This window comes from Lygodium microphyllum, chromosome 18 (assembly GCF_053477565.2).
Source record: "Lygodium microphyllum isolate KBCC chromosome 18, Lygodium_microphyllum_v1.1.10, whole genome shotgun sequence".
NCBI classification, from domain to species: Eukaryota; Viridiplantae; Streptophyta; class Polypodiopsida; order Schizaeales; family Lygodiaceae; genus Lygodium; species Lygodium microphyllum.
In genome coordinates this window covers 66,624,390-66,696,478 of record NC_141152.1, presented here as the reverse complement: position 1 = coordinate 66,696,478, position 72,089 = coordinate 66,624,390, and the positions used below count along the sequence as shown (strand labels likewise).

At 39.3% G+C, this 72,089-nt stretch overlaps 1 protein-coding gene across 3 annotated transcripts; it reads right to left on the bottom strand.

Annotated features, from left to right (window-relative positions):
• Positions 1–18,764: 18,764 nt before the first annotated feature.
• On the bottom strand, positions 18,765–42,079 carry LOC148020981 (ATP-dependent zinc metalloprotease FTSH 5, mitochondrial-like). Of its 3 annotated transcripts, XM_087698814.1 has the most exons (9): positions 41,815–42,079; positions 26,288–26,379; positions 23,552–23,653; positions 23,288–23,396; positions 21,479–21,742; positions 20,953–21,207; positions 20,755–20,879; positions 20,195–20,671; positions 18,765–19,959 (listed from the first exon to the last, which is right to left on the bottom strand). In XM_087698814.1, the coding sequence occupies exons 3-9, from the start codon at positions 23,579–23,581 to the stop codon at positions 19,021–19,023; spliced, it is 2,199 nt and encodes a 732-aa protein (XP_087554940.1). In that variant the 5' UTR covers positions 23,582–23,653; positions 26,288–26,379; positions 41,815–42,079; the 3' UTR covers positions 18,765–19,020. The 3 variants fall into 3 exon arrangements, with proteins under 3 accessions (XP_087554940.1, XP_087554939.1, XP_087554941.1); XM_087698813.1 differs by lacking the exon at positions 26,288–26,379; XM_087698815.1 differs by lacking the exon at positions 26,288–26,379 and having other exon boundaries at positions 41,949–41,970.
• Between the last annotated feature and the right edge of the window lie 30,010 nt (positions 42,080–72,089).

Below are 72,089 nucleotides of genomic sequence, written 5' to 3'. Positions count from 1 at the left end.
CCATTATATAGAGCCACCTCATCAAATGTGCTAGCACATCTTGCATATAAAAATCTATAAAATCATCTGATGCATCACGCACCATGATACAATATAGCTCTTCTTCCCTTAGCTCCAAAATTTCTAATACAACCTACATGAGTAAATATTCCACCCCCTCGATGATGATAGCATGGAGAGAAGTGAGGGGTGGGTCATCGCTTGTCGACATCTCAACTGGGCAAGGAGGTGGGTGCACAATGGCTAAGCTTTGTGCTGCCTCTACTCTCAAATTGAGTGTGATCTCTTCAAGCTCCCTCCCGAAATACTCTGGTTGTGGCTGAGAGGATGTGTCGATGTCTTCCTCACTGTCCTCTTGCACCTCAGTCCACAAAACATATATAACAAAGCTACATCGCACTCGATGAGATCCATCGTGGCATGGTCCTGGGATGAGGAGGTGGGCACTGCTATGGCATGGAGATACTACCCCACATGCACGAGGGCTCAATTTATTACCTTTGCATGGCTTGATCCAACATGTAAACTATATAGAAAATCCATGGGGACCCATCTGCGAGCAAAGTCCGGAGGAATAGAGGAGGTGAGAGGGTTTGTCGCATCACAAAACAATGCCAGTATACTAAAGCTAGGGTCTACGGTGGAAAGCGAGCTCTCTAGACTCAAGGTCACGCAAAACCTAGGATATATATGGTCTCCTATATGTGTGTGTAGCATGTGGAGCTAATCCATGCAGCGAAGGCGGGAGTGGTAGCCATGGCACACAAAGAGAGAAGGGAGGAGAGCACAAGTGTAGGGAAGTAGAGAATGAAAGTGAAAATGAGTTCGGAGATATAGCTTTTATGTATCTAGGGTTTTAAATAAAGGTTCTTTTTTAACCCTAAAGTTTCAAATTAAAACTCTTACCTTAGTTTCTTTATTTCAATACTTTAAAGTAATCGTTAAAATTATTCATACATACAAATGCTTCGTTCTACATTATTATATCCTTGAATATACTTGGATCGCTGAGTATATTCAAGTCCAACTACAAAAAATATAGAAAATTTTTAAGAAAAGAAATCTGAAAGACCTTCAAAATCCATTGGATCAAATTTATTATTTAATTTTAAGAAATAAGTAAAAGAGATGAGCTATAATATATCATTATGCAAAGACAATATTGCATAGATTATAAAACTCTAGCCTGTAATTTAATTATGATTTTAACTAGCACGATTGACTAATTACAGTATGTATTATTGCACGCTTGGATCATAGTAAACTAAGATTATCTAAATGGAAAGTACTCAGAAGTTTTTAAAGAAATTTATATTTGTTTTTTATTTTAAAAATCTCAAGGATATGTGGAGAAGCACGTTGTTTACATGTCATGGATTGCTCACTACAAATCCTAACTTTTTTATTATCTAACTTGAAATAGAAGTTGCATAGGGGCTCATTAGACATTAATCGGATTTCTTGTCTCCAAAAAGAAATGGGCCAATGGTTCTCTGTACTGACCACAAAAGGATTATGACCATTCCACAAGATAATCACATCTATGAGAGCTGTATCTGTCTCATCTCGGGTATCTTGATCCAAGCTAATCCATTCCCCTCGCAAAAGTCACCATCTTCTATATCGAAAGTGAATGCACATAGTTTGTCTAGCGATGAAATACCTGAAATACCTATAATAAAAACAAAAGTAATGGTAAGTAAATGCAAATAACACAACAAATCATCTAAGAAAGACGTGTGTCAATTAAATCAAGGCATTCAAAGTAGTAAAAAAGATTTACCTAAATGTTAGATCAGATTGGTTAACCCTACATTCAATCGTCGTCTCATCAAAATGTGTTCTTTTGACTTGCCAAGACTCACCCAATAGATGACTCGTCCATTCCTCGGATGGACACTTGCATTGATAAGTAATCTTTACTTTCTTCAGAACATCACATGAACCAAACAAATGTGCAAACAATGAGAATGGAATAAACCAACTAAGATGCACATCTTTGGGGCCTGTCATGGGTTTCATAGTACTATTGATATCAAATTTTATATTGGACTTACATGCTCTCCAAGCTACCAATCAACCATTCACCACTAGATAGTGGCAATAATGGGACATGCTACAATCTTTGGTTTTCTACTACATACAATGAATCATAAAAAAAGATATTTTGAGTTGCAAGTTGACTTGCAGAGTTATTATCATAGATCAAAGAACCTATGTCTTCATGCCAAACATGTATCTTGCCGCTCAAACATTCCACATTCTACCATTCATGCAAAGTTGATGGATATAGAGTTATCAGTAAAACAAGATTGAATTAGAACACTACAAAGATTTTTAAAAACAACTCTGATGCAAAAGAATAAACAATGATAAAATTTAAAAACTTATTCTTTTTTTATAATTTGTAATGTAGTTCTTGTCGTGTACAGAGATTTGTTTGTGCGTATAAACATGTTGAATCAACACTTCTATTAATGTACTTGTTCCATTGAACACTTTTCTAAACTTTAAAATTCTACATTTCCGATGTTTGCTAGGGTTTGCAACATCCTTATACCTGACCTTGAAACTCCCTCGAGTACTTGGGTGCATCAAAATCCAATCCAACTTATAGTATATATCACAAATCCAATTACCATCACTATCTTTCCTATTAATGAAGACCTCCACTGCAAGTATGTTTATTGATGTTTTTCCTCCATGAAGACATCTATGATAACCAAATAGAAAAGTTACCTATCAACATGTGTATAATTTGTAAATGTTCTCTCCAAATGAAATGAAATTTAAATGGAGTAATTTTAAAAAAACATTGTACATGCAATTCTTTTCACAAAGAAGCCCAGAGATGTTGAACAAGAAGTTGACTTTTAACAAGACCATTATTCATTCACTGACAATTTCCTAGAGTACAAAAGCAAAAGAAATATCGAGTCAAAGCATACATATAACTTACATAGGCTTTGTCCAAATGAGTTAAAACGTAACCATGGAGCAATAGAAAAAAGTGGCAATATACCTGTGGCTCTCTTTGCAAAGAAGCCTAAAGATGTTGAAGAAGTTGAGGTTTTAAAAAATCATTGTTCTCCACCCTCAAAGACTCTGGGAGTAAAAAAACAAAGGAAAACTCAGTATGCATATAGCTTGCATACATTTTGTCCAAACAAGATAAAATTTAACCATGGAATAGCAAAAAAACAAGACAACGTACCTATAACTTTGTTTACAAAGAAATCGTAAGATGTTGAAGAAGAAGTTGAGTGTTCAAAAGATCATTGCTCTTGACTGTAAGAGACTCCTAGAGTACCAAAACAAAAGAAATTTCATGTCAGAGAATGCACATAACTTGCACAGGTTTTGTCCAAACGAGATAAATCTTTACCATAGAATATCCATGGAAGAGAACAATATACCTGTAAAGTTTTGTGGAGAAAATCTTAGGGCTTTGGTAGAACAAGCTCTGCTCTCATAAAACGTGTGAAACTCACTCCATGTTTGTGTAGACGAAATGAAATTTCACAAGGTTACAGATAGGGCAAGCAACAATGAGGCTGTAAGATTTCATCAAGAAAGAAGAAGCAGAGAAAGAGATATGATAAATTTGAGATCCACCTAAGAAAGAGGGGGAAATTGAAAAAGGAAGAAATGAAAATTCAAACATTAAAAAATAAGAAAATGAAAATTCGGGTCACAAACTTCCAAGAAGTGTCAGCATTTTATTCCCCATATTTTCCCTTATTTTATTGCTGAGGGAAGATTTTGGCCAAGATATGGCTAGAAGATTCATGTTACATGAATCTAGAATCCCAGCTCTCTCATTGGTTAGGCCTATATTTCTTTATTCACTCCTTGAGGGGAAAAAAAGATAGTCCATATTTCTCCTAATGATCCACATAGATGATTATGATGACCAGACATGCATCTTCTTTCTCACATAAATTGAGTAATTAGCATCAAAAACATAAAATCCAATGTTATCAATATACTCTTTGATCTTGTTAGACCATGTTCTAGTTGTTTGCTTTAGCCCATAGAGTGTCTTATTTAATCTAAACACATATATGAGATGCGTTAAATCCTCATAACATGCCGACTGCTCCATATACACGTGTTCTTGTAATTCACCATGTAGGAAGGTATTCTTTACATCCATTTTTTGCAAACTCCAACCTTCAGTTGTTGCCAAAGCAATCACACATCTAACAAGTACCATCCTAGCAACTAGACAAAATGTCACTTCATAATTTATGCTATATGTTTGAACATAGCCTTTTGTAACAAGCCTAGAATTATACCTACTAACAAAACCATTTGCATTATGCTTAGGTTTAGAGACCCACTTACAGCCAATAGCTTTCTTGACCTTAGACAATGGTACTAGATCCCCAGTCTTATTGGTCTCTAATATAGCCATTCCAATGAGTATAACCAACAGCAAATACCTTTACCATATAAGCATAATGATGAGTTGCATAACCTTCAAAACCAAATCTTTTAATAGAGTCTCTGACCCTACTAGAATTTTGTACCATTGGATTACTCAATGGAGCCTTTACATTACCATGTGCTCTCTATACACTTGGTGTATTGACTGAAGGAATACCTAGCTCATCATCCAAACTCTCTAAACCATTGGAATCTCCATCAAATCCCAAATGACTAGCAGATGCATCATTATCATTTTGCACTTTCTTCTTCCCATTTGTCTTTACATACAACACTTGTACATCCACCTAAAGATGTAGGGCTACTCTTTAGTCTCCCAGACTAACTACAGATGTAGTACTAGATGATATTTATGGTCCACTAAGACTCTGTGATTCTTGCTTTTTTGTCTACATATAACAATAATCATCATCATCGTCCAATGCATCACCACTAGATGCATATCAATTGCTCATCTCATCAAAAATAACATCCCTACTCACTCTAAACTCACATGTGACAAGGTTATAACAGTAATACACTTTCTACTCTAAAGAGTATCTAATGAAAATACATTTTTCAATCTTTGGATCAAGCTTCTTTTGCAATTCATCTGGCACATGAATATTGAAATACAATTAAATACTTTTAAGTATAACACATCAAGCTTCTTGCTTGTAAAGCATTCTTCGAGGGTCATTCCATAAACTATAGTTGTGAACAACTTTAGACCAAAAACGTTTTGGTGAATTCTTTTCAACCATCAATGCCCATGAAACTTCTATAATATGCCTATTTTTCCTTTCTACAACCCTATTTTCTTGTGGGATATATGTGCAAGTAAAGTGTCTCTTTATCCCATGAGACCTTAAAAAGTCGTTGAACTCATTAGAGAGGCACTCTCCCCCTCCATCTAACCTCAAGCACTTAACTTTCAAGCCTATTTCTATTTCTATAGCAGCCTTAAAAGTTTTGAACTTCTCAAATACATCACTCTTTTTCTTTATGAAATACATCCACAACTTTCTTGAACAGTCGTCAATAAACATGACAAAACATTTGCTACCACCAGATATATGTTTTGTGTAGGCCCTCAAACATCTTTATGCACAACATCAAGTATATTCCTCCTTATCTCTATCATGTGAAAAAGGGTATCTTGCTTGCTTACCAAACTGACATGCTTCACACACTTTATGAAATTCTATAACTCTAAAAGCAAGCAATCATGTAACCAAGACTTTGAACTGCATTAATTTCAGCCTTTGTACATTTGCACATCCAATACATTTGTGCCATATTTCAATGTATGCATACAATCATTCATTTTCCTTTAGCTTGCATAGCAACATTCATAGCAAGAATTACAGCATCTAAAGTGAACATGCAGCCAACACTACTCCTTTTATGACCAATCTACACTTATCATTAAAGTCTTCCACAAAACAACATTTTGCATTAAATCAAACATTTAGCCCTTGTCCTACTATCTGGCCATCATCATGTATCCCCTTTCCTATAATGGTATTCATCATATATTGCATAACAAACATATGCTCATTTTTGTCTTCATTCTATTGTGAAGATGATGCACACTTTTCTTGCTACAATTTACCATTGTAGATATCATCCTTTTGTGAAACCTACATTTTACCAAACTACTAATTTAACATGTTTTATTGGTTATTATCAACACATCCCATGCCATGGCCTCTTGAAGAGCATCTACTACATCCTCTTCCTAAACTTGAATAACATGCTTGGACATATTTACTACTTCTTTCAAAATGGTTCACTGTGCATATTGATCTCTTAAGTGATCGTGAGAGAGACCAACTCATCAAAATTTGGAAGCGGCTTCCATACATACACAAAAAAACGAATGATTTCTATGACTTTTCATTATTAAGGCCACACAAAGTAGATGAAACCAAGACATAGTTATCAAGTATTACATCAATAATTGTTAAGGCATCTACAATGCTTCTCACTTTTAAAACATACTCATTTACAAACAGCTTCACTTTCTTCAAAGTATTCAACTCATGCTTTAGCTGAAACTTCCATGTTTTTTAGTATTTACTAAAACCATATTCTAAAAAATTATCCAAGCTACAAGTAAAGTTTATGTATTTATGATATGTCCCAACATAGTATTATCAATAATTCCAGATAACTAATACATCACTTTTTCATCTTTTGCATTCCATTCTTTTCACATCTTTAATTCCTTTGCAATATTAGGATTACTTTACTTTGGTTCCTTTTCTTCACCTGAAACAAACTCGTAAAGGCCTTTTCCAATAAGAAAGTTCGTTACACCGAAACTTCCATGACAGATAATTGTTCTTATCTAGCATCTCAATGATGGTGTTTCCACTATTATTTACCATTATTACACAATTGATATAAAATAGCAAGTGAGTCTTTTGTAACCTTTCATAATAAGTATACACACACCAAATAGCCTTTTTTATTGATTGTTCAATATAGTACATGTAATATGTAACTTGTTAGCAAATAAAACTTGTGTTTTCTTTCAAGAAAACACCCTAGAACATAGAAATTTAAAATATGTAACCTATGCACCCACTTGTGGTCAATACAACTGAAATTGCAATATATCTTGCAACTGCTATTTGCAACCATAAGTGTCTAAAATGAATTTTTGAATATTTTTTATTTACTTTTGAATATTTTGATAATATTATGTTGCTATAGTTATGAGGAAGTGCCATTGATGTTGTAGTATCATGTCTTAACTATATGCAGTGATTTTCACAGCACTTGGACAGTGATATATACATTATTGCAAAGTAGTGATTCATTTTCTAACTTCTCTAAGTTTTGGTTATACTAAGCAGGTGTTGTAGAAAGTCTGTCCACTTCGTGATGCAGTCTGCTAATTTTTTGGTCATTTTCACTTGATAGTTTATTGTTGTTTTTCACAAATGAATTCATCATCTACAATGGACAAAAAACTATACAGCATCATAAATTTTAATGGTATCGACTTCAATTTGTGAAAAGGGTAGATCCAAGATGTCCTTGTTCTAAAGAAATCATTAAGGCCCATAAGAGGCATAGATGGAAAACCAACAAACATATCTCAAGATGATTGATCAAAGCTTGATGCATTGTCAAAATCCACTATTAGGCTACACTTGGTAGAATCTATATATTTTACAATAGTAAATGAGACTAGCATACACGACTTATGGAAGAAGCTATGCAACACATGAAAAATAAATTGCCTCTAACAAGTTGTACCTCATGAAAAAGTTCCTTGAGTTGTAAATGAAGGAGGGTTCTACTATTGTCTCCCACCTTAATCAATTCAACATTATAGTCAATCAAATGTAGGCTCAAAAGTTAAAGTTTGAATATGAAATTAATATAAATTTTTTAATGTGCTCCTTGTTTGTATCATGGCACACATTTAAAATAGTCGTCAATTTAGCTCCAAATGGTGAGTTGAAGTTTAATTATGTTGAAGGTACTTTACTAGGTTAAAGAGATACGTAGGAAATCCATGGACCAAGGCAAAAATGGTCTGTATTGGCAACTCAAGAAGAAAAAGGAAAAAAAAACATCAAGAATTAGGATAGTGGATAATCATGCAACAAATCCAGTTCCAAGAAAGACATTAAATGCTTTCATTGTGGTAAAATAGATCGTATTAAGAAGGATTGTTACAAATGGAAGTAAGAGAAAAAGGATAAGAAGAAGAAGGATAAGGATGCTGACAAAAAAGAAGGTAAAGGAAACATAAAGATTGAAGAAATCAATTTGGTGATTATGCATAATGATGATTGTAAGATGTTATTTACTTCTACTCTTCATGCACATATGCTAGTTGTAGTAGATCGAGAACTAGCTCAAGCTTAGATTCTTGATTCTAGTGCACCTTTTCATGTGACTTCTCATAAGGAGTGGTTCTATTTGTATGTGGTAGCAGGTTTGGGTCAATCCATCTTGGTAATGAGTACATATGTAATACAATTTGTGCAAGTGATATGTAGTTTGGTTCTCAAAATAAATATACCTTTACTCTTCGAAATGTACGCCATGTGCCCAAGCTTACTAAGAGCTTGATATCTACTAATGAACTAGATGACTTGGGATAGTCTACCATTTTTGGGAGTCATTCATGGGAAGCCCACAAGGGATCATTTTTTGTTGATAAAGAAACCAAATGTGGCAGTTTCTATCCCCTTCATATATCTTCTGTTGTGAAAAGCATTCACATTCATCCCATTATAAAAATTTAACAAGGAAAGAAGTGAGCTACTTGACTTAGTGCACAGTGATATATGTGGGCTTATGCCTGTAAAGTCTATAGGGAGGGCATCCTATTTTATCACATTCCTTGACGATGCAACTAGAAAAGTGTGGGCTTTTACTATGGGTAGGAAATATAAGGCTTTGTCTTATTTTCAATTTCTAGAACTTGTAGCAGATCACTCCATCACGAGACTTAAGTGCCTTAGAACTAATAATGATGAAAAATATGTCTCTTGCGAGTTCAAAACTTTTATGAATCACATGGGATAAAAAGATAACTCACTACACCTAGCAATCGTGCCCAAAATGGTGTTACAAAGCATACGAATAAGATGATAAGTATGCTATTTAATGCTAGTCTTACTCAAGGATTTTAGACTAAGTCTATGGTGACTATTGTGCATTTGATAAATAGGTCACCTAATACTACTTTGGATGGAGGCATACCTAAAGAGATATGCTCAAGAAAGAAGCCCTCTTAGATCACTTAAGAGTGTTTGGTTGTGAAGCTTATGTGTGCATATCCCAGAGAAAAAGTGAAATAAGTTAGAACCAAAATCCACTAAGTGTATCTTTTTAGACTATGGACAGAGTGGCAAGATGGGTTATTGCCTTTCGAATCTAGAAGGTAGAAAGAAATTCCATGGTATTGATGTGATCTTCAATGAGAAGAATATACATGAGCATTCTCTTAAGAAAGTGGAAGCAAGAAATATTGTTTTCCAAGATGCAATACCACCTATTATTTTGACATATAGGCCAAGTGCTAGTGCACCCAATGTGCAAAAAAAAAGGCACCAGTGATGCTGATGCACCAAGTGTGTAGACAAAAGGCACAAGTGATACTTCAACTAGTGAGCAAGAAGCAAGGAGAATTATTGAGTAGTAGGTTAAGATCCCTATGGTCCCTTATGAAGAGAGAGTGGAGATTGAAATTCCCACTTCAAGTCAGACCATTGTGGTACACAAATCTACCTATATCTCTCATCCCCCCTAACAGATTTCGACCTGGGGTTGACTATATCATATTGATAGATTGTGAGAAAGCATCTTGTTTTATAAAGAGACCATGACTTGTGATGAAAACATTAAGTGGAAGCTAGCTATGCAGTCTAAAATAAATGCCATCATGAAGAATCAGGCTTAGGAGTTGGTTCTTTTACCAAAGGGCAAAAATGCTTTGCCATCTAAGTGGATCTATAAGTTGAAGGTTACAACTGATGCTAAACCAAAGTACAAGGCAAGTTTGGTGGCCAAAGGGTTTAAGTAAGAAAAATGTATAGATTTTAATGAGATCATTTCATGTATGGTAAATTGACTACTCTTCACACTCTACTTGCCTTGGTGGCTAAAGATAATATGGACCTTGTATAATTGGATGTCATGACAGTAATTTTCTACATGGTGATCTTCATGATGAGATCTACATGCAGCAACCAAAGGGTTTTACGGAACATGGCAAAGAAAAACTTGTGCAAGCTAAAAAATGGTCTCTATGGATCAAAGCAGGCTCCATGGAAATGGTACAATAAATTTGATGCCTTTATGCAGTCCCATGGCTATAAGAGAAGAGAGACATACCACTACTTATATACTAAAAAGGCTAAAGATAGAAACCTGATAGTGTTGTTCCTTTATATTAATAGCTAGAAAAAAAACAAGTATTACATTGATGCCTGACAGCCCCTCCCACAAGCACCAAGAACAGCAAGAAAACCAGAGAACACTCCCACAAAGTCTATGTGGAAAGCTTGGCTTTCAATCTCAAGCCTCTCTTTCTTCCACAAACATGGCACACAAAAGATCAACACTCTCCTCATCCTCACTCTCTCCCTCCTCCATAGATTCAACAAGAAACACACAGAGAGAAAGAAGTAAGAGTTGTGCCCCAAAAAGAGAGAGAGAAAGATACGTGAGAATGGGATGATAAAAGAGAGAGCAAGTGGTTGCAACTCCCCTAACCAACCATCACACGACTCTTCCATATTCATATTTATTTATAAAAAACATTTGAGTACATGAAAAATTAGGGCTTTAGAACCTTAGCATTTTTGTCCTCCTTGTCCACATATTAGACCATACAACATGGTACATTTTGTATTCGGGAATACATAAAAGGATGGCTCTCATGATACTTTGATATAAAAATTTCACTTTGCATGACATACATTTTCTGCATATTTGAGCTCCATCAATGCCCTAAAGAAAAGGTTAATGGAGACCTTTGAAATGAAGGATTTGGAACATGAGAATCACACTATGGGCATGTGCATAATCAAGGATAGAATAAAAAGACTGCTCTACATATACCAAAAGGATTATGTCAGCAAAGTATTGCAACATTTCAATATGGAGGGGAGAAGGCAACTAGTACTCCATTGGCTCCATATGTAAAACTCGATGCTAATTATTGTTCCAATTTTGACGAGGAGAAGGTTAAAATGACCAAAGTTCCATATTTGTCATGTGTGGGCAGTCTTATGTATGCTATGATTGCTACTTGCTTGGACATTCATTTGCAGTTGGAGTAGTGAGTAGATACTTTACAAATCCTAACAAGACATATCTATGCACTCGAATATGCTATGGGGTGCTCTTGAGCCTTGATTTTGAGCTTGGCAACATTCATATTAACTATGGTTACATACCTTGATTGCTTCAGTGGCTTATGCAATTATGAGCTTGAAGAGTATATTGGGTTTTATGCTTTCAGATGTATGCTATATGGATCTTGGATGTGTGAATGCCATCATCATGATATTTTGAGCTTTGCTTGCTTATTTGGCATTCGACTTCCATTTTAGTGGGAGCTATTTGGCTTTATGTATTGAGCCACATTTGACACTTGGATATACTACAAAGCATTTGGCTTATGCAGGAGCTTAAGATTGTTACAATGAGACAATGGGACTCAGTGTAACATGTACATACTCTCTTCATGCTATATGTATGCAATTGATGCCTAGTGGGCTGATCTGACTTTTGTTTTGGGTTGGCATCTATCTCTGTCATCACGCTGTTGTCAATTATGTGCTCATCTTGCATGGCTATGTATTGAACTTATGTTGTCATTGCTTTGTTAGTTGTGCCTTTGGCAGGTCTCTTCCGTTATCTATGAGACTTACTATATGCACAATGGTTATACCTATGAGATGTATCTCAGTCTAACACATTGACATTTGGCAGTTCTTTGTACTGGTTGCATATTCACTCACTGCTAGTTGTAGTTCTTCCTTGGCAATTGAAATTTGCATTTTATTAGTGATAGCTCATATTGGCTTTGATTTCTTACTGCTATGCTCTATTTTCAGCATGTTATAAATACACTTTACTACAATGTTTTTTAGAGCAATCACCCCCTCTTGACATCTTCTACTTATAGTGTGTGGACAGCTCATTACTTTGGCAATATCTCTTGTCTCTCGCTTGCTTTAGCAATGGTTTTGGGGCTAATTTGAAGGACATTATAGGAGCTACTTTTGCCATTTTATGCACTTGCTTAGTCTCATCATGGCTAGTGGTTCTTGTGAGAGTGCTATTTTCAATATTGAGAAACTAAATGGGACTAACTACAGCTATTGCAAGACCCAAATATGGTAGGTTTTAGTACAAAAAGTGTGGGTTAGACCACTCAAAAATGGGGATTCCAAACCCAAAAACATTGCGACAGTCGAGGATTGGGATGAATAGGATGAGCTATGCAAGTCCACAATTTTTTTATCACTCTGCAAGCAAGTTCACTACAATGTTATGACTGAAAATCAAACTATATATGAGCTTTGGATACAGATTAAGAATCTTTATAACAAGCAGAGTATTGCATCTCAAATATATGGTTGAAACAGTTCATGGACCTTCACACAAAGGAAGGGACTTCTATTTTTGTACACTTAAATGAGTTTCACTCCATCATCAACCATTTAGCTTCGCAGGAGATTGAGTTCAAGGATACTTTACATCCTTTGTTTCTACTTGTATTCTTAGCTCTATGTGCAAAAGATGGGCTAAAATTGCAAGATGTTGAGAGTGCCTTGTTGACAGAAGAGGTGAACAAAAAGTTTCCTACACATCACATGAATTGACTATGAGAGGCCGACAGAATGGAAATGACCATGATAGAAACTCACAAAGGTCTCGGTCTAGGTCAATATTTGGGAAAGTAGATCATATTCAACCATAATGCCATAAAATGCAGGAATACAGGCACAAGAAAAAGAAGAAGACAAAATTACAGAAAAAGAACGATGATCGCAACGTTGTGGCTGGCAAGTCTACCGCAAGATTGAGGAGATTAATGTGATGTAGCATAATGTATCTGATGATCTTATATTGGCAACCTCTTCCTTGGATGCTTCATAGCTTACTAATGCTTTGTTAGGATATACTCAATGTTGGTTGATAGATTTAGGGGCTTCCTTTTATGTGGCCCCTCATAGAGAGTGGTTTCACTCCTATCACAATATAACTAGATTTGTACATTTAGGTAATAATCTGGTGTTGGAGATAGTTAGTATTGGCAATGTCCAACTGCACTTTTGTTCAGGTAGCATATTCACTCTTCATGATGTATGTCATATACTGGCTCTCACGATGAAGAGCGTTATCTTAGCTAGCACCTTAGATGATGCAAGTTATATCATCTCTTTTGGTGATTCCTCATGGAAGATTACTCATCGGAATCTTATTATTGCACATGGTGCTAAGTCCAATACCCTTTATTCCTTGCTTGTATCTCAATTAGTTGACTATGTTTTGGCTATGGCCGCGATTCCACATATATCTCTTTAGCATCATTGCCTTGGACACATGTCTTTGAAATAAATGAAAATACTTACCAGTTTGTATTATCTTCCGCCCCTAGACTACAAGTGTTTTGAGTCTTATGATCATTGTTTATGTAGCAAGCAGACACATAGTATGCATAAGAATTCTAGCATGAAGCGCATGGATGAGCCTTTTACTCTTGTTCATTCAGATATATATGGTCACATGCCCCATCAATCCCTAGGTGGCTTGAAGTACTTTGTCACCTTCATTATTGATAATTACTCACATAAGATCTAGGCTTACTCGATTAAGCTAAAATCAAATGTCTTGTCTACCTTTCAATGTTGGCTTGCTCTTGTTAAGAACCAGTCTCGGTATAGATTGAAATGCCTAAGATATGATGATGGGGATGTGTATGCGAAAGCTTTTGAGCCATTTTGTGATGGTGAGCGGGGTATTAAGCATCAGTTGATTGCCCCTTACACCCCTCCCTATAATGGTATTACCAAGCATATGAACATGATAATTCAGGCGAGAGTCTGCAGAAGTACACTTTGCCAAGTAGGCTTACCACAGCACTTTTGGACTAAAGCAGTTACTATTGGCGTACACTTAATTAACTAGTCCCCTTGCACTGATATTGATTGCTAGGTTGTAAAGGAAGTATGGACTAGAAAACCTCCATCATATGCTCATTTTTGTGTCTTTGGTTGTGACATATTCTACCATGTTCCCAAGGACAAGTGCAATAAGGTGGATCCTAAGTGCATAAAATACATCTTTCTTAGTTATAGGGATATAGGTGAGATGGGCTATTGCCTATGAGATTCGCAGGCTCGCAAGGTTATCCACAGCCATAATGTATTTTTCCATTAGGAAAAGATGCATAAGCAGCATGAGCAAGGAGTTGAGGTGTGCAGGGAGGGTGATCTCTTAAAAGGACCCTCCTACTACCATCTAATCAGCTATACAGTCTGCAGTAGCAACCGATGCTCCAATGGCCCAAGATCCACCTGTTGTGCAGGATCAACCTCTTTTGAGATGCTCTACTAGTGCTAGACGTTGAGCACTTTATGCCCTCCATTAATCATGTTATGTAGATGCAGGTGAGCCTCTCTCTTATGATGAGGCCATATAGAGAGATGATAATCACTCATGGGAGAGGCCTATGCAATCAGAGTTTGACTCCTTATAGACTAACCATATGTGGGATTTGATTCCTTTGTCTAGTGGCAAGAAGGCATTCCCATGCAAGTGGATATACAAATTGAAAAGTATCCCTGGATGCCCAAAGCATGCTTATAGGGCCAAATTGGTAGCTAAGGGTTTCAAGCAGAAACATAGTGTTGATTCGATGAAGTCTTTTTTCCTGTGGACAATATGACAACCCTATACTTGGTACTAACATTGGTTGCTCAACTAGATCGAAACCTTTATCAAATGGATGTAAAGACAGTGTTTCTCCATGGGGACTTGCATGATGAGATTTATATATAGTAGTCTAAGGGCTTTGAAGAAAAATATAGAAAAAACCTAGTGTGCAAGTTAAGAAAGAGCATGTATAGCCTTAAGTAGGCACCTAGGGAATGATACCACAAGTTTAATGCTTTTATGCATTCATAGGATATAGTTGTAGTGCTATGGATCTGTGTTTATACACGAAGAAGGCTCGTAATGGCAGCCTTATGATTTTGCTACTCTATGTGGATGATATGTTTATAGATGGGAGCACTCAGATGAGATGGATTCCTTAAAAACTCAATTCAATAAGAGCTTTGAGATGAAGGGCATGGGATAAGCCTTGCATATTCTTGGGATGTGCATCATATGCAATCTCTCTAAGGGACTCCTTTATTTGTCACCACAGAATGAGTATCTAGAAAGTCCTTGAGTGTTTCCATATACAGGATGGTAAGCCTATTGGCTGCCCTCTACCTTCTCATGTGAAGGTTAGTTAGGCCGATTGTTTGCAATTTGATAAGCAGAACACTAAGATGGCCAAGACCCCTTATGCATCCGTAGTGGGCAATTTGATATATGCCATGATAGCCACTCATCCTAACATAGCATTTGCAAGGGGAGTTGTGACATGCTATATGGTTGCACCTAGCATATGGCATTGGGGGTATCACGAGGTACTTGAAGGGCACATCAGCTATGTGCATATGTTATGGTGGCCAGGATACAAGAGTTGTATAATACACTGCTCTAATTATGTAGGACATACAAATAGTAGGAAGTCCACCTCTGGCTGTGTCTTAACCTTTGTTGGAGGTGCTATTTCTTGGATGTCCAAGGTGCAAAAATACACAATCGTCTCTACTACTGAGGTTGAGTATGTTCCAATCATCGAGGCTTGCAAGGAGGCTCTCTAGTTATACCATCTATAGACCTTGGTATAACTGATGTGGTCCCTACATTGCATTCAGATTCTATGAGTGCTATTTAATTAGCTAAGAATCTAATCTTCCATACGAAGACGAAACAAATTGAGGTGCATTATCACTTCATCAAAGAGGTCATTGAAAACAGTTCTATTGACCTTGTCAAGATCTCAACTGACCAAAATCTTGCAAATCTATTCACAAAAAGTCTCTCAACAAAGCGTTTTGCATTTCTTAGAAAGTTGATAGGCATTGGATGAGATGATGTCTTTCCTCATCATGTTGTACGTGTCACTTTTATCTTGTTCTCTCCTAACTAGGGGCACATTCACCTTTATGTGGAAGGTTATTAGGGCTAAATGCACCTACGCCTAGCCGCCCATGTATTATTACATTGAAAGTACCCACACAGTTGTACACTACAAGTGGCGAGCACCCATCGTTGTCACTTCATTCTTTATTCTTTCAATGACTATTGAATAAGGAAGGCCATTCACACTTTGTGACTATTGGAGCTCCCACACATCTCTCTCTCTCTCTCTCTCTCTCTCTCTCTCTCTCTCTCTCTCTCTCTCTACACCATAGCTCTTGCTTCCACTCCAAGCTCATTTCCTTCATTTTCTTATAAACAAGAAAATGAATTATATTCATCCTAGTGTCTATAGCATCTTTTATTGCTTCATATAGTATTTTCAAAGGATGAACTAGGAGTCACTTATTAGTGTTATAGGAGTAAGTCATTTTGACCATATCCTAGAAGTCTAACAAATTTGGCTTTGCTTCAAGTGACATGTTGAGTGGCTACCTCCCACACCCTCCTGGCTAATGCTATTGGCTATCTTTTAGGCTATATTATATAGAGTATTAAAGGATGAATGGGATGTCTTCAAGGTCTCCTTTCACTATTGTGCTCTACTTCTTGGAAGCATACTCATCCTTGGCCATAGAGATTAGGGATGGGCAAGCCAAATTAATTACTTAAGTCATGTTATTAAAGTGTTTGCTTTTTTTTTTCTTTTTACATATCAGTCAATCTATGATTTTTGGTGCATTTAGTATCCCAAAAAAGGTTAGGCTACAAATAAAGAGTGCCACCATGTTTTTGTTTGGTCTCTGGAAGGGAATGCGCTAAAATAGACATTGAGCTTGAAAGTGAATTGCATCACACGTGTGATGATGGAGAGGCTTCAATGCCTAAAGATGCATTTGATTCACAAGGAAATCAGGAGTAAAATCCTAGGAAATTTTTATCTCAATGAGCTAGAAAATATCTTTTTTTAAGGGAGTTGTTCATTAAAATGAGGATTCTATGAAATATACATGGTGTGAGATGTATAATGTGAAATATGCATGGGAAAGGGAAAATGGTGCCAAACAAAGCAAATTAGTGCAATCATCAAGCATACAAGATCTAAAGAACGTGATTGAGGCCCGAAACTAAACATTATGGTTCAACTCAAAAAAGCATACTAAAGAATGTCACAACCATCAAAGATAACAATAATGAACCACAAGAATGAAGCTTGTGCTCTTTTCGTGATAAAGTGAATCAAAAAGGATGAAAGCATGAATGTTCACAAAAATTGGTAGGATAATAATTCAAGAAAGGTATTCTAATACTAATATATGGTTGGAAAGGAGGTTGCGATTTCTAGATGTTTAGAAAGAGCTCAATTAAAAGAATTGCTAGCTAGTCCCCATTATGTACGAATCATGGATAAAACTACTACTAGGCCTGAAAAACCATTTGATTATTTTCAATCTTCAAAGACGGGGGTATGTAAAGTTAAAACCAATTGTTGAAAAGGTTTTGTGAGTACATAGAGATATACAAGGTTGCAAAGAGGAAATGCTCACATTTGTGGATCCCTCATACTACAAGTATACATGTAGGAAGCTTGGCATGTCCTCATAAACCTATTACCAATGTTTTTCCCAAAAAACCAAATACACGATGATGTTTATCAATGCTCAAAAGTGACCATTTAGGCCTTCGATTAGAAACTCCCTTAATTGGTCCACATGTAGATACGATTTACTGAAATTCAATTCGATCATTAAGATTTTGTTAAGTTCAGGAGAATGTGATTCATCAGATGTTTGGAATACTTTAATGGATTAGATTTGCTTCATCTTAAGATTGATAAACAATGATAGTAGTTATAATTACTTGGAGCCTTAAGACTTCTATCTTGCAAAATTGAGAATGTGGACCAAATGATGTAGATATTTTAGGTTGTATTGAAAGAAAATTATTCACGTTTTTTTTAGTTTTGTTTTTGCAAACTATGCACATTACAAGTTGATGTGTTTATTTCATAACCTAGAATTTCGAATGATGCTTCAGAGTACAAATCAACACATTTGTAGATAACAAGTTAAAACGCTGCATAGGTTTGATTGTGTTCATATTTACCATAGGTTCTCAAAGCCTTGTCTGCAGTCAAACTTGATATTTGATGCCTACCCAAAAGGAGGAAGCCATCTGAACATGCATTTCAGCTCATGAAATAAGTTGTAGATAACCTTTTTTAACAAGGGCTCCACTCTCAATATACCCAAAATCTTGCGGCGGTTAGGGCCAGGGTAGTACTGAAGCCTCCAGTTAGGGCCAGGGTTTCTACTCCCAAAAGCTTGCTCACATGAATAAATCACCTGCTCCCACAAAACAAATGTTTAACAAACCTAAACATTACCTCCGGTTTTCATGGCAGTAATTGGAATTCACAAGTAGGAAGTAGCAATGCAGGTGGCAAGTCCAGGCAGCAATGAAATGAACTCATCCACACAAAATGACCCATTCCCTTGGCATGTGAGACATGAAGCCCTCCTGTGACCTAATATCAGTCGCAGAATAAAGACATTTACAAATAGACAAACAATTATTACAGCAACCAAAACTTTGCAGGAACCGTTGAGGCTCATGAATTTTATCTGCTGTAGAGGCTACTAATCACTGTCAAGCTGTGTTTTTGCTTCCAGACAGATTCTACAAGGGGTTTAACCCACAATGCCAAAAATGGCTTAAGAACTTTCCGTATAAATGCCTTCACAACTTGTACACTGAGTAAATTTGTTCTAACAGCCCAGTAGGCATTAGAATCAAATTATGAACATGCTATGCCAACTTCTGGTCAAGGAATTCAACCCTAATAATTCAGCTTCCCACAGGTTGAGGGGCACCCTTCGCTTTTGCAGCTGCAGTGGTGGCTGCAGCAGCTGCTGCTGCTGCTGCCGCTGCCGCCGCCGCTGCTCCAGCTGCAGCAGGCGAGGCAGCGGGTGGGCTTGGAGGAGGGGAAGGTGCTGGATTCATTTGAGCTGCAGCAGTAGTGAGAAGTTGCACATCCTTGGCTTTCGCTAGTAGCTCCTTGATCTGGACACCAGTAAGAGTTTCATGCTCCAAAAGTGCCTTAGCCAACACGTCCAGTTCCTTTTGATGCTTTGTCAATATCTGTTTCGCATTGTCATATGCTTGCTGCAAAAGTTCCCTTACTTCCTTCTCCACAAGAAGCCGTGTCTCGGTGCTCATACTGTTACCATCATTCATGTAGTCATGGGCAACTAAACCAACTGCTTTGCTCATGCCAAACTTAGTCACCATCAGTCGGGCTAGTTCAGTGGCAGACTTAAAATCGTGAGATGCCCCAGAGGTCACTTCCTCTTCTCCGAAAATCAGTTCCTCAGCAACACGACCCCCCATAGAAACATCTAGTCGTGCCAGCATCTGTCTACGTGAAAGGCTTTCCTGATCTTTGTCTGGCAGCTGTGCTACCATGCCCAGGGACATTCCACGAGGAACAATTGTAGCTTTGTGCACCGGTAATGCCCCATCTGTGTGAATTGCAACGAGGGCATGTCCTCCCTCGTGGTATGCTGTCAGTCGCCTGGATTCTTCTGATATAACTGCAGACTTCCGTTCACTCCCCATCATGATTTTGTCCTTTGCAAATTCTAACTCAGACATTCCCACTGATTTGGCCCCATCCATGGCTGCTTTGAGTGCAGCCACATTTATAAGATTGGCAAGGTCAGCTCCAGAAAACCCTGGTGTTCCTCGAGCAATAATTGTCAGGTCTACATCATCAGATTTCAAGACCTTCAAACACCACAAACCTATGTTTTAGAAAATGGTCCAATTGTAATGTTTGAACATATCTACCTACCTCAACCAAAAGATATCATGAACAGACCAATTCTTTTTAAAAAGAACAGCTATAATCCTCTTTGGAGAGATTCTGACATGAAAGATTTTACTATCAAAATTATCCTGCACTTAAGCTGGACTTTTGTTTCTAGACATGTAACTTAAAAAGTATCTTGAAGCATCTTACCTTTGACATATGGAATTCTAAGATCTGACGGCGGCCTTCCACATCTGGATTTGGAACGACAACGTGACGATCGAAGCGCCCTGGGCGCACTAGTGCTTTATCCAGTGACTCTGGGAAGTTTGTTGCAGCAATAACAATTATCCCTTCATTTTGCTTAAAACCGTCCAGCTCTACCAGAAGCTGATTCAAAGTCATTCTTACATACTGTTGGTCCTTGGGATTCCGACTACCACCAATTGCATCTATCTCATCCATGAACACAATACAAGGAGACCTCTTCTTCGCAGCTGCAAAAAGATCGCGAACACGCCTTGCCCCAACTCCAACAAACATCTCCTCAAACTCGCTACCGCTGCAATAGAAGAAAGGAACTCCAGCTTCACCTGCAATAGCTCGAGCTAGCATAGTTTTCCCAGTACCAGGTGGCCCAACAAGAAGAACTCCCTTGGGTAATTTTCCACCAAGCCGAGTGAAACGCTGCACACAATATGGAAGTAAGTCCTGGAGTAAACAAAAAAGCAGCACGTCAAACTAGAACTCAGAGCTACACTGCGGAATACCTTTGGGTCCCTCAAATAGCAAACAATCTCTTCAAGTTCTGCTTTAGCTTCATCAACACCCTTCACATCACTAAACTTAGTGCTTGACTCTAAGCTTGGCTGCACTTCCTCGTTCAAGCCCAACCCTGACATGGTGAAATCAAATAAGCGAAGCACTCTGTTACATAAGAACACCAAAATGTTAAAAGAATATCTTACCTTTTCCCAAACCTCTGTCCTCGAATAGGGCCCCTAGTCCTGATATCAAAAGAAATGCCAACGCCAATGTCCTCAAAGTACGCCAGAACTGTTGCTTGAAACCACCCTCGGCAGTAACAATGTGGATAGGAGCACTGGCACTTCCTAGAGCACCTTCTTTCGGTGCAACACCCATGCTTCCTAACATAGGATGCGCACCTGTAAATGTAGCTGCAGAACTGTGTTGATTCTGCTCTCCAGCACGTGTTTTAACCCCTGCAAATGCTCATCTAAAAATGTAAGCATCATGGAGTGTCTACATGGAAACTGAATAGCAAATATGCAGAAACACTGGAGACCAATTGCCACTGGTAAACACACTTGCCAAACCAGCAACTTACTGACCATGTACTAAGCTCAACATTTGTGAATATAGACACTTCTTTTAAAGTTTGACTACTAACGATGCCACCTCATAACAAACAGTACAAGGATGAAATAGTCCCATTTTGAGATTGATTGAAAGCATGCCACCAAGATTACACACCTTGCTGCAGGGTTGCAAGCAACTCGCTTTCATCAAGTTTATCTGTCTTCACTAATGCTTTCACATATTCTGCTAAAACACCAGGTTTATACCACTGATATGGCTGACTTCTCTCGTACCAACGTATCACATACTCAGGATCTGTTTTGTTATACTCTTTCAATAATGCTGCTTCGGCATCATCCACATTCTGCTTCATCTTTTTGGCCCAGTTACCGATGTATCCCGAAAGACACCGTTTTTGGTTATCCAAGCATGCAATCCCTGCAGCAAAAACATACAGCAAAGCCGTATAAGAATTAAGCCTACAAATATTGCATAGCCACAAGCACATCAGTAAATATCAGAACTCGCATCTTGGCTCCAGTTTAGGCACAGACAATGACAAATATATGAATCTTTCGCTTGACAATCTATCGCATCTCAAGGAATGGCCAGATCAGCATTCACACACAATGCTTCAAGTATACTTAAAATCAATCTCCTGAATGATTCACAATGTATGCATTCTAATCAAATAATCTAAGCCTGTCCAACTAGAAACCTAGAACGATGTCCCTACTCTATTCAAGATACTATAAACCAGTAATGACCTTACCATATATCTCTTATATCTACACAAAAAAGATGGCTGCTTTACTTGCCAGAACTGAACAAAAATCAGGGAGCAATTGAATGAATCCTCCACCCAATCATGAATACTGCTACAAAACTACTGTAAATCCTTATAACCCATACTCGTGGAGTATAAGGTCAAGTTCATTTTCCTAGGGGCATTTCACCAAAACCCTACCTAGTAGCACCAATGTTCTAATCCCCATACATGCTTGGGATAAACATCCTGAAAACACATATCATAGCCCTTTGTCTTGCTACATTGATAACAACTTTCAAGTTAAAACACACACACACACACACACACACACACACACACACACACAGAATATAACAGGACAAAAAAGAGACGAGAGAGACCCATTCAGAAGTTCCCTAAAAGGAACAAGGTTGTTTATTGAAGTCGACATCTACCACAATGTCTCCTCTGCACTTTAAAGCTCTTAGCCTCATTTGTGCACATTTTGGGCATCTCCAACAGTAGGCTTTAAACCTGAACATATTACTAGAAATTGTAGCCATTGCTAGTCCATAAGTCATATTGAGGGCAGTCTTAGAGAAGGCACCAAGGATGACAGCTCAATCAAGGAGTGTAAGCCCTAATTCATTTGCCTTGAAGTCCTACATTTCCAAAGTAAAGACCGCCTTAGTCCTAAAGAAAGTTGAAAGATCTCAAGTTTCTGGTTCGAGTTCCCATGTATTCTACTAGCCTTGCATAGCAAATCATCTTCATGTTAAACTGAAAGATCTGTAGTTTCTGGTCTAAGTTCCCAAGTATTCTACGAGCCTTACATAGCAAATCATCATCACCTTCGTGTTACACTTGCAGTAGGATAACCTAATTTCAATGCATCATAGCACACTAGTGATGTGGTATGTCCCACATCCTATATTGTACTCTTTCCTAATACAAGATTGAATAAATCTGTCAAAGCCCTAGCTAGTGCAAGAATTTGGTCACCACCAAACCAAACCAACAGTCAAGACCCCAGCAATCCAGCTAAATCCTAAGGCACACTTTCTAATGCTAAACCTCTAAATTTGATGGCTGAATTATATTAGATAGCCATGAAGTAAAACATATTTCACATTTTGCCTTAGAGAGAAGAAGTGATAATTCATCAGCAGCAAAAAAAAAATGGTGATTTTCTAACACCCACTAATGATCTGAAAGAAGCGTAGTGTGAATCATACCTCTGGCACTGACATCTGTAACAAGCTGACCCGTGAATGATGGAGAGTAGAGTTCATTGCCTGAACATGATGCTCTCCATGCAATCGAATGATTTGCCAACCTGCCACACTGAACCCCAAATAAAACATGAAAAACTGAACTTAGAAGCTATAAAACTGCTGTAATTCAACTGAGAATTTTAGAAATGTAATTGGACTCTAGCTAGTACATCCATTAGGAGCAAAGAAATGTGTATCCAGAACTAAAATTCATGCCTTGCATACCTTTTTAGTAATAACATGTCGCCACGCCATTCCTTAAAGAAAGAGGATCAGCTATCTTATACAGAACCACAACGGCCACAAATGGTGAACAGTAATAGCATTCTGCAACAAATCACATAAGAGGCTTCAACAAACTGAATCTACCGGATTCTTAAGACATTGCAGAACATTTCTTTTAAAAATGAAACTTTAGATCAAAAGCTGTCATTACAAAAAGCAGTCTCAGCGTTCCATTGTTACCACAAAGGATAGAATTCAGTATCAACACTCTCAAGGCACGGCCAAAATTTTTAAAGTCTCCTTTCACTGCCGAAGCCTCCTCCCTTGCCCAAAAATCCACATAAGAGGCTTCAACAAACTGAATATACGGGATGCTAAGACATTCAAGAACTTTTTTAAAGACTCCTTTCACTGCCAATGCCTCCTCCCTCCCCCAGAAATCCATATAAGAGGCTTCAAGAAATGGAATACACAAGATTCTAAGACATGGAGGAACCTTTTAGTGAAAAATAAAACTTTCAATCAAACGCTGTCATTACAAAATGCCATCTCAGAGCTCCATTGTTATCACAAAGGATCGCAATTGATATCAACACTCCAAAGGGTGCAGCCAAATTTTTTTACGACTCTTTTCACTGCCAATGCCTCCTCCCTTCCCCTTTGCTGCCATCTCACCCTGCTCCCTTTACCACCCTTGCTCACTTGTAATACCAACTCCACTGCCACATCCCATATTCCTATCCAAAGCCTCCTTCATTCCCGTTGCTGTCCTCCTCCTCCTTGCCCTCTCCCGCCACGACTGCCATCCCTTTTCCACCACCAACAATCCACTGCACTTTTCCATCTCCATCCTCTCACACGCCCACCACCCCAACCCTCATCTTGTTAGCAACGTGTGCTACTTGCAAAGCACGTGCTTATGCTAATGCATAACTCAGTTCTCATTGGCATGTTACTAAGCACTTCTATTTGAAAATTCTCTAGTCAATTGAGAAAGAAAGGTTTTACAACATCCCTATACATGAGTCAATTCATATTTGCAGTTGGCATCAACCTTTCAATAGGCATGGGACCTTTCTTTGATAACTAATCATTGTTTCAAAGCAAGATTTCAAAGACATCCCATATGTAAGCTGCCTCATATTCACAACTAGCATCAACCTTTCAATCGGCATAGGACCTTTCTTCAAAGACTAATCATTGATTCAAAACTTTGACAATGTTGTCAAAAAGTGTTTTTCTTTAAATAATGATTGTTGGGCTATAACATATATAAATGCAGCCTCTCACTCTTCAGTTCAGCTTGATGAAGCCCTCCATTGCTAGTTATGCTTCCTTCAGCAAGTACATGTGGCAGTATCTTGTACTCCTTTGATCTCAAAGAAAGTGGCACCTTATGGAAGTGCAAGGGACTTTTAACTATATGCTCCTTCAATCTATAGGGTTGCAAAATAGATGACTTTCAGAACAACCTTTCAATTGCCCAAGTTCTTGTGTTGCTAATTATGCTTTCTTATGCATGTTGTGGCAATGTGCCTTTCATTTCTTTGGAACGAGGATGAACATCATACACAGGTTCAGTTCGGATTGTATATGCTCCCTAATTGCTGATGTTGCTTCTTGTGCAAGTGCATCCACCTTAAAAATCTTTGTGCTACTTAAATATCCAAGTTTGCACACAAATATACTTCAATATGACCTTTAAATCGCATACAAAGATCAAGGAAAACAAGGAAAATATGGCATATGAAACCCACCTTTCGAAACAATCTAAAGGGCAGTAATCATAAACAACTTACACACATGAAATAAATCAGCAAATAAAAAAAGGACTCGTTGAACAAGAAAGCCAGAATGCTCTTGCATGGTAGACGACACACAATAGGTCCCAAAGAGGGTGGCGCCCCTTTCGGTATTTCTTTATTATTATTAAAAGTTTGCATAAATCACAAGTGACTTACTATCACAAACCATCACTTTCTTGATACCAGTGAAACTTATCTCCGGCATGGTGTCCTCAATTGCTTTCACTAACCTTGAGCAAATACATGACAAATCTCTCCGGCATGGTGTCGAATGACCTACAAAAGTGACATTGAAGGTGCAAAGCTGGTCCACACTATTGCATGCTACAAATGATGTATAAAACATGCAATGCTATCAGTTCCAAACTGATTTGATCTCCTCTACAAAGCTTCAACCTTGTTCATGTATTAATGCCAATGCTTTGTCCTCAACTTTGCACACCAATATGCTGTCAAACTAAGTAAATTCAGACCTGTACTTCAGATCTGCATTGCTACCACAACAATCTAGCATTCAATTCCTGCCCAAAAACAAAGGGCAATTATTATGATCCCTACAACATGCATTCCATTAGGCACTATTTTGCATTTCCCTAACTCTCCCATGCATTTCTTATGATAGAATGGTTGTATTTCAGCGATTTCAGGTGGCACAACTGATCCACACATACTCCATGACCTCAACTTCAATCTTCACCTCCAATCAATTGTAAAGCGTTCAATAATGCGCACAAACACTTCACCTTGCTAAACCATGTTTCCTCTTACAAATGGAGGGATTCCTCACAACGAAACTATAATAAAATCATATTCTTTGCATCAAAGTAGTCCAAAAAAAGCACAAAACGAGAGATCTTAGAGGAGAAGAGAGAATCTCAACCCGCAGGCTGTAATAATCTAATTCATATTTGGATCAAAAACTACAACATACCTTGCTATAAATGGAGTTAGAAAGCTGCTTGGCTACTATCTGAACTCTATATGCATTGTCAACTCATGTTCCATAGCTGAAAACTGCAACTTCTGTGGCAAAGAAGAAAAGAATAGCCATCTCCAAACTTGTGTTTTTCAAATGAGAGAGAGAATGATCCCAAATAGCCAAGATCAACTTTCTAAATGGGCAATTAGCTACTCCTTAATCTAATCTCATTTTTTATGTAGGGCTAATCAATGACTCGGTTATTAATCATAAGTGAACTGCTCATTGAACCAAACTTAAGCTTAGGGCTTGCTTGATAACTTAAGTGAGTTGCTTCCTAGGCGAAACTTTCGACAAATCCTTAAACCTAAGGTACTAACTCTCAATTAGTGAAAGTTTTGTGCAAATTAGTCAACTCGTGAGTATTTAGTTTTTGCCTATTAATTTGTGGGCTCCCTCCCTCTTAGTCATTTACCACTTGCAATCTTTCAAAGCAAGTCCTGTTGGAGAGAAGGAGCAAGTGCCTATGCCCACACAACCTGTGACTCACTATTGTACATGATTGTCTCATGTTTGATACACAAATCCCTTTTCTCAAGCATATCTCAGAGTTCTCTATTTTACAATATTCTTCTCTCTTACAATATTCCTCTTGAAACTTGCCTTTCTCCTCTGATAGGGTAATAAAACCTAAGCACGCACTTAATTACAATAATTAAAAACTGAACATAAACTGAAATGCACGCATTAACTTAATAATCTTGGACAATGGACACCAGGTTGGCCCCAAAACTAGCACCCCTTTCAGTCTAACTTTGATTGCTAATGAATAGTATACAAGTTGAGATTCCACAATCTCCTTCGCTAATCCAAAAGCCCCTTGCTTTCCACAATCTCCTTCGTTGATCCAAAAGCCCCTTGCTATGTATATAATCAGCAAGCAATTTAGGCCCATTGCCCCTTGATTTTCACCCAAGACTTGCACAAATGGAACCACCAACTTGCCAAATGCTGACTCAATTTACAATGAATGGGCTGGCATTTGAATTTGCTGACAATTACACAAATTTCAAGTGTTGAATTCAGTGTACGATGCATTCTCCTATTGGCATGGGTCCCAAGGCTGTCAAACCTAATTTCTGCAAAAATTTAGAGTTTACAGTAGAAACCCTCCTATTGTCCACCAAATATGGCTGAAAATGTTGAGATCTTTTGAGAAATTACTGGAGAAGGTGAGAGACAGCCAAGATGAGTCCTTTCTCACACGGCCATGCTCGCCTCAGCCTTATTCTGATGCGAGCAGCCCTCCTGCTCACTCTAGAATGCTAAAAACACAGCCTTGTGTCGCGCTGAAGCCTCCTCTTCAAGTAGGTTCACCCATGGTCAATCCTTCAATGCTTTGATACCATGTCAAAGTGAAGTAGTGCAGAAGTGAATAAGCCAAACAAAGAGTAAACAGAAAGAGAAGAGAGAGAGAGAGAGAGAGAGAAAGAGACAGTGAAACATTGAAAATATGTAATGAAGAATGCTGTATAAGGATACAGAAATAAACATAGGTGTGGAGAGAATGTCTCTGTATGTCTCCACCTCAAAGATCTCACTTTTCATGAACCTCAAGGGCAATCTCCATGGTCTGTAGCTTGAAAATTGGGAGCACAATTGACAAAGATTGCAAAAAACGAGGCCAATAAATAGACCAGCAAAAATAGCTAAAGATAATAAGTTGGTTGCTAACTAGTTTGCAAAACTGACCAACCAGTTGTCCAACTTTTAGCCTGCTCTCTTCTGATACGTGGCAGTTGCTATGTGGCACTCTTGCTATACCAATCGCTCCCTGGTGTACCCGCTGTATCTAGCATAACAGTTTGGCTAATAAGTCTCAATGGTGACAATAGGGACTAGCATTAATTAATTAATACTAATCTAAGGGTCAATAGAGATTGAGGACCACTCTAGGTTGCAAACCTAGTCAATTTAATTATGGATGGGCACATTCAATTTTGGGCAGGGTCAAAAGGGCTGAAATTAATTTTCGGGATAATTTAATTTTGAAAATAAATTAAATGATTGGATAATGCTAAAAAATGGGTTTAGAAGGTTGCCACTTGGCAAAAATGCCTATGCAAACTTAGAAAACGTTTTTGGGAGCCAAGTCTCAACCATTTAGTTGGTTTACAGGTTGGAAGAAAGAGAGAGGAAGTTGTTGGTTCATTTTCTGATCAAAGAATAACAATTTATTGCTGAAGAAAGCCATACGGAAGCCTCAACAAGTAGGGGACAGAAGAGAGACAGCTTCCAAGGGCTGGCAACAACATTGCTAATCAAGTGATAACATTTTGGATGTGTTTGGCAATAGGTGGCTACATTAAAAGCAAGTAGGAAGATTTGCTTAAGCTACGGTCGGTTTTTGCTATTAGAGAAGGAAGAATGTTGAGTTTTGAGCCTTCAAGTGCAAGTTTTACCTTTTCATCGCCTCTGGCAAGTGGAGGAGAAGTGGGACGAGCGGTAAAGAGCCCTAGTAGGATGCATTTTCACAGTCAAAGGGGACTACTTTGTGTGTTTTGTGCAAGCATTATCTGTGAAGATGTCTTCTGAGGCCGAGACTGAGTTTCAAGCGATCATGGACCAGAAGATCCCCGTCTTACCGGCCCTTCCTTCAGATCAAAAGCTCGATGATGAGAACTCGTATCTGGCAAATCATGATGCTTGCCATATTAGAGTCCTATGATTTGGCGAAGTTTGTTATGGAGACTATTCACCATCCTTCTTCACAAGAAGAGTCTCGACTCTCTTCCAGTGAGATAAGGTGGAGTTGGCAAACACTCACACACATTGGGATAAACTCAATGCTCGCATGTGCTCATTTTTATTTCTCTCATGTACTACAATTGTTATCTCTCATATTGAGCATTTGATGATGGCCCAAGAGATCTGATTGGACCTTGTTGATCTGATATACAATTGTATGACCGTCATGAAGCAAGTTTCTTTGGAAGTGCAAATGAGAACCGTGAGTGTCAACAAGTCATCTTCCATGCATGAGCATATAAACAAGCTGAGGCAACTTCAAATGCACATACAAAATGCAAGGAAGGTGATTGTAACCAACCTTCCTTCCATGGATGGGTGATAAAACCTTGATTACAACTTAATTACAACAAAGAACAATTAATGCAAATCTGAAAATACAAATTTACCAACTGATCTTGGACAATGCACATCCGATTGGCCCCAAAATTGGTCCCCCCTTTCGGTATTCTTTAGCTTTATGAAAGAAGAAGTTGATTTACAAGGAGATTCTTCCAATCCCTTTCAGTATTCCAACTCCCCTTGCTATTCAAAATCACCAGCAAGTCTTTAATCCGATTTGCCCCTTGATCCGAGCAATCAATTGGCCTTCACCAGCTTTAATAGAGATGGAAAATGCCCCAAATTCAATTATTTGCTGGTCTCTCCACTTGAATAGGCTACAAAAAGCTTCAGCCCTATTGAATCCAAGTCTTGGAGCTTTCAATTTCTGGCGCACTTCCTGAGGCTGCTGCTAAACCCTAATTTCTGTTGCAAATTAAGGTTTACAACAGAAATTTTTGCAATTTCTCAGCCTCCAAGGGTCTAAATGCTAAGATCTTCAGAGCAAGGCTATGAAATGGCTGGGAGATGAGAGGGAAAACTATAGAGAGAAAATTCAAAGTTTTGTCGCGAAGAATGATTGAAAATCAGTCAAATGCACCTACTATCCTGCCACAATAACTTTAGATGCAAAGAACTGAAGAAAAGCAGTCATTTACTGTTATTGCCCTGTCTCGACAACCTGTAGATGCTGTCTTCTGCTGTTGGTTGGTCTTCTCCTACCCTTGGCAGTCTCAAAAGGCCCTCCAATGGCTGCAAATCAGACCGGCGGCCTCCTCCATCCTCTTTTACAAGCTGAATTTATAAAAATGCCTCTCTCCAACCTCTAAAGACGTTTTCCAATCTTACATGGGCATTTTTGACAAGTGACAGCCTTCCAAAATGATTTTTCTAGCATTTTTCATAATTAAATATTAATTTTCAGTCTTTAAATACTGAAAATCAATCTAATAATTATTTCGATGCCCTAAAAAATAATCTAACTAGCCAATAATTAAATTGGCTAGACAACTTCCATTCCCGAGTGTCTCTGTGCCATCTTTAACCATCAGATTGACATTAGGTACCATTAAACGCCACTTCTCTAGTGTCACCAACTAACACTTATGGCCGAATGAATGACCTAGACCAACAGCCGGCACCAAATACCACCAAGTACCTGTGCGGCATAACTTATAGCAACTTTTGCCTTTGGCATCCTATGATTTCCTCGGGTCCTAGACTCGTAAATTTACTTTAATCCTAGTTGCACCTCACATGTGCAACATTTACTTAATCATGTGATTAAGAATTAATGCACATGTTAAGTAAGGTTTTAAAAATACATATCCTCATGACAACCCTCCCTCTTGAAATCCTTGCAATCGTCCTCGATTGCACTGTCAAATGCATCAAAAGCAAAGTACTACACTAGAATTTCCATAGGGCATCATAGTCAACACAATTTGTTGTTCAATCATTCCTACGTCCAACATATGCTGAAAATTACCAACCAACATAACATAGCATAAGACTCACAAAGAATCTCAAAAACATTGCCAGATTATCATGTGGCATGTCCATTTCTCATGAGCTCAACTCATCTGGCAAAACCAACCCATGGCATAGCATAACCAAGCATAAACCATGGCTAAAACATCAATGGCATCACAACATATGTTGTTGTCCATAGAACTAGATGTAAACCATTGAAAAATGAGCATAATTTGATCATAAACTAATCACCTGCTGATCTGAGAACTGTTCACAAACTACTGTAAATGTAAATCCAAACTTCTCACAAACTCATTGCGCAAACAGACCAACAATCAGTGCAAAAACTGATGCACAACTAATTCAAAAATTGACCATAAACAGTTCTCAAGCTGATCAAAAACTGAGATGAAACTTATCAGAATTTTTGTCTCAAAATCGAGGAAAATTCATGCTAAATTGATCATAAGCTGATGTAAAAGTATAATTCCAATGCTCGGGTGAAACTCATACTCATCTACATACATCTCACAATGACTAGTACATTGAGTAGTGATCTCATGGCAAACATACTGCCAGCGCAATACCTTGGATGCATGCTAAATACATCCGAGATCCACTACATATGAGAACTGTCTATAACTGGAGAAGGGGAAGTACTACCTCCCCTTGAGCATCATGCAATACTCCGAATCCTTGCTCTGCTAAACCTGATGGAACCCGAACTAAAGTCGGCTCTAACTGAAAGGCATCTAGGTAAAGCTGCAACAACTAAGGATGGTCTACCAAGTTATCCTCTTCCATCCATTTGGCATCCATTGGTGAATAATTTTGAAATTTCACCAAGTATCTCCTCGAAACTTTACCTTTGACTCTTCTTCCCTTACGTGCCAAAATCTGCTCAAGTACCAAAATCTCATCTACCTCCTTAACCTCAGGCTGAATTTCAGCAGATATATCCTCAAGCACATCACCATGAAAAGGCCTTAACAAATTGACATGAAAGGCATTCTATATCCGCCAATGTGGAGGCAATTTCAGCCAATATGCCACATTGCTGATCATCTCCAACACCTAGAAGGGCCCATAGTATCTCATACTTGACTTCGGATACAATCTTTCTCTTCCTTTCATCTTTTTCAGCCTTGCCTTTTCAAAACGTAGCAATACATAATCACCCCCTGCAAACTGCAAAGCACGTCTATGGCAATCAACTACCCTCTTTTGCTTTTCTTGTGATCTTTGAAGTGCATATTTTATCTTTGCATAGGCTGCATCCAAGTTTTCCACATAATGATCAGCCTCAAAGATCTTATCCTTAGTTTGTAGAATAGGTCAGGATTCAGAGGTATTGATGCCACGGCCAAGGCAGTGGAGCATTTCTTTTATTGGCCAACTTTGAGGCTTGATGTAGAACAGTTTGTTAAGATATGCATCGTATGCTAGAAGGTAAAGCATGATAGGAAAAAGATATCGGGTTTATTGCGGCCCTTGCCGATTCTAGATAGGCCTTGGTAGAGCATTGCAATGGACTTTATTTTTTAGCTTCCTAAGACACCTACATGGAATGATGGGATATGGACTATCATTTGCAAGTTTAACAAACAAGCCCATTTCATTTCGGTGAGGAAGAAAATAAAGGTTGATCATATGGCATGATTGTTTTTGCAGCACATCTTTAAGTATCATGGTATGCTAGAGTTGATCATTAGTGATCGAGACCCTCGGATAACCAGTTTATTTTGGAAGGGCTTGTTTGAGAATATGGATACCACGCTGAAATTCTCATTATCCTTTCATCCGTAGACAAATAGACAGTCTGAGGAAGCAAATTTCACAGTGTTAGATCTTTTGAGGTACTATGTTTCAGACCACAAGGCACAGTGGGAATAGTATTTTCCCTTGGTTGAGTTTGCTTGCAACAACACAGTGGATAGTTCCACGGGCAAAGCTCCTTTTGTGGTGGTTGAGGGTGAGAGTACCACACGAAGGAACATGACTTTCAAAGATAACTCTAGGCCTTAGCTGCTTTGTGACACATAGTCGTCCATGAATCATCAGAAATCCATCTCTTAGCATAAAGTGTCCATGCCTTTAGCCATTGCAAATCTGATCATAAACATTAGCAAAGTCCGAATCAACAACATATTGCTCTTTCATGGCATCCAACTCAGTGTGATAAACCATGCTGACAGCTAAAATTTGTGGCTTACATGACAATGCATCAATCACAACATTCTTTTTACCATCAATATGTACAATCTGAAAATGAAACATAAAGAGAAAATTTGCACATCTCATATGCTTCTCTAACAACTTTGTCTACATTAGAAAGTACTTCAAAGTTTGAAGGTCTATCTGCACTATAAAATCAATCCCCAACAAATAATGTTTCTACGTAGACAATGCATGAATTACAGCCAAGAGCTCTTTCTCATAGACCTGCAAATTCTTTTCTGCACCATGGAGAATTCGGCTCTCATAAGCCACAACTCGGCCGTCTTGTGCAAGAACAGCCCCAATGCTGTTACCACATGCATCACATTGAGCTATGAATGACTTCCTTAGATCGGGCAACACAAGCACAGGATCTGGAGTCATTTTTTTCTTCAACTTTTCAAATGCTGAAATTTCCATTGCTGTCCATCTAAATGGCATATCCTTCTTTTGCAAAGCATGCAATGGTGATGCAATTTCAACAAACTCGCGTACATATTTCCTGTAGTAAGAACATAAACCCAAGAAGCTATGAATCTTATACACATTCCTCAAAGGTGGCCATGATTGTATTGCTTCAACCTTTGCAGGGTCCATGCGAATAGAATTCACTTTTCTTGACATTGATAACCAACCTATGGTCACAGTTCATTGAACAAAATATCCAAGTGTCTTCTATGCTTTGCCTCATTCTTTGAATAGACAATCATGCCATCAAAGAAAGTGCCCACAAATCCTCTATGTGGCTTGAAGATACTCGAAATAAAAGCCCTCATGCCTTTAAATGCGCTCGAGTATAAACACACCCTTAGCACTTGTACTTACACATATATATCTATCTAAAAACCTAAAGTGGTACACTCGTCATTTTACCAAAAATCGTGCACTCTCTACTCTGCTCTCTCTCACTCTCTCTATCTCTCTGCGCCTAAGGAACAACGACTATCTCGATCTTCGTACCTAACATGCCACTACAAACTGATATTAGAGCTGCGGTTGAGGCATTTGTACCTCTCGGAGTTTGAGTAGGACAGGCAAGCGGGTCGTGAGGCAACTAGAGGAAGTTGTAGCCTAAATCAGGCGGCACTTTGTCACACGCAACAGGTCATGAGCTATAGAAGACTCCAGTGTGGAGAGTGTGCGCATAGCCCCCAACGTGGAGAGTGTGCGATAGGGCCAGGCTCCAGCGAGGGGAGTATGCGATGAAACCAGCGAGGCATCGGGCGAGCAACAAGGACAGGGTGCCAAGCTCACACGCTAACAAGCTGCACAACGGAATCGCTGATGGGCCTCCACAAGCGACGCAACAGCAAGTACCAGGTGATGACGTGCACGGCAAGTAGATTGACCCATCATTCAACTTTTTTTTCTTTCAAATTTTTTTTTCTTGAAGTTTCCTACCGAGGGTTCACGTGTGGAGACACAACGCAAATTTTCGTGCAATTCAAGCCTAGAAATTTGAGGCTTTTTCCGAATTTGGAGGGACAATCTAACCCAGAAATTGCAAAGTCAGTGCACGTTTTCCCGAGAATTTTTGGGCTTTTTCACATTTCAGTGAAATTCTTTTAATTTCACTAAAATTAGTGCACACTTGACTTGAAAATTTTGGGGATTTGTCCAGATTTGGTGCGCGCAAGATGCAACAGTGATATCTATCTCAGAAATTGCAAGAATTTGTGACATTTTGCCTCCGACATTTGGGGCTTTTCATGTACATGTACAAATTGGGCTGAAATTTACCCAATTTCTCGACATTGATGCACATTGAACCCCGTGCAATTTGGGGCTTTTGCAATTTGGGTAAAATTTGTGCACCGTTTCGTCCTTCTATGTACATGCAGGGTCAATTCCATGTAATTTGGACATCCAACACTTGGAAAATTTGAGGGTTATGCTGAAATTGCTCTATCTTGGCAAAATTGGCATATTCTATGCATGACAGAGAAAATGCAAACGTGTGGTTGATGCTTTGAGCACAAAAATTTTGGGGCTTTTGACTTTGCATGTCAAATTTTATGCTTGTGGGTACATGTACACCAGAAATTGCAGCTAAAATTTGAGATTTTTCATGTAATGTGATGTATATGCCCTTGGAACAGCTGTAATCAATTGTGGAATGCTGTATTACATGGTTTGGTGCTTCTGAAAATTTAATTACAGATCTGAAATCTGTGCTTCTACGTGGTCATTTATTGCTGGTTGGTACTTGTTTGTACCTTGGTCACTTGGATGATAAATTGGGCTTGCATTTGCTGATTTTTTTGTCACATTTGGGCTGAAAATCATGGCTAGCAGTAATCTCACGCACATAAAGAAGCTTGAAGGAGCACATAACTTTGCAATTTGGCAAAAATAGTGCTACAATATCCTGTTGCAAAAGAAGTAGGCAAAGCCAATTAAAACCAAAGGAGCAAAGCCCGCGGACATGGAACAAGAAGATTGGGATGAGTTAAATGAGCTTGCACGCTCAACCATAGAGTTATCGATTTCTGATGCCTTGATGTTTAACATTGAAGGTTTGGATTCTGCATATGCTATATAGACTTAACTAGAAGAACTATATGCACAGTAGAGTGCCGCAAGCAAAGTGTATTGGTTGAAAAAGCTTATGGATTTGCATATGAAAGAGGGTACATCAATGTCTACTCACTTGAGTGAGTTTAACTCTATTTTCAGCCAGCTGGTTGCCTTAAAGTTCTTGATTGATGAAGAATTTAAGGTTACGTTCTTGCTTTGCACTCTTCCAGAGAGTTGGGATACATTCAGGACTGCTATAAGCAATTCAAATGCAATTCTTTTGTATTCCGATGTAGAGTGCTCTACTCATGGAAGAAATGAATCGGCAGAACAATGCATCCAGTAAGTCTTCTAGTGCTTTGGATACCAAGGACAGACCATAGCAAAAAGGCAAATATGATAGCAAGGAACGAAGTAAATCACGTGGCAAAGATGTTGAATGCCATCATCATGGCAAGAAGGGTCACTTTAAACGTGACTGCTACAAATGGAAGAAAGAATAAGGAAAAGGCATGAAGACAGATGATAGCAAAGAAGAGAAGAAAGAGGGTCAACCCAAGAAGAGCAATGTCAAAATTGAAAAGGTGAATGTAGTTACTCATGACAGTGAGGACAGTGGGAATGACATACTTTTAGTCTCTTCACACTTTGGTGCACATGCTTTACTTGCAGATATAGATGAGGACATGCATACCTAGATTCTCGATTCAAGTGCTTCCTTTCATGTCACCCCTCATCGAGAGTGGTTCTCTACCTATACAAGGGGTCGACATGGTGTTGTCCATCTTGGAGACAACTATGCAAGTGACATTGCAGGTGTTGGCAATGTGCAATTGCAATTTCAGCATGGCTCTGTCTTCACAATTCAACATGTACAGCATGTACCTTAGCTCAAGAAAAGCTTGATTAGCACAACGCAACTAGATGATGATGGTTTTCATACCACCTTTGGTGATGGAAAATTGAAGATCTGTAAGGGATCTAGAGTGATTGCCAGAGGTTGTAAAAGTGATACTTTATATCCTCTCAATGTATCTAGTGTGAGTGATCATGTTGTTGCCGTGACCGAGCAGCCAAGCGTTTCTTTGTGGCATGGCCGATTGGGAACAGGAATGAAAGTGCTTTCTCGTTTGGGTTACTTATCTTGTCTTCGTTATGTTGATTTTGAGCATTGTGGTCATTGTATTTATGATAAACATGCACAGACGTCTCACAAAAAGTCTCTTTTACTAAAATCTTCTCCTCTAGAGTTAGTACATTCAGATGTATGTCAGATGCCAGGATTATCTTTAGGGGGGAAAAAAAATAGTCACCTTTGTCGATGATGCTACGCGGAAGGTATGGGTTTATCCTATTCGTAGCAAGGATGAAGTGTTTGACAAGTTCAAAAATTCTTGGCATCGGTTGAAAATCAAACTAATAAGACACTCAAGTGTCTTTACTCTGATAATGGTGGGGAATATATGTCCAAGGCCTTTCAGGCATTTTGTGACACCAAAGGGATAAAGAGGGAGCTCATAATCCACCCCAAAATGAAGTTGCAGAGCGTATAAATCGGACCATACAAGATAAGGTCTGTACGATGCTGTCTCATGCTGCATTATCCATGGTTTTTGGGCAGAGGCTGTTATGACACCGTACACTTAATTAATCGATCCACCAAACAGGTCTTTTGGGGGGGGGAGGGAGGGAAGGGAGTTCTCCAAGAAGCGTAGTCAAGCAAGCCACCTTCATATGCTCACCTGAAAGTGTTTGATTGCAAGACTTTTGTGCACATTCGTAAAGAAAAACATAACAAACTTGAGCTAAAGTCTTGTAAATGCATTTTCCTAGGATATGGTGATGAGAGTGAAATGGGGTATAAACTGTGGGATCCTGAGAAAAGGAAAGTAATATGCAGCAATGATGTTATCTTTCGGGAAGATCGCATACATAAACAGCCTGAAAAGACTGAGGACGTCCATAGGGTTGTATTCTGGGAAGAAATACCCTTTGGACAGCAAAATGTGTCCGCTGTACAGCAGCAAATACTTGCTCTAAATGAACCTATAAATGAAAAAAATAATGCTGAAAATGATCAACCAGCTATTGCCCATGATAATGAGTCATTGCATGTGCAGGAATGGCCAGGACAGCAAGCTGTTAATGCTGACTTGCAAGTTGAAATGCTAGGACAGCAAGCTGAAAATGCTCAACCACCAGCAAACAATGATCATTGGGTTAGGAGATCGTCTAGGGCTACTAGACAACCTGATAGATTCATTCCTAGTGCAAATAATGTAGCTGATTATGTCATGTTGACAAACAGTGATGAACCATCTTGCTTCAAGGAAGCAGTGGACAGATAGGACAGCAAGAAATGGTATAAAGCCATGTTGTCAAAAATGAAATCTCTTGAGAAAAATGGCACTTGGGACTTGGTGCAATTGCCTAAATGACAGAAAACACTTCCATGCAAATGGGTTTACAAGATGAAGGTCACTTCTAGTTTCTCGCTAAAATACAAGCAAGATTGATTGCGAAGGGATATAAGCAGAAACATGGAGTTGACTTTGATGAGATCTTCTTCCCTGTAGCCAAGATGACTACATTGAGAACCATTTTGGGCTTGGTTGCAACTGAAGATATGGAGCTCATACAGATGGATGTAAAGACTGCATTCTTATATTGTGATCTGCATAAAGACATATATATGCAGCAGCCTGAAGGATTTGTGGCAAAAGGGAAAGAGAAGATGGTATGTAAACTCAAAAGGAGTTTGTATGGGCTAAAACAAGCACCAAGAAAAAGGTATCATAAGTTTGATACATTAATGCAATCTCAAGGTTTCCATAGAAGTCAACAGCATCAGATGATAAGACACACTCATACTCATCCTCACTGATGAGGTTACCATCATCATCAAATGATGGCTCCCTATGTGGCAATTGTGTAGGCAAGGGAGGAATGTCATCATGAGGCACACGATGTGAGCTACTAGAGCCCCACCTTACATTGCTCCTCGTATATCCCCAAGATAGAGAGGGATGATTGTGAGAGGGCAACAAATGAGACATGTAGATGCCTACTATATATTCATATAATGCAATGGATCTTGATGGAGGCTTTCTACATGCATTGATACAATCACCCAATGCAAATCTTATAGCTTCAATTGACATCCAAGTCCATTATGAGCTATTTTGTTTAACAAAGAGCAATCTATTCCTAGTCTAAGCTCACATGAGGGGTTAATGGACGGTTTGGCTTAAAGGCATTTTCGGTGCAACATTCACATACTTCGAGTGTCTTCTTTGAGAACCCTTTTTCATTGATGTATGTACCATGGTGGCACACGTTTCTAGCAAATCATTGCTATGGAACAAGCTAATGATTCCTATGGACTTGTTATCCCCATTATTATATAGTTTACTATGTTAACCACCCAAGATCTAAGAGAAGGTGTTAACAATGTATATTTCATGGGTGTTTGGGAATTGATTAGGCTCTAAATTGGGTGTCTTATGGGCAATCGAACAATCCCTCCTGGGGCTAGCTCATTTCTATCAAGTCTCTCAAACTCATTCCTCTCAAGTCTCTCCTAGTGCCAATATATACTCCACTCCATTAAGTATCAAATAACATCCATCTAGAGAGAGGGAGTCTAGAGGTGCTGCTGGTCACTACACAAGACATTCACTTGTGTGGTTTGCACAATATATCTCTCCTACAGAGTTATGGATTCCATTGCCTATAGCCCCGTCATTCGTTGTTTGAGTCCTTGTGTGATTTGAAATGTTCTTCTCTGTTCTTTCGGTTCTTGCAATCTACTATAGTATTGTCTCTCACTTCCATTGTTGCCCCTATTCTGACAAGACAAAGCACTCCAATCTCTCTTTCCCTTTAAACAAAACAATAATGCATCTATGTAGAAATTAAAGGCTTTGTCCCTTTTCTAATTGGGAAGTTCATGCTTAACCCTTTGTGAAACCGGTCTATGACTCACATAAAGTGATAATTCCTTCAATTAACACCAGGTCTTTATACACACACACACACGCATACACATAAGCAGAGACCTCACTCCCTTGCTCAACACCAGATTGGCCCCGAAGACCAGCGCCCCTCTTGGTATTTCTTTATCAATTAAAAGATAAAAAATTACAAAAATAATAATGTTTCAAATTACATAACCTATGAACACTTGGTTTTCATCTCTTCCGAGTAAATCCCAGCTTTGATGGAATCAGCCCATCATGCAAAGCATTTCCTCTGAAAATATAGAGAGAGTTTATCAGAGGGAGCAAGCTCTATCTCCGTACTTGAGTCAGAGATGTAAAAGGACTCTCCATGGCTGATTTTCTTACAGCAATCTGCCCTCAACTCCTCAAAACTTCATTCTCCCATCTGCCCCTTATGCCTATTACGTTTTTTTTAATGCTCTCCCTTTCTCTCTTTTGGAAATTTGTGCCACATGGCATACATGAAACAATTTTTACATTTAAACCTTCTGGTCTAAAATTCTCCATGATCGGTGCAAAATTTGACCTCGACACAGACTAGAGAATTAATCCTCACACAAAAACAAAGATAATGACGTAAATAGATTCTGGATCCAAAAATAGTAACTCCCAAAATTTTAAATTTTAGGGATGGTGACCCTTACATTCCTCAAGTTATTCTAAGCAACTTTTATCATTGTGACCACATCAAAAAGGGTAATGTGGCTCAATTACGATGACTTTTATTCCGTAAGCATTCTCACATGTGTCTGTCTTGACCAGGCTCATTGTCATGCACCATCTCCAGTGGCTAAGCACACAATCCCAAACCACTGCATTCTATTCTTTAGTGCCCGTTCAATATGGAACCGGTCCCAAGGCTCAAACAAACCATTAGTCCAATTTGCCTCAATGGCTGTCTCTTCTGGCTATGCAAAGATCCCAGCTTATTCCAAGAGAACTCTGGGGATAAGAAGCAACAACAATAAAAGAAAAGAAAAATAAAATATTTATATAAGTAAATAAGAAAAGCAACTATAAAAAGTATCACCACTTGGTGACACTTTGGTAGCGCCTTAAGTGAAGTAATACATCAAAGCTTCGTTCATTTTATACCAAATACAATTTCAGAAAGTTAGAAGTAAGTTTATCATCTCAAAAGGGCAATCCCATGTGGATGCAACCAAACAAGTTGCATTTGGAACCCATTGCTCTTGTATGTGGTAGCTAAAGCATCATTCACATTTTGTAAATAAGTATCGAGCAAAGTGCACATACCTATGATCCTAGATCCAAGAGTTGTATGATGCTTTAGTTGCCAAATACTACAGCAAGAGAATGCCCCGTCAGGTGTTGAACAAACCCCCAACCTTACTTGGGCTTCACTTGGTTAGATAAATAGGAAGCTTTGATGTATTTCTGTACTCAAAGCTTTAGCCAAGGGTTAAACATGAAACTTTTAACTGAAAAAGAAATGAAGATTCTTAGTTTTATGTGAAGACATAATCGATCCATCCTCTTTGTCTCAAGGAGTGAATTCTTTAAGGAGACTGAGTGCTTTATTCAGTCGAGCAATACTTTGCCCGATGTGAGGATTGTTAGGAGAGAAAGCCATATTTTCTATGACAGAGCACCAAACACTCGACCACTGCAGCAAGCTGATCCAAAATGCAACGTAAATTCTCTGGCCCATATTTTTTGTGAAAGGTGCTCGTTCAGAGACAATCCTGTCTAGTAGCGAGGTTCATAGAGGGATGGATCAAGCTTTTAGACCTAAACGATGAAATAACCCAAGTATCACTAGCAAAGCAAGGCGGGCGAAATCCAGTTAGTTCAGGTGCTCATTGAAGAAGACCCCGTGACTTGATTTGAGGAAGCTGCGACTCGGTTATAAAGCGAATACAAAAGGGTCGAGTCACTCTCCGTGGCTCTCGATACACTTTCCAAAAGAGAGCTTTATCACTATGCTCTGCTCTTCTTCCACGACAATCTTGTGCTGTGCATCCTGTGCATGTCTGATGTCTGACAAATAGCAGAGCATTTAGGTGGAAAACCACCAAACTGCATAGGGAACAGGAAAATCTTCACAGAGCCATTATTCCAACTGACCCACTGGTAGGGCGGCGATGTCAGCAGAGCTGGCAGTGACTACGAATAGTAACCCAATCAAGAGACTTCCAAGTCAACAGACAAGAACAGGGAAACGAGACGATGAGACTATACCTTCTCTTGAACCTGCAGGATTTCGCTCGTCCGAATTGTTAATCCTTCTCCGTTCCCCTCCTCCGAATATGTTTTCTTCTGCGTACACGCACAGAGGTGGGAGAAAGAGACAGAGGTAATGAACGAGATATTACCATAAATATTTTCCGCCTGTCTTCTTTCGTCTTTGGCCAGATTTTTCGGACGATCCCTTGAAACATTTTGGCATGCCATGGGCCATCACGATGAGTACCCTAAGCGATTCTTAGAGCCGAGTCGCTCCCGGGTGAGCATGGGCAATATAATAGCAAAGAAAGACAATTTCCTTGTAGGTCGCACCATCGTTAGGATAGGAGATACTAAGGAAATACTAGAATTGAAAATTAAGAGAAACAATGCTTGAGAGGAGATATTGGGAGCTCTAGGAATCGAAAATTAAGAGAAAAACCAATCTCATGAGGTATAGCCAACGCACAACGTGGAAAAAGTAGTTATGCACATCCAATAGAAAATGCTAGATGTCATCCGCCTTGCTAGTATCGTGTTAGCATCCCCTTTTGGGCCAGTGTTAGCCAAGGAAAGGAAGGTTTATATTGACCCCACTAACCTTAAAGGTACTTGGTGCAACCAAAGGGGGGGGGGGGGGGGGGGGGGAGGATGGTGCGCACAGAGGGGGGCGTTCCACTCCCCCTCCTAACTTTGGGTGTGACATGCACTTAGAAGGGAACACACAAACACTAACAAACAATGGTAAGCAAGGTTTTCGCTCACATTAAATTTTGAAATTCATTCACAAGCACTAGAAGCAATGTCAATTATTATATATTTTATGTTGGGAATATTGAACTCTCATATGCAAAAAGTATGTAAAACATGGGAAAGACCAACATTCAGCTATTAAATGAGGCCATCAAGTACAAACTTCACCCCTTTTGGATAAAGTTTACTAAAGATGCTTCTTTTCCACAAAAAATGGAATTTATGACTAAAAGATGTGTTGGGAATAAAGGGCCGCCATGCCCACACCCACACTGGGTGTGAATGTTCCTTTATAGGACATTATACAATGTACAATATACCTATCTAAAAACGAAATAAGTGGTACACATTCTAATACCCACAAATGACTATGTTTGTATCTCTCTCTCTTGACCTGCATCTCCATTGATACACCTTTGAAGCTCCGTTAGAGATCTGTCTTCTACAAACTAGTATCTGAGCATGGTTCTTGGTGAAAGAGCTTCTAACATTTTGACTCAGTAGCAGTCAAGCCTGCAAATCCAACTCTTGGCAGCCATATCTCATTCTTGGAGATTTGTCTTGATCTCTCCTTTCTTGCCACTCATTAGGGAAGCACTGAGGCTTCATTAGGGCATTTTTTGAGCCAATCTTGAGCTCATTTTGAAGAGCATTTGAGCACACACAATAGAGTAGCTTGTTGCATACCTCTCACCATTGGAGATTGGCAACTCTATGCTCAATGCCTTGCTTCAAGACTTCTTGAGGAGATTATTGGTGGTCTATTAGAGCTCTAAATGTAGCATTGGTACCCTACAGGCCAGCAGTGCAGCATCATGTTGTTTGCGCCTATTTGTAGGCTCTTCTTCTTGGCTTCTTGACAACCATACACAGGCTGTAGTTGCTCTTTTTGGGCTTTGAAAACCCATTGGCATTGGCTTGGACATTGGGTACACACTCCTAACACTAATATCAAGCCTTGGCATTGGTGTTTAGAGTCCTCCAATTACAGACAGTGGTTGTAATACACAGGTAACCCCTGTTTTGAATTGACATTGATCAATGATTATACCTATTGGATACCAACACATGCTTATATGATGCAAACACATTGGGAGATGATGGTCTAAGGTGCTTTTAGCCTAATTTAGCCAAGGATTTTACTTAGTTCACATCAAGTTTTGGCTATTGTAATAGTAGTTGAATGCACTTGCTAGAGGTTTATGCTGTACTTATTGTTTTTGGGCTCTCTCTCGGGTGCTAGAAATGCAATGTATATGTACACCATGAATGCCAATCATTTGGAGGTGACTTTGTTGGGGGTAAAGGCGCATTTGCCTAGCCGCCCGTGTATTACTACACTAACAGTCACCGCCACTGCACACTGCAGGTGGCGGGCGCCCGTCACCGTCACTTTATTCTTTATTCTTTTAGTGACAGTTTGAATAAAGGAAGGCCCGGTCACACATTGTGACTGTTGGAGTTCCCATTTCTTGTCTCTCTCTTTCTTGCTCTTGCTCTCCCGCCATAGCTCTTGCGTGCAAGTTTCAATCCTTCTCACCTTTCAACTGGTATTAGAGCTTGGCTTCCTAACTCTTGACCTTGGTTCATGGCATTCTCAGCTTCCCATCAACTCCCTACTCGCATTGGGTCTCCTTTCCGACAGCCATATCCGACTCCTTCGAGCTCCTGTCACTCCCCGGCTTCCCGAGCTTCTTCCCGACATTGTTGGGCACCTTTAGGACATTACATCAGAGGTATTACTTCATTCTCCATAGGGTTTTGTATTGTTTTTAGGTCACACAGGCTATGAACAGTTTGGGGCAACCACCATCGAAGCTCTCTTGCTTCATATCTACATTGTCCTTGATCAAGACCTCTTGAGGCTTGTTGTGTGCCCCCTTGGGTACCTACTTGAGGCCCTCCTCTACCCCATTTATGCCACATGGGCTGCAGGCCACCCAGGACAGTAGCACGCTATTTGCACCTAATTTCTAGGCCGGTCTCCATTTACATCACAGGGTACTACTCAAGCTCCAGACCATTGGACACTTAAACAAGCTTCATCTGAGGCATTTGCACATGCTTTGATGCTTGGTATCGAAGGTTTGAGCATTGACATTGCTTATAGTCTAATTTAGCACTGTTTTGGGACTGTCATAACAGTCCACAGACATTTTATAATAGTGCTATAGTAACATTTGATGTTTATGCTTGCCCAACATTGTCATTTGATGCTCGGTTGGTCCCATATGATGCCTACATGTTAGGGGAATGTATGCCTATTGTTTGGCAACCATTTGGAGCTGATTTTGGTGCTAAAATTTCTCAGTTTTTGACAGTCATTCTTGGCTGTAATAAAAGCGGGCTGAAGCTATTACACATGCCTTGGGTTATGCCTATTGGTTCCGGCCTATGTCTTGGATATATGCCATGAAGTATTGATCTTCGGGGTACAACTTCAAGCTTGGATTTCATTCCGGTTGCTTTTGGAATAGCTTTGACATTACACACTCATTGACATGGTTCATGCTTAACAGTGGTATATGCTTTGATAGTTATGCTCCTTGGGTTTATGCATATATGTTGCCTACGGCTTTATGCTCATGTCCCGGTTGATTACCCTATGCATACGTTGAGCTTGAGTGCTCATTGAAGGTCTACCTTGGATGCATTTTGGATTATATGGAGTTGTCTTGGATGTTACTTAGCTTGTCAGAGTTTGGATTGGGATGTACTGGATGTCTTACATGCTTATGGATGCTACATACGGATGCTCTACCGCCTACATGTTCGGGATGTACTATTGATGTATTGTCTTGGACTTATGTCATTGGCACTGTGTCTTGCCTTGGTTTGAGCTCTTGAGCTCATACATATGGCTTTTGTGCCAGTGGGAGCATTCTTGAATACTTATCAAACATTGAGCAGGCGGTGCTTTTATGGATTGAGCAGTTACATACTATTGAGCAGTTACAGACACGAGACTTTGGGATTTCTTACCCTTTGGGATGATGCATGGTTTATATGTCTTGGTTCACTATATGCTTATGAGTCGAGTCTCAGATTTGGATCTGTATCTTTGTGAGCTGACACCTACTTGTGTCAAGTTTTGGTAGTGGCAGGAACACTTTGCCCCGTTGACTGAGGGGTGTGCCTAGTCACTGGCAGATGTTTGTATGACATGTTTGGGTGTTGGATTCATGCTTATCGACTATCATATGCCTATGTTATGCCCCCATGATGCCGACTTTGGTCTTGGCAGTATCTGATTGACCTGAGATCCGATTTTGGCACTGTTAGCTCTCATTTACTGAAATCTGTAATTTATTTCAACAAATATATATGTATAGACTGACATGGATTTTTCCTGCTGAAATATTCTGAAATGATGTACTTTCACTGGTACTTGATGGGCAGTAGCTTTGGTTACACTTTTCTCGCCATTTTCTCTCCATTTTGGTGATTTTTTTGTTATTTTCTGCAATAAACAACAAGCAGTTTTGAAGTGTCTACAATCTTTCAGCCTGCATTATGGTGAGTTTGTCCACTGAACATGCTATTTTCAACATCACTAAGCTTGATTGTATGAATAACTCTTATTGGAAGAGACAGATTTGGCAGGTGTTGGTGTAGAAATCGCAGATCAAACCTTTGAGGTTGAGCGGGCATCCGCCTGCAATTATGCCAGATGAGAAATGGCTTGAGCTTGATGAGTTATGCAAGTCCACTATTGTATTATCTCTCACAGAACAGGTTCACTACAATGTATTTGAGGAAGAACAGAGTGCATGGCAGTTGTGGGATAAAATCAAGAATCTCTATGACAAGAAAAGTCCAACGAGTGAGATGTATTGGCTGAAGTAGCTTATGGATCTGCACATGAAGGAGAATGTGACCATGTCAGCTCACTTGAGCCAATTCCATACTATTCTCAAGAACTTGACTTCACAGGACATCACTTTTACAGAGGATATCACTCCTCTTCTCTTGCTTGGTACTCTTAATGAGTCATGGGATGTATTCCGCACTACATTATGTGCCTCTACTGCTACCTTGAAATTATCTGATGTTGAGAGTGCTCTTCTGCAGGAAGAGGTTAACCGTAAGAATTTGGATGTCTCTCGTGTGTCGCATGCTATGACAGTTAGAGGCAGGAATGATAGATATGGAAAGCATGGCAGTGGCAGTGGTCATGGACGGGATTCTCAGAAATCTCAATCTAAGTCTCATGGGAAGTAGCAAATCCCGTGGCATGAATGCAGATGTTACTTGTCACCATTGTGGGAAAAAGGGCCATATTAGGCCACAATGCCATGAACTGCGCAATGAAAGGCACAAAGATAAGGGGAAAGACAAAGTGCAGGATAAGTCTTCTGATCGCAGCATAGTGCCTATAAAGCCCAGTGTTAAAATTGAAGAGATCAATGTTATGCAGCCTTAGGATGTTGATGATGATGATTATATCCTTGCAGCTTCTTCTAGTGCTTCGCAGATGATAGAGATACACTCTATGTATGCACAGTGTTGGCTCTTGGACTCAGGTGCGTCCTTTCATGTGACACCTTGCCGAGAGTGGTTTCATTCATACCGTACTGTTTCGGGTTCTGTGCGCTTGGGTGATGATAGCTCTCTTGATATTGTGGGCATTACTGATGTTAGGCTACAGTTTTCTTCTGGCAGCAGTTGTACATCATGTAACTACTTTGACACGTAGTCTCCTGTCAGCTGGATAGCTTGATGGCGCAAGTTATCATGTATCTTTTGGAGATTCTACATGGAAGATCACTCGTTAGCAGACTTGTGATTGCGAGAGGTGCCAAGGCTGGCAGCCTCTATCCCTTGATTGTACCAGCTTCTTCCCTTGATCATGTTTTGTCTGTGGGTTCTATCCCACATGTATCTCTTTGGCATGCCCGTTTGGGCCATATGTCTTTGAAGGGAATGAAAATACTTTCTGGTTTGCAGGACTTACCGCCCCTTGATTATGCATGTTTTGATTCATGTGAGCATTGTCTTTATGGCAGGCAGACTAGGTCTACGCATAAAAAGTCTGGTAGGCCACGCATGAGTGAGCCCTTGGCATTGGTACATTCGGATGTTTGTGGGCCCATGCCTTGTCAGTCTATGGGTGGTGCAAAGTATTTTGTTATGTTCATAGATGATTTTTCATGAAAAGTTTGGGCTTATCCCATTAAGCTGAAATCCGATGTCTTGGCTGTGTTTCAGAGATGGCTTGCATTGGTTGAGAACCAGTCTGGGTATAGGCTAAAATGCCTAAGGACAGATAATGGGGGTAAGTATGTCTCACGTGATTTTGAGCAGTTATGTGATGAGAGGGGTATTAAGCATCAGTTGACCACCCCCTACACTCCCCCCCCTCTGAATGGTTTGGCTGAGCCGATGAATAGAACCATCCAGGAGCGTGTACGTAGTATGCTTAGCCACACAGGCCTACCACAGAGCTTTTGGGCTGAGGCAATTAGCATAGTTGTGCATGTCATAAATAGATCACCTTTCAATGGTTTGGATTTCCAGGTTGCAGAGGAGGTATGGACTGGAAAATCTCCCTCTTATGCGCATCTCCGTGTCTTTGGATGTGAGGCATTTTGCCATGTGCCCAGGGACAAGAGAAGTAAGCAGGATCCTAAGAGTGTCAAATGCATTTTCCTTGGTTATGGGGATGTAGGCGAGATGGGTTACCGTCTCTGGGATTCATAGGCGCGAAAAGTCATCCGCAGTCATGATGTAGTCTTCCATGAAGACAAGATGCATCGGCAACCTGAGAGAGTTGTTGAGATCTGCATGGTCATATTTCACGAGGAGCCGAGAGCTCCCACACAGCCAGTTGGACAGCCTACAGTTGCAATAGATGCTCATGGTCAGGGTGTTGGATAGGCAGCTGGGCAGGCAGTACCTGATAGATTTCAGCCCTCGATGCATTATGTCTTGGTTACAGATATAGGAGAGCCTTTTACTTATGATGAGGCTATGCGCAGGGGTGACAGTCACTCTTGGGAGAGGGCTATGCAGTCTGAGATAGACTCCTTGCATAAGAATGAGACTTGGGATTTGGTTTCTTTGCCTAAGGGCAAGAAGGCTTTGCCATGCAAGTGGGTGTACAAGCTGAAAAGTACCCCTGGACACCCCAAGCCGGCATACAAGGCTAGATTGGTAGCAAAGGGTTTTAAGCAGGAGAATGGTGTGGACTTTGATGGGTCTTTTCTCCTATGGTTAAGATGACCACCTTGCGCTTAGTCTTGCCTTTGATTGCTCAGCTTGACTTGGATTTATACCAGATGGATGTCAAGATGGCTTTCTTACATGGGGACTTACATGATGAGATTTATATGGAGTAACCTAAGGGCTTTGCAGAACTTGGCAGGGAGCACCTAGTGTGTAAATTGAAGAAAAGTCTTTATGGCTTGAAACAGGCACCTAGGGAGTGGTATCATAAGTTTGATGCCTTTATGCGGTCACAGGGCTACAGCAGGAGTGCTATGGATCCGTGTCTTTACACAAAGAAAGCCCGTGATGGTTCTTTATTGATTTTGGTCCTCTATGTGGATGATATGCTGATAGCAGGGAAAGCTCATGATGAGCTAGATGCTCTTAAGGCTCATCTCAAGAAGAGCTATGAGATGAAAGATCTGGGACATGCAGCTCACATACTTGGTATGCACATTAGACGCGATAGGCATCAGGGACTCCCCTACCTGTCACAGAGGAAGTACATTCATAAAGTCCTTGAGCACTTCCGCATGCAAGACGTAAAGCTTATTGGCTGTCCATTGCCTTCTTATGTGAAGGTATCACAGGCTGATTGTCCACAGATAGATGAGCAAAGGGCCGAGATGGCTAAGATTCCCTATGCATCCGCAGTGGGTAGTCTTATGTATGCCATGATAGCCACTCATCTAGATATTGCCTTTGCAGTTGTTGTTGTGGCACACTATATGGCTACACCTGGCAAGAAGCATTGGGATGTCGTGAAGGGTATCATGAGGTACCTGAAGGGCACTACACATATGTGCATATGCTATGGGAGCTCTTCATAAGCATAGGGCAGCTAGATGACAAAAGCTATCGCACTGCTTTTGGAGATGGCAAATGGAAGATATGTAAGGGATTTAGGATAGTTGCTTGTGGTTCTAAGAGTGATACCCCCTATCCATTGCATGTATCTAGTGTGTGTGACCATGTTGTTGCCATTATTGAGCAACCAAGTGTTTCCTTATGGCATGGCTCATTGGGACACATGAGTCAAACTAGAATGAAAGTGCTTTCTTCTTTGGTTTATTTGCCGTCTTTGAGGTATGCTGATTTTGACGATTGTGATCATTGTGCCTACAGTAAACATATTCAAACATCACATAAGAAGTCTCTTTTATTGAAATCTTCTCCTTTAGAGTTGACACATTCAAATGTATATCAAATGCCAGGGTTGTCTCTAGGGTGAAATAAGTACTTTATCATTTTTGTTGATGATGCTATGCACAAAGTCTAGGTGTATCCAATCCGTCGTAAGGATGAGGCTTTGGATAAATTCAAGTTCTTGCATTGGACGAAAATATAACAGGTAAGACACTCACTCGTCTTCGCTCTAACAATGGTGAGGAATATGTGTCTAAAGTCTTTAAGGACTTTTGTGATTATAAAGGGATAAAGAGGGAGCTCACAACTCCTCATAATCTACCCCAAAACAAAGTCGTAGAGCGTATGAATCAAACCATTCAGGATAAGGTTCACATTATGCTATCGCATGCTACAGTACCCCATGATTTTTGAGATGAGGTTGTTATGATAGCTATTCATTTGATTAATCAATCTCACTGACAGATCTTTGGGGGGGAGGGTCCCTTAGAAAGTGTGATAGGGAAAGCCACCTTTGTATGCTCATTTGAGAGTGTTTGGATGTGAGACATTTGTGCATATCCCTAAGAAATAATGCAGGAAACTTGAGCCAAAGTCCTATAAATGCATTTTTCTAGGATATGGTGACGAGGGTGAAATGGGGCATCGATTATGGGATCCCAAGAAAAGGAAGGTAGTACATAGCAATAATATTATATTCTAGGAAGATTGTATGCACAGGTAGCTCGAAAAGACTGAGGAGGTCAAAAGGGTTGTATTTTCGAAAGATGTATTGATTGGACATCAGAGAATGCCTACTAAATGTGTGACACCGTGTGAGTAATCAAGAGACATTGATGACAATGGATGTGGCAATCATACTTCAGGATGTGGAAGCATGAGATACATGTTTGACTCAAGAAAGTTCTAGGAAGATAATGTTTGTGACATTTGTGATCAATTAATCTCTCCTTCATTTAAAAAAAGTACTTTCATTGAGATTAAATGGCAATGACATGCTGCAAATTCAAAGTGCATTGATTGAGCAATGGGCTAAATCCACAACCGTACTGAAGACACCTTAAAGGTTGCAAGCAATAGTAATGAAGTTTGTAGACAACAACAAAAAGATTTGCAAGTCTCCAACAACTATTTTGTCCCCTCTTGACATGGTTGTTGGGTTTTGGGAATGTGGGTAATTGCAATGGAAGCATTGCAGGGGATTGCATGGTACCTTCCCACAATCTACCCATAAACTATTTAAGTACGAGCCAAGTAATGACCAAAATAATGTGCATTGTTTTGGTCTATCCGTTGTGAGGCACACATTCACTTGGTTGCCAATACATCATAGTCTTCAAACATGCATATTTTTCCAAAATAGCAACGGATGTCATACATTAGAAATTTAGACATGCTTAAATGTGATGCACACATATTATGTAAGCATGCATACAAAACTTGTGTCTTTCACAATGTTGAATTAGTATGCATGTTATTAGAAGGGAAGTGAATTTGAATTACTACTCACAAACATCGTCACACTTTACCTTGTAAAAGGAGACAAGGGGAAAATTTTGTATCTTAAATTAAAAAATGATTAAAGCATACTCTACAAATAGGAGTTTATGTTTCTCACTTGACCTGTAGGATGCAAGGCATCCAACTCATCATGAGCTCTCCCAGTAATCAACATATCATTCACATTAAGTACCTAGATAATAAGGCTGCCATCATGATCCTTCTTTGTATATATACACATATCCATATCACTACATGTATTCCCTATGAAAGCATCGAATTTGTGGTACCATTCCCTAGGTGCTTGCTTAAGGCCATAAAGGTTCTTTCTCAACTTGCTTGCTAGTTGTTCCCTACCTTTTTCCTCAAATCCCTTAAATTGTTGCATATAAAACTCATCGTGCAAGTCCCCATATAAGAAAGTCGTCTTTACATCCATTTGATAAAGATCCAAATCTAATTGTGCAACCAAAGTTAGTACTAACCGTAGGGTAGTCATCTTGACCATAGGAGAGAATATCTAATCAAAGTCCACGGACCGCTTATTGCTTCAAGTGTTTCAAGCGAGCTCTAATGGCTATCTCTCACCTAGCGGACGCGCCATCGATCCTACGAGTGTAGTGAGCTTACCTTGATGCCGATGTGAGTAGCCTTCTCCCTCGCACACCTCGGTAGCTCCACAATTCTTGATGCTAGCTCAAGCATCCTCAAGCCTCCTCCATCTCCAAGCTCCATCCTCCATAGCCGCGCACGCGAGAAAAGAGAAGAGAAGAGAAGAGAAGAAGATAAGAGGAGATGATGAAGAGCTTCACCCTCTTGATCCCTCACTCCCACACACTCACTCCCTCACACTCTCACACTCCCTCTCTCAAGAGCACACACGAGCAAGAAGAAGAGAAGAAGAGCCACACACCAAAGAATGAGCTTCCATTCACTTTTTGAACTTTATATACAAGCCCTAAAATCCCATGCGCACCCATCCCCTTTTTTACATGATCGGCCATTGTGGCAAGGTCCTTTTTCCATTTCCCTCTTCTAGCCTTATGCCTCTAGCTTATGCCCAATAAATATTTTACAATTGGCACAAGAGGGAGCGTGGCGCTCTTTTACAAGAGTTTTCTAAGTTCTTTGAGGCGCCTTTCATTTAAAATTGCTCCTTTGATCTTAGCTTAGCTTTTAGAGGTCGCCTGTGTCTTTGCTCTTATTCCATGCTTTTTCCACTTTTTCCTTCATTTTTTGCCATTTTCTGCCATCTCGACTTGGGGTTAACACTTCTACTTAAAACCCTTTGTAGCCAATCTAGCCTTATATGCTGACTTGGGGTGTCCAAGGATACTCTTCAACTACTACTTGTACATCCACTTGCATGGCAAACCACACTTTTCACTAGACAAAGGAACCAGATCCTATGTATGGTTCTTTTGCAATGAGTCATACTCTAACTCCATGGCCCTCTCCCAAGGGTAACTATCACCTCTATGCATGGCCTTATCGTAGGTAAGATGCTTACTAGTATCTATCACTACAACATAATCCATAGAGGGTGCAAACCAATTAGGCTGATGTCTATCTCTAGTAGACTGTTGCAAAATAAGCTATGGGGCTTGTACATCATGTCCAATATCATGATCATGGACCATTGGAACATGAGTTGTTTGCAGGCTATCTAGCTAATTGTACGGTAACAAGAAATGTTGGGGCACAGGCATTTGTGCCTAACCACCCGTGTATTCATTGCATTGATAGTATCCACACACCTATACACTCCAAGTGGTAGGTACCCATCACAGTCACTTCATTCTTTATTCTTTTAGTGATATCTGAATAAGGAAACATTGTGATTGTTGGAGTTTCCATATACGGTGTTTCTCTCTCTCTCTCTCTCTCTCTCTCTCTCTCTCTCTCCCTCCTTTTCCATCCACCATAACTCTTGCTTTACTCCTACTTCTGCTTTTGTGCTTCCACTCATGCTCTATCTTTCAACTGATATTAGAGCCAACCATTCCAGGAGCTTCTCTCAAGGTATTAGAGCCATTGTTTTTTCCTTTCAAGATATGCATTTAGTCTTTCATTCTTCCGGCTTGTTCTAGCTTGCTCCGCACTTGTTAAGGAGCTTTCCAAGGCTTAGTTGAGCCTTGTTGAGCGCTTATTGAGCTAAGAAGCAGTCATTTTATCAATTTTAAGTGGATACAAAGCATATTGTAGAAGTCATGGATAGCTATGGTATCTTGATAGTAATATCATATTTTGGCCATAACTTTTACACATGGTATTGGGTTTAGGTATTCTATAGCTAGAAATGAAGAGGGCAATGAGAGCTATAGACGGGCACTCACAAAGTTTATGTGTGTAGTTTCTTGTTCCTTGTTTCACATAGAATAGAATAGTTCTCGTTAGACAGTAAATAGTAGATTTCATAATGCATGTTTGATGCATTAGGGATGTTATTTTGTTATCCGCATGGTATGGTTAAGCTTTAGGGACTATAATGCATGTTTGATACATTAGGGTGAAGGGAGATTCAAGGAGAGGAGTAGACAAAAGAGAAGGGGCTTAAAGAAATAGAAGATGTATAAGAATACTCATAGAGGTGAAGCTTGTCAATTTATTTTTGCATAGTGAGAAGATAAATCTCTTGTAAATAAAAATGTGCCTAAAACAATACATTCCTTTATGCTGCTTAGATTGCCAATCTGATGCTACCATTGGCTCTGAAAGGGGGGTAAAATGCCAAGATAGCTGAACAAAATTCTGCCAGATCACTCCTTCTTCATCTCCAATTTCGGAGTGATGTTCACTGCTTGAAAACTGCGATTGCGTGTTGTGCAATTTCACCAATCCTTCTTTTTATATAAAATCCTCCCAAAATGGTTGAAATCCACTTGCTTTTTCTTACATGTCATCCTATTCTAGAAGTTGTCTTTGGTTTTTGGATTTTTACAAGAGATAATATCAAAAATTGGCTAAAATTTCCAAAAGTCTAGTATTTTTGAACCATCCACACTAGAACACTGACATTAATAACTAATATGGCATTTGCTCTCTAGATCAATAAGAAAGCCGCACTCTAGAGTTTTTCACATTGTGACCATGTAGCGGTATGACATCCACTCCCTCCTAATCTGCACATCCTCCGGCATGTGTCAAAGTCTTACAGATCTGTAGTGTTAGAAGACGTATCCTCTGCCATGTCAATGTCTTCATCTTCTACCTCTTCTTTGTCCATATTCTCATGTTCACACTCAATATCCAACTCCTTCAACTCATATGCTGAAGACTCCCAACGTTTAAAGAGCTTGATACGTTTTCCAGCCCACTGGAATCCTTAGAGCTATCCCATCCATCTCATTTAATGCATTGGTAGCATTATCAAAAACAAACCTTACCACATATGGACCAAACCACCGCTTTGCCATCTTTCGATTGGCACTATCTTGATTTTCCAAGCTGTTGTCATAAACCAGCACCCAGTCCCCTTCTTATATAGCTCATGGTCAAAGTCTGTGTTGCTTTTCAAGCCTCTTCTTGTTCTTGATCCTTGTAGTCTTTAGCTTTTTCATGGCTATCTCAATGTCTTCGGGCCTTCTTTCTAGCTGTCCTAATGCATAGGACTAGCAACTCTTCTCTATTCAAACTTCCCACGGTAGAATACTCCAAGTAGCAATAGTCTCCTCAACAATATGCATGATTGGTTGTTGTCCATACATTAATTCAGCAGGCATATACCCTATAACTGCACTTTCAGTGGTCCGATCAACCCATAAAGCAAAGGGTAACATTGTTGGCCACTCTTTCATCCTGCCCTTGCATGACTTTGCTAACGCCTTAATGATAGGCAAATGACCTCTTTCACTTTTGCCATTTGCTTTAGGATTGTAGACTAAAGTGAAAGCTAGCTTGATACCCAATCGTGAAAAGAAGTCATGAGCCTCATCTGCGTCCAATTCTCCTCTATCTACAACCACTTTACCAACACAACCATACCTGCAAAAGACTTATTCCAATAAGAACCTGCAAACTACTTGAGTAGTCTTTGTACTAAGACCTTCCACTTGATTTTCAAGTCTTCTCATGTAAGCACAAGATATCTCATATTCCATAAACCTGTAGGCATGGTAACCAAATCAACTACCCATTTGTAATGCATAGACAATGGATAGGTCGGTTGCAACCCGTCTCTATACTTTACCATGGAATACATCTAACAAACATTGCACGATTCCACATAATGCTCCACATCTTTATACATGTTTTTCCACTAATACTTCTCTTTGATTTTGGCAAATGTGCCCCAAACTCCTCTATGTCTGACCCATAAGCTTTCATGAAACTCCTGCATCACATGTTGTTGAGAAGTCTTATCTCCCAATACATGTACTAGAGCTCCTCTCTTTTTCTTTCCATGCTTCCATAAATATTCGTCTTTCAAGAAAAATCCATAAGCTTTTCTTTTAATCTTTTTGAATTCAGCTTCAGAATACTTAATCTTATTTGTCATGATGCTGAGATATTGGCCTACTTTTAGCCAATCATTCTCATACAACTCTTTCAAAAATTGTATTCTCACCGAGGCATAACATTGATGATGCTTTCTCTCTACTGCCCATCTCTTCTCCATGGTTGTAAGCTCTTTTCTTATTGCTAAAATCCTTGTTACAACAATCGTACTTGCAGTAACAACAGCTGCATACTCATTCCTTGTTGTCATAAAGTCATTTTCAACACCTATCACATTGTCATTTTCATCTTCAAACCTTGCTTGTGAAAGCATGTCAACCACGGGGTTTTCTCTATCTACAATATGTTGAAAATTAGGGTTAAGAGACTTTATATATGTAATCCACCATAACATGGCAATATCAATAGTTGAGCAATTTACTATTATGCCCAATAGAGGTAGACAATCAGTCTCTACCACTACATGAGCTCCCATAAAATACTCCCTATCACCATTTCCATTCATTTAGGACCTTTGCTCCAAACCGAATGGCATACCTATTCCCATCAGCATTATCCTGACCCACTGCCCAACCAATGCCAATTGGGCTTGTATCCATGGTGACAATAATAGACTTCCCATTCTCATAAAATGCTCTATTAGTATTGGAGCTTAAATCAATAAGCTCTTTAACTTCTAAATTGCATTCGTATACTATTTCCCCCACCAAAACTTTTACCTTTTTCTCAAGAGTTTATATGAACTTTCAGCCACATGAGCAAAATGCTTAATCCATACAAGTAAAAGACACATGCACCCAAAAATCTTCTCACCTTAGATACATTCAAACATGTCTCCCACATCTTGCTTATAGCATCAATCTTTACTAGTGAGGGCTTTCTCCCATATGGTCCACACATGTGCCCAACAACTAATACTTCCTCCACTCCAAAAATCGACTTTTCTCCTGGGAGAGTCAAATGTACTTCTTCAAGACGGCTCAAAATCTTGTCACAATCAACAATATGATCAGCCACAAATCTTCTACATCCATGCTCCTTCAACTCTTCATTCTTCTCATAGATATCACATCCTTTGATCGGCACATCATCAAGAAAGGGTAAGGTCAACTGAGGAATATACTCTCTCAAAACTTTATGCATAGCATTCATGATATGCACAAGTGAATTGGCTGCTACTTGTGGAAGCATACACATCCTAACCAATCCAAGTGGTGTCTTCATGGTAGTGATATCCCAGCTTTCTAATGCAAGCTAGAACTGATCATATCCTAAATATATAAATCTCCCATAGAGTAAATTGCCTTGCTTGCAAATTCTTCTACAAATTCATCCACTATCAAGCCTGATCCAACATTCCTTATGGTGACTTTATTAACAGGTTGTAAATCCTATATAAACCTCAAAGAACCATTCTTCTTTGGAACAGTAAACCACCGATTTGGATATGGAGCTGAAGAGGGCTCCAAAATCCACAACTTGATCTTCTCGTTCAAAAGCTCGAGTAGCTTAGGCAAATATACATGAGGTATTGGAATAGGATTTAAATTTCATGGCACATGAGGTATTGTAAAGATCAGCATAGGTGCAATTATGGTCAGATCAACACATCCAATTTCATTTGGTTGAAATGCAAAGGCTTTCCCATGCCTTGCCAACATCTGCAAGAAACAAGCCCTTTCTGCAGGCAAAAAAAAACTTGTATCACCAATTTCCAGCTTTTGTAAAGTTTCATTTGTAAATTTATGTCCTACTCCATGTGGATCCCACAAACTAGGTTGTTGAGTCACTTTTTCAACCAACCCATAATGGTAAAGGCAAAGCCATAGGCTTAACCTTCTTTGCAAATGTTTTATACTTTGTATCCACCCTTGCCTCAACCCTTTTTTGTAGCCCATAACATTCATGCTCAACAAACTCTTGAATGACTTCATACAACTCTAAAGTACATTTGGACAAGCTGCATAAAGATCCCCTGATGAATTGTTTGTTGTTCGCATATGCAATCTCGGATCTATATCATTCGACCAATTTCCATTCTCATACAAGCTGTGTGCCATAACATTGATTTTGGAACCATGATCCAACAGAGCTATGCAAAGCATCTCTCTTTCTCCCACTTTATTGTAGCACGAGCCCAATGCATTTGTGTATAATGACTGCTTGGAATAAAATGAGCATCTTCTTCTTCATGTGCTTGTTGATGGACATTCCCATTATACATAGCATTCTCTTTATACTCATTGCTACCCATAAGACCAATTTTAGCCACAAGCTTGCTATCTACACTCCCATTTAATCCATTTTCAACATCAACCTACTCCAAATAAGCATTACATGCATGATCATATTCCCTGTGAAGTTATTTCTCTATGTCTTTGTCAACTTGCACCAATGCTTGCAAAACTTCACCATCAATTTGTCTTTTTTTATTTCAGCATATCAATGATTGCATCATGAAACTCACACGTTGTGATCCCAAGGACTTCGCTAAGTGTGAATTCCACTCTACTACTAATTATGTGATCTTCCAAGGCCTTTTTAAGATTTGTGGCAGTCTCAAGATTCGATTGTAATCTATAACCAAGCTGCTTGCCCCTTTTCTTTCCTTCTTTTTTCTTCTCTTGAGATGCATCCTCCATAACATGCTCATGTATGGCTTTTTCAGCCTCTTTTGGTTGCTCCATTTTACTTCGTGTTATGCAATTAGATGGGTGTGAAGAGGAAGGACCAATAGTGTCCTCATCTCTTCTTCTCTTTCCTTCCACAAGAGCCTCTTGATTATGAACCTCGGCCAAATAAGCATAGGTTGAAAATGAATGCACTGGTGCACTCCATCCTATTTTTCCTCGTATACTCTGACTTGCATCAGCCAATTCATACATTCTGTTTTGCCCTTTTCCATGAAATCTAATGATTGCATCCAAACGTGAGATTTTGCCTTAGCCATGCCTCCTTTACGAGCTTCATTAGCCCTTTCAATTCTCAACCCATATGTGGTTGCATCTATGGCAAAAAATGTTGTCCTTGTAGCCATCTCTTTCAACCTCTTCTGCATGCCACCATTTCCAAAATTTGGCTCTATTGGAAGACTAGTTTCTGTTGCATGTATTTTGCCATATTTCCAAAAGACTAACATTTTTGCTTCCGCTTCACGGTAAGTTGTACAGTCTCGCTTTTCATGCTGTAAACTATCACACCAAATGCATCTCCTCTTGTATCCTTCTTTGTATGGTCTTTGGGCTGTTGCTCGAGCCTTCTCTTCTACCTTAACATCCAACTTTTTGACCTTTTGCATAGATTTCTGTCAAATTTAGCCTCAAATCATGCATGCCTTTGATTAATTCATCCACAGCATCACCTTTAAGAGCCGGACCAACAAGTATAGCCAGTTGTTCTGCCATAGCTACAAGCACCTTGGCTACAATTTCAATCCCCTTTTGAGCACTGGCAGGTGTCGTGCCTATACTCCATCTTAATTTCATCCGCTCTCTCTTTACCAACATATACACTGCCTCAGTTACATTAGCTTAATCAGATTCCAATCCCATTTTAGAAGAGGCATCTTCTTATAAATGATTAGTCAGCTTCTCTTACAAGACAAGATCTGCAGCCTTCAGGAATAAATCAAATTTTCAACTCTCCAATGATTGCTTGTCATCGGCATCCAACTACGCATACCAATTTTCAAATTCACGGAGTAAAGCTGTAGCAGCCAACTTTTTATTGGGCTTTTCAATCCAATTTGTAAATGTATTTTTAGTTACCAATCCTGCATCTTCCAATAAAAAATATTCTTTCAAAGCTTTCTTAAAAGCTGCCCAATCAGCATCTCTTCTATGTAACTCATCAATCCGATCATGCAATGCATGCATGGCCAAACATGAGAAATACCGACTCCATGCATACTGCGGTACCCCATGAAACAACATCTTTTCTTCATACAACCAGATGAAGGCTAAAACATTTTGACCCTTAAACTACTTCATTTCCTATCCCACTGTCTGCAATGAATTCACAGCTAAAGAATCAATTCTTTCTACTTTCTACCGAGTTTGCATTTGTTATTGTAACAACAACTGCTATTGTTGTTATTGTTGCTATACCAATGCAATCATCTGTTGTAAAGCACCACCCCTACTTGAACCTTCAGAACCCCCCATCTTTATACACTTGCTACCGATTTTCATGTTGGGTTCACCGCACTGTTAGAGTGTTTGGGGTTGAAAGTCTACCACGGGGGTAAGAGACAGCAGGGTGAAGGGAGATTCAGGGAGAGGAGTAGACAAAAGAGAAGTGGCTTAAAGACATAGAAGATGTAGAAGAATACTCATAGAGGTGAAGCCTATCAATTTATTTCTGCATTATGAGAAGATAAATCTCTTATAGACACAAACGTGCATAAAACAATACCTTCCTCTATGCTGCTCAGACTGCCAATCTGATGCTTCCATTGGCTCCAATAGGGGGGTAAAATACTAGGACACTTGGCTAGAATTTTTCCTGATCACTCCTTCTTCATCTCCCAGTTCGGAGTGCTGCTCACTGCATAAAAACTACGATCGCGTGTCCCGTGATTTCACCAATCCTTCTTTTTACATAAAATCCTCCCAAAGTGATGCCAGGAGGCATATTCCACGGTGGATTCCGTGAGGTTTTACGGTGGATTCCGTAAACCTAGATGACCGGGGCTCATACGCAAAGAGGATTCTTTGTGCGAGAAGTTGATGGGGACGCCTGTCCTTTTCGGGCGTTTCATTAATTTAGTGTGTACATGGGTGATTCCATAGCGGGTGATTCCGCAAAATGCATATTAAATTAATAAACGTTTATGAGTTTAGAGTGCGCACTCGTAATAAATTAAGGTTAGGATTTATTTCTAACGGTTGATTTATTTATGTAGCTGAAGACTGCTAGGTATTCAATTTTGTCGGTTTAATTGTGTTATTTTACTAACGATTGTGAATGCTTCAGTTGATGTGTAGAGATATCAGCAGTGGCGGAGGAAAGCATTGGAGTCTAGCGGGTTTTCGACTATATTTTGATAGGCGCCACGCCTATATTTTGTTATGTCTATAGAGACATCGATTATTTATTATTATTTTGTATGCGCTTATGCGCCTGGATATGTTATTTCTATTTGGACATTGAGATTGGGCGTGCCAGACTCTATGGGCACCGTCCATTAGCTTTATTTTCTTATTTTTGGTAGAAAGCAAACTCAAAAGCTAAAAGCTTGTCATATTTTTGTAATTGGGCTATTTTTGAGCATGAAGATTGGAAATATACATTAAAATACATGCTTTGTGAAGCGCTCACACAAGGCATGGGGGAGATTGAACCCAATTTGTCTCTTGTCTCATGTCGTGCTTGCTTTTACATGGGTTTTTGTGCTAAAAAGTAGAGTACTTTGTTCTTGGGGACCTTCCGGGATTCACCACGTGAGCTATCTGCGACCGATCTGCGCACCAGTGGTATCAGAGCGGAGCAGAGATCAAGGGCTTCCAATCGCTACCAATCTCGGGCGAAGGCGAAGCTCCAGGAACAAACGGCCTCTACAGTCAATCTCGTCGTGAACCGTCGATACAGGCAGACTTCTGGCGATCAAGAACCCCTATTTCCACTGTCAGATCGCGAAGGACCAGGCTCTGTCGGCGGAGGACCACTCATACATGTTCTTCATCAAGTCGTTGCAAACAGAGATAAGATTTCTTCTTAATCAAGTTTAGTTTGACCTTAAAGCTTAGTCTTAAGCTTAAGAAGCTTTATAAGCTTCAAATCGTCAAATCGATTGGCAAGAAGACATCTCCGAAATTTCCGCGTCAGTAAAAAAACGCCCCTCCCCCCCCTCACGATCAAAAACGGCGGCCTGCTATTCCACCATTAAGCTCTTAAGCTTAATCACTAAGTCTAATTAAGCTAAATCATACAAATCTCTGCAAGTTACACAGGGCAGAGAAGTCAAAATACTCCGGGTCTCGCACTACAGAAGTCAAGTTCAGCAAGTCACTTGGAATCAAGTCCTGCAAGTTCTGCAAGTCGGCCTAAGTTCAGCAAGTCAACAACCCTGCAAGTCTGCTAAGTCTGCAACTCTGCAAGTCAGACTAAATCAGAACTGACTAGTGCTTAAAACTCATAGAAGACTTGTTCGTTTGCAAAAACTCTGAACTGGAAAGTTGTTCGCAACAAGCTGTTCTACCTATCTACAAGTTCGTTGAAGTACTTTCAGCAAACGGATACAGAAATATTTCAGAATTTCTGAAAATTGAAGAAGAAAATACCCAAAAATACATAGCCTTGTAACCCCAAATTTGAGCTACGCTCATCCCGCTAACTGATTTTGAGTGAGAAAGGTTTGTTGAGTTTTACAGGATGACTACCCCACATATGGATGATCCTATGGCTGAAGACGATCTACCCGAGCCTACCATGGAACAAAAGCTGGATCTTATCATGTTGCAATTGGAAGAAGAGCGAAGAGCTAGGCAAGCCTTGCAAGCGCAATTGACAAAGCTACAAGGAGCGTCCACTAACAAAGAAGAACCTCAAGCTGAAGATCTGATTCGTCGTACCATCGACGCCACTCTTGAAGCACAAACCATTCGCAAGGAATCCAAGATAAGTAAACGAAGTTTCAAGTTTCGCACTTTCAATGGCATAAGAGAAGGAAAGATTGTTCTATCATTCATTAGCCAGTTTGATGACTATTTCCATGAGGAAACTTATCCCGAGAAAGATAAAATCAAGTGTGTTACTAATCATCTGATAGATAGAGCATCACTTTGGTGGACTGTAGTCCGCAAGAGTATAGAATGTCCTGTTACATGGGAAGATTTCAAGAAGAAGTTCATGCAAAATTTCCTTCCACCGCAATTTCATAAGAAGGCTATCAAGCAATGGGATTTACTCCAACAGCGCGATCGTGAGCCTATTCCACAGTATACAGAGCTTTTTTGGAATGCACTCCTACAGCTACGCATGCTTGAAGACGTACCAGAGACGACACATAAGCGGAAGTATATGTCTGGACTTCTTGGACATTACTACGCTGAGGTGAATATGTTCAAGCCTGCTACCCTTGAAGACGCCATCTCCTTAGCTCACGACACTGAAGATAAGTTACGTGGAAGAGATCGACGACCACAGCCATTCCAAGCAAACGGTAATTATGGATCTAAACAATTCAATTCCAATTTCAGAAGGTTTAATCCAGGTCGTTTTTCATCACCATCTTTCCGCAAGAATTGGCCTAAACCACCTGCATTACCATCCACTGTCAATCCAAATCCTAAGCCTATCCAACAAGCAAATCCAAATATACCCAGACTCCCAGCCATTGCAAATAATGTGACCAAAGCCAAGCCCATCGTATGCTACAAGTGCCACCAGCCAGGGCATCTCGCAGCAAATTGTCATTCAAAGAAGCCATCAGCACATATCAACTACCTTGGAGCTATGGACGAAGACGAGCATGAGGATATGCCGGATTTCATTGAAGAAGAAGATGATCCTACTACTACTTCCGACACTTTACCAGGTATGCCTACTTCACATTCATTGTTGACTATGAAATGTATGGTGCATGGAAAAGAAAGAACTATATTGCATGATGACGGTAGTACCCATGACTTTATTTCAGCAAAATTGGTAAAGGAATTGAAATTGCATACTGTACCTACGCACTATCGCATAAAAGCTGCATTTTTAGGCAGTAGGTACAATGGCACACAAGAAGTTCAAGATTTAGAAATTCAAATTGGTCCATATATTGAAAGAAGAAATTTCTTAGTTGTCCCATTACAGTCTAGCGACATTATTCTAGGAATGCCATGGAGACACCAACATAATCCCAATATAGATTATTCCACACACACAATGAATATAAATTTTCAAGGAAAATCTATTACATTATTTGGTATGCATGCATCTCATATGTTTCCACTGCTTTCGCATACTCAAGCAAAACGTGCACTACGCAAGAATACTAAATCATATCTCATTTGGGTGAATGAATTGCACGCAAAAGAAACTCATATGCACCCTAGGCATAAGGAATTTCTCGCATATTTTAAGGACTGTTTTGCAGAAGACCTACCACCAGGTTTACCACCATCACGTCCAGAAGACCATAAGATTGACCTAATACCTGGCACACAACCACCTTGCAAAGCCCCATATAGGCACAATCAAATAGAGCAAAAAGAAATCCAGAGTCAAGTAGAAGAATTACTAAATAGAGGTTTAATTCGACCTAGCAGTTCTCCATTCGGTGCACCTGTGCTCCTAGTCAAGAAAAAGAATAATACTTATCGGATGTGTATTGACTACCGAGCATTAAACAAGATCACTGTAAAGAATAGATATCCTATACCTAGAGTTGATGACCTTATGGACAAACTGCAAGGATCTTCTATATTTAGTAAAATTGACCTTAAATCTGGATATCATCAGGTGAGGCTAGATAGATCCGACATATTTAAGACTGCATTCAGGACACAGTTTGGCCATTACGAATTCTTAGTTATGCCATTTGGATTAACTAATGCACCTGCCACTTTCAGTAGAATGATGAACCGTATTTTTCTAAAATATCAATATTGTGTGATTGTTTTCTTTGATGATATTTTAGTGTTCAGTCAATGTGAAAAAGAGCATTATGAGCATTTATCATTAGTTTTTCAATTACTGAAAGAAAATCAATTGTTTGCAAATCCTGACAAGAGTGAATTCTTTAAGATAGAAATAGAATATCTAGGTCATATTGTATCAAAAGAAGGAATTAAAGTTGATCCTAAGAAAATTGACGCAATATTGCATTGGCCTGCTCCTAAAAATGTACATGAATTACGCTCATTCCTTGGTCTTGCTAGTTTCTATAGGAAGTTTGTACGTAATTTCTCATTACTTGCTTTACCACTGACCAAACTTCTTAAGAAAGGCATTGTTTATCAATGGACTGAAAACCAGCAGAAATCTTTTGATTTACTCAAACGTGCATTGACCAATGCCCCTGTTCTACAATTGCCTGACTTTAACAGACCATTCTTTCTAGTTGTGACTGATGCTAGCGGATCAGGAATAGGAGCCGTGCTAATGCAAGACAACCATCCAATAGCATATTCTAGTTCTAAGCTGAAACCCTCTGAGCTCAAATATTCCACTTATGACAAGGAACTCTTAGCAGTTGTCCAAGCATTAAAACAATGGAAGCATTATTTAATGGGTTCAGAATTCATGATAAAGACCGACTAGCAAAGCATTAGACATCTACTTAGCCAACCCCAAATTTCTGACCGCCATATCAAATGGGCTTCATTCATTCAAAGTTTCCATCCTATCATCCAATACCAACCTGGAAAAGAAAATGTAGTTGCCGATGCATTGAGTAGAAGACCTGCAATTCATAACATTTCTATCATATCTTTTGATTCTTTGATTGCTATGAAAGACACATATCACCAGGATATTACTTTTCATTCTGATTGGCAAAAACTAGTTCAAAATAATTTCATTCCTGTTGATTCATTGTCATATAATGATGGATTCATGTTCTTTGAAAAGAGACTGTGTGTTACTATTCCATTCCGATCTTTTGTTTTAAATGAAATTCATTGTCCCCCATATCAAGGTCATAGAGGTATCATTTCTACATTACGCATGTTAACTGAAGATTTTTATTGGCCGCATATGGATGCAGATGTATCTAATTTTGTCTCTGAATGTTTGATTTGTCAAAGAATAAAAAGACATCATGGTAAACAGTATGGATTATTAATGCCTTTATCTATTCCATCTAAACCTTGGGAACATATATCTATGGATTTCATTACTGGCTTACCAAATACTAAATCTAACCATGACATGATTTGGACAATTGTAGATAGATTTAGTAAGCAAGCATATTTCATTGCATGTAAGAAAACTTTAACAGCATCACAAGCAGCACAGTTATTTTTGAAAACTGTTTTTACTAACCATGGATTGCCGAAAGTGATTATTTCAGATAGAGATTCTAGATTTTGTAATAATTTTTGGATTACACTGTTTGCAAATCTAGGCACAAAGATTGATTTCTCATCTGCATTTCATCCAGAAACAAATGGACAAACAGAAGCCACAAATAGCACCATTCTAGATCTTTTACGTGCATACACTATCTCTAAACCTCAGACATGGGATACTCATTTACATTTATTACAGTTTGCATATAACAATACACCGCACACATCTACAAAGAAAGCACCTTTTGAAGTTATTTATGGATATAGATTATCTACACCTGTTGCCTCTTTGTCTAATAGAATACAAAATGCCGATGATATTGCTGTTATGCATAACACTATTTTTGATGAGGTAAAGGATATGATTGCTAAAGCCCAACAATCATATACCAAACAAGCCAACAAGAAAAGACAAGCCATGAATTTCAAAGTTGATGATTATGTTTGGCTTAGAATAGAAAAGCGTAGACTGCAAAGTGTAGATAGACATCCAGTTGTCAAATTAGCCCCTAGATTCTACGGACCATTTAGAATCATTCATAAGATTAATGACAATGCATTCAAGTTAGAACTGCCATCCCATTGGAAAATTCATAATACATTTCATATTAGTTTCTTGAGACCATTTAGAGGACAATTACCTATCCACCCTGTCTATGAAAACCCACCTTTACTAGAAGAAGAGACTGAAATACTTGAACCAGAAGCCATTATAGACACTGACTACATGACCACTAGAACTGGCCGAAGGTATTCTAGATATCTAGTAAAATTTAAGAACCATCCTGTACAGGAAGCACAATGGATGCACGCTAGAGACTTAAATGCTTTCCCCACTCTGTTAGCTCCACATTGAGCTAATAGCAATTGAGGTCAATTGCTATCCCACCCCGGGGGTATGATGCCAGGAGGCATATTCCACGGTGGATTCCGTGAGGTTTTACGGTGGATTCCGTAAACTTAGATGACCGGGGCTCATACGCAAAGAGGATTCTTTGTGCGAGAAGTTGATGGGGACGCCTGTCCTTTTCGGGCGTTTCATTAATTTAGTGTGTACATGGGTGATTCCATAGCGGGTGATTCCGCAAAATGCATATTAAATTAATAAACGTTTATGAGTTTAGAGTGCGCACTCGTAATAAATTAAGGTTAGGATTTATTTCTAACGGTTGATTTATTTATGTAGCTGAAGACTGCTAGGTATTCAATTTTGTCGGTTTAATTGTGTTATTTTACTAACGATTGTGAATGCTTCAGTTGATGTGTAGAGATATCAGCAGTGGCGGAGGAAAGCATTGGAGTCTAGCGGGTTTTCGACTATATTTTGATAGGCGCCACGCCTATATTTTGTTATGTCTATAGAGACATCGATTATTTATTATTATTTTGTATGCGCTTATGCGCCTGGATATGTTATTTCTATTTGGACATTGAGATTGGGCGTGCCAGACTCTATGGGCACCGTCCATTAGCTTTATTTTCTTATTTTTGGTAGAAAGCAAACTCAAAAGCTAAAAGCTTGTCATATTTTTGTAATTGGGCTATTTTTGAGCATGAAGATTGGAAATATACATTAAAATACATGCTTTGTGAAGCGCTCACACAAGGCATGGGGGAGATTGAACCCAATTTGTCTCTTGTCTCATGTCGTGCTTGCTTTTACATGGGTTTTTGTGCTAAAAAGTAGAGTACTTTGTTCTTGGGGACCTTCCGGGATTCACCACGTGAGCTATCTGCGACCGATCTGCGCACCAGTGGTATCAGAGCGGAGCAGAGATCAAGGGCTTCCAATCGCTACCAATCTCGGGCAAAGGCGGAGCTCCAGGAACAAACGGCCTCTACAGTCAATCTCGTCGTGAACCGTCGATACAGGCAGACTTCTGGCGATCAAGAACCCCTATTTCCACTGTCAGATCGCGAAGGACCAGGCTCTGTCGGCGGAGGACCACTCATACATGTTCTTCATCAAGTCGTTGCAAACAGAGATAAGATTTCTTCTTAATCAAGTTTAGTTTGACCTTAAAGCTTAGTCTTAAGCTTAAGAAGCTTTATAAGCTTCAAATCGTCAAATCGATTGGCAAGAAGACATCTCCGAAATTTCCGCGTCAGTAAAAAAACGCCCCTCCCCCCCCTCACGATCAAAAACGGCGGCCTGCTATTCCACCATTAAGCTCTTAAGCTTAATCACTAAGTCTAATTAAGCTAAATCATACAAATCTCTGCAAGTTACACAGGGCAGAGAAGTCAAAATACTCCGGGTCTCGCACTACAGAAGTCAAGTTCAGCAAGTCACTTGGAATCAAGTCCTGCAAGTTCTGCAAGTCGGCCTAAGTTCAGCAAGTCAACAACCCTGCAAGTCTGCTAAGTCTGCAACTCTGCAAGTCAGACTAAATCAGAACTGACTAGTGCTTAAAACTCATAGAAGACTTGTTCGTTTGCAAAAACTCTGAACTGGAAAGTTGTTCGCAACAAGCTGTTCTACCTATCTACAAGTTCGTTGAAGTACTTTCAGCAAACGGATACAGAAATATTTCAGAATTTCTGAAAATTGAAGAAGAAAATACCCAAAAATACATAGCCTTGTAACCCCAAATTTGAGCTACGCTCATCCCGCTAACTGATTTTGAGTGAGAAAGGTTTGTTGAGTTTTACAGGATGACTACCCCACATATGGATGATCCTATGGCTGAAGACGATCTACCCGAGCCTACCATGGAACAAAAGCTGGATCTTATCATGTTGCAATTGGAAGAAGAGCGAAGAGCTAGGCAAGCCTTGCAAGCGCAATTGACAAAGCTACAAGGAGCGTCCACTAACAAAGAAGAACCTCAAGCTGAAGATCTGATTCGTCGTACCATCGATGCCACTCTTGAAGCACAAACCATTCACAAGGAATCCAAGATAAGTAAACGAAGTTTCAAGTTTCGCACTTTCAATGGCATAAGAGAAGGAAAGATTGTTCTATCATTCATTAGCCAGTTTGATGACTATTTCCATGAGGAAACTTATCCCGAGAAAGATAAAATCAAGTGTGTTACTAATCATCTGATAGATAGAGCATCACTTTGGTGGACTGTAGTCCGCAAGAGTATAGAATGTCCTGTTACATGGGAAGATTTCAAGAAGAAGTTCATGCAAAATTTCCTTCCACCGCAATTTCATAAGAAGGCTATCAAGCAATGGAATTTACTCCAACAGCGCGATCGTGAGCCTATTCCACAGTATACAGAGTGTTTTTGGAATGCACTCCTACAACTACGCATGCTTGAAGACGTACCAGAGACGACACATAAGCGGAAGTATATGTCTGGACTTCTTGGACATTACTACGCTGAGGTGAATATGTTCAAGCCTGCTACCCTTGAAGACGCCATCTCCTTAGCTCACGACACTGAAGATAAGTTACGTGGAAGAGATCGACGACCACAGCCATTCCAAGCAAACGGTAATTATGGATCTAAACAATTCAATTCCAATTTCAGAAGGTTTAATCCAGGTCGTTTTTCATCACCATCTTTCCGCAAGAATTGGCCTAAACCACCTGCATTACCATCCACTGTCAATCCAAATCCTAAGCCTATCCAACAAGCAAATCCAAATATACCCAGACTCCCAGCCATTGCAAATAATGTGACCAAAGCCAAGCCCATCGTATGCTACAAGTGCCACCAGCCAGGGCATCTCGCAGCAAATTGTCATTCAAAGAAGCCATCAGCACATATCAACTACCTTGGAGCTATGGACGAAGACGAGCATGAGGATATGCCGGATTTCATTGAAGAAGAAGATGATCCTACTACTACTTCCGACACTTTACCAGGTATGCCTACTTCACATTCATTGTTGACTATGAAATGTATGGTGCATGGAAAAGAAAGAACTATATTGCATGATGACGGTAGTACCCATGACTTTATTTCAGCAAAATTGGTAAAGGAATTGAAATTGCATACTGTACCTACGCACTATCGCATAAAAGCTGCATTTTTAGGCAGTAGGTACAATGGCACACAAGAAGTTCAAGATTTAGAAATTCAAATTGGTCCATATATTGAAAGAAGAAATTTCTTAGTTGTCCCATTACAGTCTAGCGACATTATTCTAGGAATGCCATGGAGACACCAACATAATCCCAATATAGATTATTCCACACACACAATGAATATAAATTTTCAAGGAAAATCTATTACATTATTTGGTATGCATGCATCTCATATGTTTCCACTGCTTTCGCATACTCAAGCAAAACGTGCACTACGCAAGAATACTAAATCATATCTCATTTGGGTGAATGAATTGCACGCAAAAGAAACTCATATGCACCCTAGGCATAAGGAATTTCTCGCATATTTTAAGGACTGTTTTGCAGAAGACCTACCACCAGGTTTACCACCATCACGTCCAGAAGACCATAAGATTGACCTAATACCTGGCACACAACCACCTTGCAAAGCCCCATATAGGCACAATCAAATAGAGCAAAAAGAAATCCAGAGTCAAGTAGAAGAATTACTAAATAGAGGTTTAATTCGACCTAGCAGTTCTCCATTCGGTGCACCTGTGCTCCTAGTCAAGAAAAAGAATAATACTTATCGGATGTGTATTGACTACCGAGCATTAAACAAGATCACTGTAAAGAATAGATATCCTATACCTAGAGTTGATGACCTTATGGACAAACTGCAAGGATCTTCTATATTTAGTAAAATTGACCTTAAATCTGGATATCATCAGGTGAGGCTAGATAGATCCGACATATTTAAGACTGCATTCAGGACACAGTTTGGCCATTACGAATTCTTAGTTATGCCATTTGGATTAACTAATGCACCTGCCACTTTCAGTAGAATGATGAACCGTATTTTTCTAAAATATCAATATTGTGTGATTGTTTTCTTTGATGATATTTTAGTGTTCAGTCAATGTGAAAAAGAGCATTATGAGCATTTATCATTAGTTTTTCAATTACTGAAAGAAAATCAATTGTTTGCAAATCCTGACAAGAGTGAATTCTTTAAGATAGAAATAGAATATCTAGGTCATATTGTATCAAAAGAAGGAATTAAAGTTGATCCTAAGAAAATTGACGCAATATTGCATTGGCCTGCTCCTAAAAATGTACATGAATTACGCTCATTCCTTGGTCTTGCTAGTTTCTATAGGAAGTTTGTACGTAATTTCTCATTACTTGCTTTACCACTGACCAAACTTCTTAAGAAAGGCATTGTTTATCAATGGACTGAAAACCAGCAGAAATCTTTTGATTTACTCAAACGTGCATTGACCAATGCCCCTGTTCTACAATTGCCTGACTTTAACAGACCATTCTTTCTAGTTGTGACTGATGCTAGCGGATCAGGAATAGGAGCCGTGCTAATGCAAGACAACCATCCAATAGCATATTCTAGTTCTAAGCTGAAACCCTCTGAGCTCAAATATTCCACTTATGACAAGGAACTCTTAGCAGTTGTCCAAGCATTAAAACAATGGAAGCATTATTTAATGGGTTCAGAATTCATGATAAAGACCGACTAGCAAAGCATTAGACATCTACTTAGCCAACCCCAAATTTCTGACCGCCATATCAAATGGGCTTCATTCATTCAAAGTTTCCATCCTATCATCCAATACCAACCTGGAAAAGAAAATGTAGTTGCCGATGCATTGAGTAGAAGACCTGCAATTCATAACATTTCTATCATATCTTTTGATTCTTTGATTGCTATGAAAGACACATATCACCAGGATATTACTTTTCATTCTGATTGGCAAAAACTAGTTCAAAATAATTTCATTCCTGTTGATTCATTGTCATATAATGATGGATTCATGTTCTTTGAAAAGAGACTGTGTGTTACTATTCCATTCCGATCTTTTGTTTTAAATGAAATTCATTGTCCCCCATATCAAGGTCATAGAGGTATCATTTCTACATTACGCATGTTAACTGAAGATTTTTATTGGCCGCATATGGATGCAGATGTATCTAATTTTGTCTCTGAATGTTTGATTTGTCAAAGAATAAAAAGACATCATGGTAAACAGTATGGATTATTAATGCCTTTATCTATTCCATCTAAACCTTGGGAACATATATCTATGGATTTCATTACTGGCTTACCAAATACTAAATCTAACCATGACATGATTTGGACAATTGTAGATAGATTTAGTAAGCAAGCATATTTCATTGCATGTAAGAAAACTTTAACAGCATCACAAGCA

Coding starts and splice junctions, on each gene's coding strand:
- LOC148020981 (XM_087698814.1), bottom strand. CDS start 23,581: ATGGCGTGGCGACATGTTATTACTAAAAAG. Junction 23,397..23,551: donor GACATGTTATTACTAAAAAG/GTATGCAAGGCA, acceptor TTTGGGGTTCAG/TGTGGCAGGTTGGCAAATCA. Junction 20,672..20,754: donor GCTATTTGAGGGACCCAAAG/GTATTCCGCAGT, acceptor TATTGTGTGCAG/CGTTTCACTCGGCTTGGTGG.